The sequence below is a fragment of the Salmo salar genome, chromosome 13 (genome assembly GCF_965601325.2).
Source record: "Salmo salar chromosome 13, fSalSal1, whole genome shotgun sequence".
NCBI lineage: Eukaryota > Metazoa > Chordata > Actinopteri > Salmoniformes > Salmonidae > Salmo > Salmo salar.
Genome location: NC_138303.1, coordinates 8840001 through 8902500, shown reverse-complemented (window position 1 = coordinate 8902500; position 62500 = coordinate 8840001). Strand labels below are relative to the sequence as shown.

Here is a 62500-nt window from a genome sequence, read left to right as displayed (position 1 = left end):
GTTACGGACACACACACACACACACACACACACACACACACACACACACACACACACACCACAGTGCTTTTAGCATAGTGTTTTCAACTCACATATTCAACATACATGATTACATGGAGGATGTTTATTTATACAGTCATTATTATTCAACATGTCCTCACCTGGGATTTGAACTCACAACTGCTACGTTCACGGTACTCCGATCTTCCTGCTACACCACCGTGGCCATCCCGGTAGCCCAATCTTCCTGCCTCACCACCGTGGCCATCCCGGTACTCCGATCTTCCTGCCACACCCCCGTGACCATCCCGGTAGCCCAATCTTCCTGCCTCACCACCGTGGCCATCCCGGTACTCCGATCTTCCTGCCACACCCCCGTGACCATCCCGGTACTCCGATCTTCCTGCCACACCCCCGTGACCATCCCGGTACTCCGATCTTCCTGCCTCACCACCGTGACCATCCCGGTACTCCGTTCTTCCTGCCTCACCACCGTGACCATCCCGGTACTCCGATCTTCCTGCCTCACCACCGTGACCATCCCGGTACTTCGATCTTCCTGCCACACCCCCGTGACCATCCCGGTACTTCGATCTTCCTGCCTCACCACCGTGACCATCCCGGTACTCCGTTCTTCCTGCCTCACCCCCGTGACCATCCCGGTACTCCGTTCTTCCTGCCTCACCCCCGTGACCATCCCGGTACTCCGTTCTTCCTGCCTCACCACCGTGACCATCCCGGTACTCCGTTCTTCCTGCCTCACCACCGTGACCATCCCGGTACTCCGTTCTTCCTGCCTCACCACCGTGACCATCCCGGTACTCCGTTCTTCCTGCCTCACCACCGTGACCATCCCGGTACTCCGTTCTTCCTGCCTCACCACCGTGACCATCCCGGTACCCCGATCTTCCTGCTACACCACCGTGACCATCATGGTACTCCGATCTTCCTGCTACACCACTGTGACCATCCCGGTACCCCGATCTTCCTGCTACACCACCGTGTCAGCTATCAGTTCATCTGACTATTATCATCCTTGATTTGATTGACTAATTACAGCAATTGACGATATTTACGTACAGTTGTCTTATGTTGGTGGGGAATATTGACCTGTTTTAAAGATTCTCCTGAATCACTATCATCAATACAATATTTTCTTGAGTGTACTTTTAAAAAGAGATTCGATTTTCTTCAAACACCCGTTTCTTACAACGATCTATTAGATTCAGATTTCAACAAGTGCCTAGGAGGGAAGGGTTAGGAGTTATTCAGGACAGGACCTAACTATACTGGGGAGGAGGGGCTAGGGGTTTCCTCTGGACAGGACCTAACTATACTGGGGAGGAGGGGCTAGGGGTTTCCTCTGGACAGGACCTAACTATACTGGGGAGGAGGGGTTAGGGGTTTCCTCTGGACAGAGCCTAACTATACTGGGGAGGAGGGGCTAGGGGTTTCCTCTGGACAGGGCCTAACTATACTGGGGAGGAGGGGCTAGGGGTTTCCTCTGGACAGGACCTAACTATACTGGGGAGGAGGGGCTAGGGGTTTCCTCTGGACAGGACCTAACTATACTGGGGAGGAGGGGTTAGGGGTTTCCTCTGGACAGGGCCTAACTATACTGGGGAGGAGGGGCTAGGGGTTTCCTCTGGACAGGACCTAACTATACTGGGGAGGAGGGGCTAGGGGTTTCCTCTGGACAGGACCTAACTATACTGGGGAGGAGGGGCTAGGGGTTTCCTCTGGACAGGACCTAACTATACTGGGGAGGAGGGGCTAGGGGTTTCCTCTGGACAGGACCTAACTATACTGGGGAGGAGGGGTTAGGGGTTTCCTCTGGACAGGGCCTAACTATACTGGGGAGGAGGGGCTAGGGGTTTCCTCTGGACAGGGCCTAACTATACTGGGGAGGAGGGGTTAGGGGTTTCCTCTGGACAGGGCCTAACTATACTGGGGAGGAGGGGTTAGGGGTTTCCTCTGGACAGGGCCTAACTATACTGGGGAGGAGGGGTTAGGGGTTTCCTCTGGACAGGACCTAACTATACTGGGGAGGAGGGGTTAGGGGTTTCCTCTGGACAGGGCCTAACTATACTGGGGAGGAGGGGCTAGGGGTTTCCTCTGGACAGGACCTAACTATACTGGGGAGGAGGGGTTAGGTGTTTCCTCTGGACAGGGCCTAACTATACTGGGGAGGAGGGGCTAGGGGTTTCCTCTGGACAGGACCTAACTATACTGGGGAGGAGGGGCTAGGGGTTTCCTCTGGACAGGACCTAACTATACTGGGGAGGAGGGGTTAGGGGTTTCCTCTGGACAGGGCCTAACTATACTGGGGAGGAGGGGCTAGGGGTTTCCTCTGGACAGGACCTAACTATACTGGGGAGGAGGGGTTAGGGGTTTCCTCTGGACAGGGCCTAACTATACTGGGGAGGAGGGGTTAGGGGTTTCCTCTGGACAGGACCTAACTATACTGGGGAGGAGGGGCTAGGGGTTTCCTCTGGGCAGGACCTAACTATACTGGGGAGGAGGGGTTAGGGGTTTCCTCTGGACAGGACCTAACTATACTGGGGAGGAGGGGTTAGGGGTTTCCTCTGGACAGGGCCTAATAAACACATTCCCTGGAGATGTTTCTTATTGAGACAGTGGTTTTGGTGTTCGTCATTGGTCTTCGTCACTGGCGGCCTGAGACTCTTTAGAGGAGTCAGACTACGTTCACGTTCTTAGAAATATATGTGAATGTCATTATGACATATTGATTATTCTCATTTAACGTGTCTAGAACATAAATATCTTATATTCTTAGAACATAGCAACCATGTTCTGTTTATGTTTGGTAGGATATTGATGGAATAGTCTCCTATCTCACAGAAAACTGGACACCAATGTTTTTGCAACGTTCCCATTGTCATGACGTTGCCGTGTTGGGTGAGGTTTATGACCCACATAAATACCTTTCCCCCTTTTCTCTCTCTACCCTACAGATTGGACTCTTGGAAAGCCCTTTGTTAGCATGAGAGCACCAGCTGTTCCAGACAACTGTGTGATAACTCTCTGTAGCCGATGTGAGCAAGACCTTTAAACTGGTCAATATTCACAAAGCCGCGGGGCCAGACGGATTACCAGGACCAACTGGAAAGTGTCTACACTGACATTTTCAACCTCTCCCTGACCGAGTCTGTAATACCTACATGTTTCAAACAGACCACCACAGTCCCTGTGCCCAAGGAAGGGAAGGTAACCTGCCTAAATGATTACCGCCCCGTAGCACTCACGTCGGTAGCCTGTACTCCCTGTTCACCCACGACTGTGTGGCCAAACACGACTCCAACACCATCATTAAGTTTGCTGGCGACACAACAGTGGTTAGGCCTGATTACCGACAACGATGAGACGGCCTACAGGGAGGAAGTCAGAGAACTGGCAGTGTGGTGCCAGGACAACAACCTCTCCCTCGATGTGAGCAAGACAAAGGAGCTGATCGTGGACTACAGGTAAAGGCGGGCCCAACAGGCCCCCATTAACATCGACGGGGATGTAGTGGAGCGGGTCAAGAGTTTCAAGTTCCTTGGTGTCCACCTCACCAACTAACTATCATGGTCCAAACACACCAAGAGAGTCATAAAGAGGGCACGACAACACCTTTTCCCCCTCAGGAGACTGAAAAGATTTGGCATGGGTCCCCAAATCCTCAAAAAGTTATACAGTAGCACCATCGAGAGCATCCTCACCGGTTGCATCACCACCTGGTATGTTATCTGCTCGACATCTGACCATAAGGTGCTACAGAGGGTAGTGTGTACAGCCCAGTTCATCACGGCCAAGCTTCCTGTCATCCAGGACCTATGTACTAGGTGGTGTCAGAGGAAATGCCAAAAAAATGTCAACGACTCCAGTCACCCAAGTCATAGACTGTTCTCTCTCTCAGTCCAAAAGGCTCCTTAACAGCTTCTACCCCCAAGCCATTAGACTGCTGAACAATTAATCAAATGGTCACCCAGACTATTTACACTGACACCCCTCTCTCCATTTGATTTTACACTGCTGCTACTCTCTGTTTATTATCTATGCATAGTCACTTTACCCCTACCTAAATGTAAAAATTACCTGGAATAACCTGTATCCCTGAAGAGTGACTTAGTACCGATACCCCCTGAATGCAGCCTCGTCATTGTTATTTTATTGTGTCACTTTTTTTGTTGAATTTTTACTTTAATTTATTTAGTAAATATTTTCTTAACTCTATTTCTTGAACTGCACTGTTGGTCAAGGGCTTATAAGTAAGCATTTCACAGAAAGGTCTACACCTGTTGTATTCGGTGCATTTGTCAAATAACATTTGATTTCATTAGATTTTAATTCCTCTTTAACCATTGTGGTGTCAATGCTGTAAGTGTCCCCTGAAATAAGAGAGTATCTATCTACCGCAGCATCCTATTCCCTAGAGAGCATCTATCTACCGAGGCATCCTATTCCCTAGAGAGCATCTATCTACCGAGGCATCCTATTCCCTAGAGAGCATAACTCTACCGAGGCATCCTATTCCCTAGAGAGCATAACTCTACCGAGGCATCCTATTCCCTAGAGAGCATAACTCTACCGAGGCATCCTATTCCCTAGAGAGCATCTCTCTACCGAGGCATCCTATTCCCTAGAGAGCATAACTCTACTGAGGCATCCTATTCCCTAGATTCCCTAGAGAGTATCAATCTACTGAGGCATCCTATTCCCTAGAGAGTATAATTCTACTGAGGCATCCTATTCCCTAGAGAGTATAATTCTACTGAGGCATCCAATTCCCTAGAGAGTGTTACACCCTGATCTGTTTCACCTGTCTTGTGATTGTCTCCACCCCCTCCAGGTGTCGCTTATTATCCCCGGTGTATTTATCTCTGTGTTTCCTGTCTCTCTGTGTATTTATCCCTGTGTTTCCTGTCTCTCTGTGCCACTTCATCTTGTATGTTTTTCAAGTCAACCAGTGTGTTTTCCCGTACTCCTACTTCGATTCTCTTTTTGCTAGTCCTCACGGTTTTTGACCCTTGCCTGTTTTCTGGACTCCGTACCCACCTGCCTGACCTCGAGCCTGCCTGCCACTCTGTACCTCCAGGACTCTGAACTGGTTTTGACCTTTTGCCTGTCCATGACCATTCTCTTGCCTACCCCTTTCGGATTGTTTAATAAATATCAGGACTCAAACCATCTGCCTCCCTTGTCTGCATCTGGGTCTCGCCTTGTGCCCTTATAAGAGAGTATAGCTTTGCTGAGGCACCCTATTCCCTATGAGCCCTGGTCAAAAGTAGCTCACTATATAAAAGCTGCAATGTCTTGAGTCAATAAGTATTCAACCCCTTTGCTATGGCGAGGATAAAAGTTCAGGAGTAAAAATGTGCTTCACAAATCTTTTTATATGTCGCATTGACTCATTCTGTGTTAAAATAATCGTGGTTAACATTCTTTTTTGAATGACTACACCCATCTCTGTACACTACACACACACAATTATCTGTAAGGTCCTTCAAAATTGAGTAGTGAATTTCAAGAACAGATTCAACCACAAAGACCAGGGGAGGTTTTCCAATGCCTCGCAAAGACGGGCACCTATTGGTAGATGGGTCAAAATAAAATAAAAAGCAGACATTGTGAGCATGGTCAAGTCATTAATTACACCTAGGATGGTGTATCAACACAACCAGTCACTGCAAAGATACAGGCGTCTTTCCTAACTCAGTTGCCAGAGAGGAAGGAAACTGCTCAGTGAAAAAATGATTGCCCCTTTACACTCTATAACTGGTTGTGCCACCTTTAGCTGCAATGACTCCAACCAAACACTTCCTGTTGTTGTTGATTAGTCTCACGTCACTGTGGAGGAATTTTGGGCCATTCTTCCATTGCAGAACTAATTTAACTCAGCGACATTTGAGGGTTTTCAAGCATGAACTGCTCATTTCAAGTCCTGCCACAAAATCTCAATTGGGATTAGGTCTGGACTTTGACTAGGCCATTCCAAAATGTTACATTTGTTGCTTTTTAGACATTTTCATGTAGACTTGATTGTGTGTTTTGGATCGTTGTCTTGCTGCATGACACAGCTGTGCTTCAGCTCACAGACGGATGGGCCTGAAAATCTCCTGTAGAATTCTCCTTATACAGAGCAGAATTCATGGTTCCTTCTATTAAGGCATGTCGTCCAGGTCCTGAGGCGGCAAAGCATCCCCAAACCATCACACTACCACCACCATGCTGGACCGTTGGTATAATGTTCTTACTGTGGAACGCAGTGTTTGGTTTTCTCCAGACATAATGGGACCCATGTCGTCCAAAGAGTTATACTCTTGAATCATCTGTCCATAGAACATTCTTCCAAGAGTCTTGATCCAGGTGCTTTTTGGAAAACTTCAGTCAATTTTTTGAACGAGATGGCACACACAGTGAGTGACACAAATACTGCTATAGAAACAGCCACTCATATACACACACACACACAACAAAGAAAATACACACCATACACAAACACACCAGCCAGACAATGTGCACATAACCCCACACACCAGCAAACCAATGTACACATGTCCTAAACTCCAGCTTAAGTGAATTAGGTCAGAGGGGGGATGTGATGGGAGAGAGGCAACAATAGGCTGGGCTGGTCCCGTCTCTGGGGACGGTGGAGGGAATGGGGGGGGGCGTCTGGGAATTGTTCTGCCACAGAGGGATCCTGGGGATGGTGAGAGGCTGATGAAAGGAGACTGGGAGGGCTGGGAGGCTGAAGAAAGGAGACTGTGAGGGCTGGGAGGCTGAAGAAAGGAGACTGGGAGGGGTGGGAGGCTGATGAAAGGAGACTGGGAGGGGTGGGAGGCTGATGAAAGGAGACTGGGAGGGGTGGGAGGCTGATGAAAGGAGACTGAGAGGTGGGAGGCTGAAGACAGGAGACTGGGTCTGCTGGGAGGCTGATGAAAGGAGACAGGGAGGAGGGGAAGCTGATGAAAGGAGACAGGGAGGGGTGGGAGGCTGATGAAAGGAGACAGGGAGGGGTGGGAGGCTGATGAAAGGAGACTGGGAGGGGGTGGAAGGCTGATGAAAGGAGACAGAGGTGGGAGGCTGATGAAAGGAGACAGAGGTGGGAGGCTGATGAAAGGAGACTGAGGGGTGGGAGGCTGAAGAAAGGAGACTGAGGGGTGGGAGGCTGATGAAAGGAGACTGGGAGGGGTGGGAGGCTGAAGAAAGGAGACAGAGAGCTGGGAGGCTGAAGACAGGAGACTGGGAGGGGTGGGAGGCTGATGAAAGGAGACTGGGTCTGCTGGGAGGCTGATGAAAGGAGACTGGGAGGGGTGGGAGGCTGAAGAAAGGAGACTGGGAGGGGTGGGAGGCTGATGAAAGGAGACTGGGTCTGCTGGGAGGCTGATGAAAGGAGACTGGGAGGGGTGGGAGGCTGAAGAAAGGAGACTGGGAGGCTGATGAAAGGAGACTGGGAAGGGTGGGAGGCTGATGAAAGGAGACTGGGAAGGGTGGGAGGCTGAAGAAAGGAGACTGGGAAGGGTGGGAGGCTGAAGAAAGGAGACTGGGAGGGGTGGGAGGCTGATGAAAGGAGACAGAGGGGTGGGAGGATGATGAAAGGAGACAGAGGGGTGGGAGGATGATGAAAGGAGACTGGGAGGGGGTGGGAGGCTGAAGAAAGGAGACTGGGAGGGGGTGGGAGGCTGAAGAAAGGAGACTGGGTCTGCTGGGAGGCTGATGAAAGGAGACTGGGAGGGGTGGGAGGCTGATGAAAGGAGACTGGGAAGGGTGGGAGGCTGATGAAAGGAGACTGGGAGGGGTGGGAGGCTGAAGACAGGAGACTGGGTCTGCTGGGAGGCTGATGAAAGGAGACTGGGAGGGGTGGGAGGCTGATGAAAGGAGACTGGGAGGGGTGGGAGGCTGAAGACAGGAGACTGGGTCTGCTGGGAGGCTGAAGACAGGAGACTGGGTCTGCTGGGAGGCTGATGAAAGGAGACTGGGAGGCTGATGAAAGGAGACTGGGAGGGGTGGGAGGCTGAAGAAAGGAGACTGAGGGGTGAGAGGATGATTTTCTGCTGTGTCTGCGGTCTGACCGCCAGGCCTTTCAGCACTCTATCCTATACACACAGACACACACACACACACAGCGCACTAGACAACAATGACATGGCACCAGTCTAGAACAATGAGGCATTCTGAAAAGAAATATGTATTTCATGTTTTTTTTCTGGTACACTGTTTTATTTAGGCTAGTATATAGCAGACTTAACACTACACTAGCAAGATCATCAGGAAGCAGAAGTGCTGAAATGTCCGTGATAAACCCAGCTAACAATTCTCGGGGGAGAGAACATTTTTTTTAATGTTACCTGTAGGGGAGAGTAGGGTAAGTTCTTTCTAAGAAACCTACACAAAATTACTACATTTGACTAAATATTTAGGAAGAGGTCATTATTTCATGGAGTGTGTGAAGGAAGAAACCACATGGAAATAGTGTTAAGCAAGTTAGGTCAAATAAACACATTTTCACCAAGTCAAATGAATGTATTTGTGTTAAGAGGTTTCATGTTGCTTGTATTTAAACCAAAGTAGATCATTTAAAGATTGTTCTATAGATCAGTTGGGGGTGTCTATAAGCTTATATATGAGGTCTTAAACCTAGCATGAAAGTGCATCCTTGTAAGCTGTGTGGGCTAAAATAGTCAAAATGAATGCCTTGGGGTAAGTTGAGCCAATGGCAAGTTGAGAAAATGTTTTCGTCCCAGGTGTAATACAAGGCCTAATCGTTGCGATATGAGATAACAACAGGGCCTGGACTATGTATGTGTTTGCTTATTTCTTTTCTTTAAGCGATTCATTTTTTTCTGCCACTCTTCCGTAAAGCTCAGCTCTGTGGAGTACACGGCTTAAAGTGGTCCAATGGATAGATACTCGTTTTTGGTCTCTTTGTTTGCCACTCTGATTAAGTTAGGGATCGGCGTCCCGTCAACGCCTTTTGTCACCATTACAGATTTTAGAGAAACAACAAATGTCGGTACATATAAGTGTCTTATATCTGCTGAAAGCTTAAATTCTTGTTAATATAACTGCACTGTCCAATTTACAGTAGCTGAGAGACAGAACAACAACAAAACAATCCAGAAAAATGCATGTAAAAAATGTTATAAATTGATTTGCATTTTAATGAGGGAAATAAGTATTTGACCTCCTCTCAATCAGAAAGATTTCTGGCTCCCAAGTGTATTTTATACAGGTAACGAGCTGAGATTAGGAGCACACTCTTAAAGGGAGTGCTCCTAATCTCAGTTTGTTACCTGTATAAAAGACACCTGTCCACAGAAGCAATCAATCAATCAGATTCCAAACTCTCCACCATGGCCAAGACCAAAGAGCTCTCCAAGGATGTCAGGGACAAGATTGTAGACCTACACAAGGCTGGAATGGGCTACAAGACCAAGCAGCTTGGTGAGAAGGTGACAACAGTTGGTGCGATTATTCACAAATGGAAGAAACACAAAAGAACTGTCAATCTCCCTCGGCCTGGGGCTCCATGCAAGATCTCACCTCATGGAGTTGCATTGATCATGAGAACGGTGAGGAATCAGCCCAGAACTACACGGGAGGATCTTGTCAATGATTTCAAGGCAGCTGGGACCATTGTCACCAAGAAAACAATTGGTAACACACTACGCCGTGAAGGACTAAAATCCTGCAGCGCCCGCAAGGTCCTCCTGCTCAAGAATACATATACATGCCCGTCTGAAGTTTGCCAATGAACATTTGAATGATTTAGAGGACAACTGGGTGAAAGTGTTGTGGTCAGATGAGACCAAATTGGAGCTCTTTTGCATCAACTCAACTCGCCGTGTTTGGAGGAGGAGGAATGCTGCCTATGACCCCAAGAACACCATCCCCACCGTCAAACATGGAGTTGGAAACATGCTTTGGGGGTGTTTTTCTGCTAAGGGGACAGGACAACTTCACCGCATCAAAGGGACGATGGACGGGGCCATGTACCGTCAAATCTTTGGTGAGAACCTCCTTCCCTCAGCCAGGGCATTGAAAATGGGTCGTGGATAGGTATTCCAGCATGACAATGACCCAAAACACACGACCAAGGCAACAAAGGAGTGGCTCAAGAAGAAGCACATTAAGGTCCTGGAGTGGCCTAGCCAGTCTCCAGACCTTAATCCTTAATCCCATAGAAAATCTGTGGAGGGAGCTGAATGTTCGAGTTGCCAAACGTCAGCCTCGAAACCTTAATGACTTGGAGAAGATCTGCAAAGAGGAGTGGGACAAAATCCCTCCTGAGATGTTCGCAAACCTGGTGGCCAACTACAAGAAATGTCTGACCTCTGTGATTGCCAATAAGGGTTTAGCAAAGGGGGTGAATATATATGCCCGCACCACTTTTCCATTTTAAATATTTTTAGAATTTTTGGAAATAAGTTATTTTTTAAATTTCACTTCACCAATTTGGACTATTTTGTGTATGTTCATTACATGAAATCCAAATAAAAATCAATTTAAATTACAGATTGTAATGCAACAAAATAGCAAAAATGCCAATGGGGATTGTCACGCCCTGACCATAGAGAGCCTTTCTATTTCTCTATTTGGTCAGGTCAGGGTGTGATTTGGGTGGGCAATCTAGTTTTCTTATTTCTTTGTTTGGCCGGGTATGGTCCCCAATCAGAGGCAGCTGTCTATCGTTGTCTCCAATTGGGGATCATACTTAGGCAGCCCTTTTCCCACCTGTGATTGTGGGATCTTGTCTATGTCTAGTTGCCTGCGAGCACTACTTAGCGTCACGTTTCGTTTTTTTGGTGCTTTATTGTTTTCTTTGTGTTTCACTTCTCAAACAAAAGATGATACCACGCTGCACTTGTCACGGGTGTCGTAGGGATTAGACCAAGGCGCAGCGGGTTGCGTGCTCATCATATTTTATTTATAGGTGAACACGAAAAAAACAATAAACAAAGAACGACAGTTTCGCAGGCTACACTAACAGCAGTGCAAAAACAATCTCCCACAAAGGGACAGGTGCAAAACAGGCTCCCTAAGTATGACTCTCAATCAGAAACAACGATGTACAGCTGTTCCTGATTGAGAGCCACACCAGGCCAACAAAGAAATACACAACATAGAAACCCTAGAATACAAAACAAGAACATTAACCAAAAACCCCGGAACACATAAATCCAACACCCCTCTACATACACACACACCCCGAACCATATAAAACAAATACCCCTCTACCTAAATACATAGCCCAAACCACATGAAACAAACACCCCCTGCCATGTCCTGACCAAACTATAATAACAAATAACCCCTATTACTGGTCAGGACGTGACAGCACTTTGGTCCGACAATTCTTATATCGGAGGTGACAGGGATGAATACTTTTGCAAGGCACTGTATACTTCCTTAGAATTCATAGATAAATATACTTCCTTAGGTTAGCAGTCATAGATAAATATACTTCCTTAGTCCACTGACTCTCTTCCTCTGATTGGAAGCTATAGCTAGTCATTCCTTCCTCGTTATGTTCCTGTCATTACTAGTCATTAACTTCCCATGAACTATTAGAAAAGATTGGAATGATATCCAGGAAGTAGCCGAGGTTGACTCAGTGCTTTCTTCTGTAGTGCAACTCAACTAAAAACTGGACGCAACATAAAAAAAACATGTTTTGTCTTGTCTGCTGTGTCTCCTAGGCTGTGGTCTGCTTGTTTTTTTGGTGAATCAGTGTGTGTGTGTGTGTGTGTGTGTGTGTGTGTGTGTGTGTGTGTGTGTGTGTGTGTGTGTGTGTGTGTGTGTGTGTGTGTGTGTATGAACCAGTGTTTTATGTGCTCCAGTACATGTGTTAGGAATCAAGGACATCTCCTCTCCGACAGAGAGGACTCTAGACAGAGGAGAGGCAGGGAGGATAATGCCTCTTTGTTTCTCAAATCAGCTTGGATGTCTCCCTTTTTAATAATTCATGTAAGATCTCAGCTGAGTCCATTTACTGTTCTGTTCTGTGCTCACATATCATCTACCAAACTGTTTCCACTGTATCAGGGATTAGAGAGCGGGAGAGAGAGAGAGAGAGAGAGAGAGAGAGAGAGAGAGAGAGAACTGTTTCCACTGTATCAGGGATTAGAGAGAGAGAGAGAGAGAGAGAGAGAGAGAGAGAGAGAGAGAGAGAGAGAGAGAGAGAACTGTTTCCACTGTATCAGGGATTAGAGAGCGGGAGAGAGAGAGAGAGAGAGAGACAGAGAGGGAGAAAGATAACTGTTTCCACTGTATCAGAGATTAGAGAGCGGGAGAGAGAGAGAGAGAGAGAGAGAGAGAGAGAGAGAGAGAGAGAGAGAGAGGAGAGAGAGAGAGAGAGAGAGAGAGAACTGTTTCCACTGTATCAGAGATTAGAGAGCGGGAGAGAGAGAGAGAGAGAGAGAGAGAGAGAGAGAGAGAGAGAGAGAGAGAGAGAGAGAGAACTGTTTCCACTGTATCAGAGATTAGAGAGAGAGAGAGATTGAGGAGAGAACTGTGCAGATCCTTGTCAGTAAAAGCAAAAGGGGGGTGAAAACAGGCTTAGAGCTTCTCAAAACCCGCTGACTTAGGTGAGAAACCACCAACACTACTTATCTTAAAACAGAAACAACTTTAAACAACTAAATCAAGGAGACTATCATCAGATGCTTCACGATGATACTGGCCCATGATGGCAGTACTGGAGACTTGGTCGTGCTGTAAAAGCCTTTGGAGGAACACCACTTGTACAATCAAACCGTATGCCTGAGACGCATATGAATCTACAGCACCATACACTTTGTATTTTCTATGTGAATGAGTTCAGTTCAGAACATGTTTCATTTCCTTTGGGAAACGGTTAAGCTCTGTATCCCTAAAAAAAAAAGCTTCAAGCCGACTTACATTGTGTTATTTTGTGTTTTTTTGGGGTGGGCTGCGGTGGGATATCGAATGTATTCTGTGAGAGTGAAACATGAACGCTATCTAAAGTAAAAAGACTGTTCTGATTTAAATTTATCCGCCCTGACTGTCTTTTGAGACAGAGAGCTTTGTTCATTCTCAGTGTAAAATCTGTCCTCATATCAACTTTTAATCATCTTCTATAAACCACACTGTCTATTTAAAATAGGCTACTCTGAAGGTTAAACACAACAAGAACAACAAAAAAATCACACATGGTTGACTATTTAAAACTTCATAATAACATAATAAGGACAATGTGATCAAGCGAATGGGTTACTTTGATGAGGGTGGTGGCCACAAAACAAATATATGAACTCATCACGGAGGGGGGGGGACCGCAGTGACTCGTGGGTCTGCATTCCCACATCCATTCTCCTGAACCTTTCTAATCGCATGTGTGGAAAAGTGTGTGGAAGTGTTTGAAATTGTCACACACACACAAAAAAGTAATAATTTGTACTTAAGAATCTGAAAACACTGCCATCTAGTGGTGTAATACAGTAATTGCCATTGGAGACCGTCTGAAAGAAATGTCTGTAATTATTCGTAAGCCTTCTGTGACATGTTTAAATGCCCCACAGTAAAAGTTGGCATAATAAAAATGTCAACATGTCAATAACTGTTCACATAACAATTGATTGACCGGATTGTTTGATGGAGTCCAATACATTTAGATAAATGTAATACAATTTGGTCTACTATAGGGCTCTCATTTTTTTATTTTATTTTATTTTATTTAACGAGGCAAGTCAGCTAAGAACAAATTCTGATTTTCAATGACTGCCTAGGAACAGAGGGTTAACTGCCTTGTTCATGGGCAGAACGACATATTTTCACCTTGTCAGGTAGTCCTGAGGCATGGTCCTAGGGCTCAGGTCCTCCGAAAGAGAGAAAGAAAGAAAGAAAGAAAGAAAGAAAGAAAGAAAGAAAGAAAGAAAGAAAGAAAGAAAGAAAGAAAGAAAGAAAGAAAGAAAGAAAGAAAGAAAGAAAGAAAGAAAGAAAGAAAGAAAGAAAGAAAGAGAGAACGAAAGAGAGAAAAATAGAGAAAGTGAGAGAGAATTAGAGCGAGCATACATAAATTCACACAGGACACCAGATAAAACATGAGAAATTCTCCAGATATAACAGACTGACCATAGCCCCCCAACACATAAACAACTGCAGCATAAATACTGGAGGCTGAGACAGGAGGGGTCAGGAGACACTGTGGCACTGTCCGACGATACCCCCAGACAGGGCCAAACAGGCAGGATATAACCCCACCCACTTTGCCAAAGCACAGCCCCCACACCACTAGAGGGATATCTTCAACCACCAACTTATCATCCTGAGACAAGGCCGAGTATAGCCCACAAAGATCTCCGCCACGGCACAACCCAAGGGGGGGCGCCAACCCAGACAGGAAGACCACGTCAGTGACTCAACCCACTCAAGTGACGCACACCTCCTAGGGCCTTCATGGAAGAGCACCAGTAAGCCAGTGACTCGGCCCCTGTAATAGGGTTAGTGGCAGAGAATCCCAATGGAGAGAGGGGAACCGGCCAGGCAGAGACAGCAAGGGCGGTTTGTTGCTCCAGTGCCTTTCCGTTCACCTTCACACTCCTGGGCCAGACTACACTCAATCATAGGACCTACTGAAGAGATGAGTCTTCAATAAAGACTTAAAGGTTGAGACCGAGTCTGCGTCTCTCTCATGGATAGGCAGACCATTCCATAAAATGGAGCTCTATAGGAGAAAGCCCTGCCTCCAGCTGTTTGCTTAGAAATTCTAGGGACAGTAAGGAGGCCTGCATCTTGTGACCGTAGCGTACGTGTAGGTATGTGCGGCAGGACCAAAACGGAAAGATAGGTAGAAGCAAGCCCATGTAATGCTTTGTAGGTTAGCAGTAAAACCTTGAAATCAGCCCTTGCCTTAACAGGAAGCCAGTGTAGGGAGGCTAGCACTGGAGTAATATGATCACATTTTTTGGTTCTAGTCAAGATTCTATCAGCCGTATTTAGCACTAACTGAAGTTTATTTAGTGCTTTATCCGGGTAGCAGGAAAATAGAGCATTGCAGTAGTCTAACTTAGAAGTGACAAAAGCATGGATTCATTTTTCTGCATTATTTTTGGCCAGAAAGTTTCTGATTTTTGCAATGTTACGTAGATGGAAAAAAATCGGTCCTTGAAACAGTTTTGATATGTTCGTCAAAAGAGAGATCAGGGTCCAGAGTAACGCCGAGGTCCTTCACAGTTTTATTTGAGACGACTGTACAGCCATCCAGATTAATTGTCAGATTCAACAGAAGATCTCTTTGTTTCTTGGGACCTAGAACAAGCATCTCTGTTTTGTCCGAGTTTAAAAGTAGATCATTTGCAGCCATTCACTTCCTTATGTCTGAAACACAGGCTTCCATGGAGGACAATTTTGGGGCTTCACCATGTTTCATCGAAATGTACAGCTGTGTGTCATCCGCCAAGCACAGGAAGCAGCTCTTTCAGTAGTTTAGTTGGAATAGGGTCCAGGATGCAGCTTGACGGTTTAGAGGCCATGATTATTTACATCAATGTGTCAAGAGATACAGTACTAAAACACTTGAGTGTCTCCCTTGATCCTAGGTCCTGGCAGAGTTGTGCAGACTCAGGACAACTGAGCTTCGGAGGAATACGTTCACTTTAGCCTACTGTGTATTAGCTACTATAGGCCTGCTCTAACTTTAGCCTACGGTGTATTAGCTGCTATAGGCCTGCTATAACTTTAGCCTATGGTGTATTAGCTACTATAGGCCTGCTATAACTTTAGCCTACGGTGTATTAGCGTTTATAGGCATGCTATAACTTTAGCCTACGGTGTATTAGCTACTATAGGCCTGCTATAACTTTAGCCTACGGTTTATTAGCGTTTATAGGCATGCTATAACTTTAGCCTACGGTGTATTAGCTACTATAGGCCTGCTCTAACTTTAGCCTACGGTGTATTAGCTGCTATAGGCCTGCTATAACTTTAGCCTATGGTGTATTAGCTACTATAGGCCTGCTATAACTTTAGCCTACGGTGTATTAGCGTTTATAGGCATGCTATAACTTTAGCCTATGGTGTATTAGCTACTATAGGCCTGCTATAACTTTAGCCTACGGTGTATTAGCGTTTATAGGCATGCTATAACTTTAGCCTACGGTGTATTAGCTACTATAGGCCTGCTATAATTTTAGCCTACGGTGTATTAGCTACTATAGGCCTGCTGTAATATGTTTACTGTAGTCTACCGTGTATTATTAGTTGAAGACGGACACACACAAAGCAAGAAGGCTGTGTGTTCACAGATGAATCTCTCTCTTGGATAACGTTGGTATGACAACAATGTCCTCATCAGTGGGCCTCAGTGGAGCAGAACAGGAATAATACAGCCTTGGACACTGTCTAAAATGCATTACTGGCACCATGGGGGGGAGGGGGGGGGGGGGCTTCCTCCCAATGTGTTTGTATGTGTGGGTAGCCTGAACAGTGGCAGAGAGGGACTTCCACTAGCGGGAGGTGGAGTTTCCTTACAAAGCATAAACACACACCTCGTACTCTTCCATGTGATTAGAGGCCCACACACCCCACCATGCCCATTCCCGACAGCACAGTAAAGAAAATGACGTTGAAAAGACGTTGGTATCACATGTATTTCTGGTGCTGAATGAAAGGTCAGAATACATATTTTTTCCGGACTTCGAAGAGACATCTGAAATGGATGTTGAAAATATATATTTTCTGGATGTCAAAAATATGTGTTTTTTTTGGTCATTGATTCTATGGACAAATGTCAATAGCACACACACACACACAAATATAACAAAAATATCAACACAACATGTAAAGTGTTGGTCCCATGTTTCATAAACTGAAATAAAATAATCCAGAAATGTGTTCCAATGGCACGCTGTGTAAAATAATCCGTTTAACGTTTTAAAAGGCTAATTGATCATTAGAAAACCCCTTTGCAATCATGTTAGCACAGCTGAAAACTATTGTTCTGATTAAAGAAGCAATAAAACTGGCCTTCTTTAGACTAGTTGAGTACCTGGAGCATCAGCATTTGTGGGTTCGACTACAGGCTCCAAATGGCCAGAAACAAAGTACTTTCTTCTGAAACTCGCCAGTCTATTCTTGTTCTGAGAAATGGAGGCTATTCCATGCGAAAAATAGCCAAGAAACTGAAAATCTTGTTCAACGCTGTGTACTACTCCCTTCACAGAACAGCGCAAACTGGCGCTAACCAAAATAAAAAGAGGAGTGGGAGGCGACTCCGAGTTGCCTCTTCACTGTTGGGGGGGTGTGTCTATTTGTCAATAACAGCTGGTGCGCGATGTCTAATATTAAGGTAGTCTCGAAGTATTGCTCGCCTGAGGTAGAGTATCTCATAATAAGCTGTAGACCGCACTATCTACCAAGAGAGTTTTAATCTGTATTTTTCGTAGCTGTATATTTACCACCACAAACTGACGCTGACACTAAGACTGCACTCAATCAGCTGTATAAGACCCTAAACAAACAATATAATTCTCAACCAGAAGCGGCGCTCCTAGTGGCCGGGGACTTTAATCCGGTCAAATTTAAATCCATTTTATCTCATTTCTACCAGCATGACACATGTGCAACCAGAGGGTGAAAAAAACTCCTTTACTCCACACACAGAGACACGTACAAAGCTCTCCCTCGCCCTCCATTTGGAAAATCTGATCATAATTCTATCCTCCTGATTCCTGCTTACAAGGAAAAACTAAAGCAGTAAGTAACAGTGACTCGCTCAATATGGAAGTGGTCTGATGACGCAAATGCAACTTTACAGCACGGTTTTGTTAGCACAGACTGGAATATGTTCCGGGATTCATCCAATGGCACTGAGGAGTATACCACTTCAGTCACCGGCTTCATCAATAAGTACATCGACGACGTCGTCCCCACAGTGACTGTACATACATACCCCAACCAGAATTCATGGATTACAGACAACATCTGCACTGAGATAAAGGGTAGAGCTGCCTCTTTCAAGGAGCAGGACACTAATCCGGACGCTTATAAAAAAAATCCCACTATGCCCTCAGACCAACCATTAAACAGGCAAAGCGTCAATACAGGACTACAATTGAATCCAACTACACAGGACGCTCGTCGGATGTGGCAGGGCTTGCCAACTATTACTGTCTATGAAGGGAAATCCAGCCGTGAGCTGCCCAGTGACACGAGCCTACCAGACGTGCTAAATGACTTTTGTGCTCGCTTCGAGGCAAGCAACACTGAAGCATGCATGAGAGCACCAACTGTTCCAGACGACTGTGTGATCACACTCTCCGTAGCCGATGTGAGCAAGACCTTTAAACAGGTCAACATTCACAAGTGTACTCCGAGCATTTGAGGTGGCAGGTAGCCTAGTGCATTGGGCCAGTAAACGAAAGGTCGCTAGATCGAATCCCCTTGCTGACAAGGTAAAAATCTGTCATTCTGCCACTGTTCCTAGGCCGTCATTGAAAATAAGAATTAGTTCTTAACTGACTTGTCTAGTTAAATAAAGGTTAAATAAAAAATATTAATAAATAAAATGAGCTGACCAACTGGCAAATGTCTTCACTGACATTTTCAACCTCTCCCTGACCGAGTCTGCATGTCTCAAGCAGACCACCATAGACCCTGTGCCCAAGAAATCTCAGGTAAACGGCCTAAATGACTACCGCCCCGTAGCACTCACGTCTGTAGCCATGAAGTGCTTTGAAAGGCTGGTCATTGCTCACATCAACACCATCATCCCGGAAACCCTAGACACACTCCAATTCGCATACCGCCCCAACAGATCCACAGATGACGCAATCTCAATCGCACTCGACACTCTCCTTTTCCACCTGAACAAAATAAACACCTATGTGAGAATGCTGTTTATTCACTACAGCTTAGCGTTCAACACCATAGTGCCCAAAAAGCTCATCACCAAGCTAAGGACCCTGGGACTAAACACCTCCCTCTGCAACTTGATCCTGGACTTCCTGATGGGCCACCACCAGGTGGTAAGGGTAGGCAACAACACATCTGCCACACTGATTCTCAACACCGGGGCCCCTCAGGGGTGCGTGCTTAGTCCCCTCCTGTACTCCCTGTTCACCCAGGACTGTTTGGCCAAGCACCACTCCAACACCATCATTAAGTTTGCTGACGACACAATGGTGGTAGGCCTGATCACCGACAACGATGAGACAGCCTATAGGGAGGAGGTCAGAGACCTGGCAGTTTGGTGCCAGGACAACAACCTCTCCCTCAACATGAGCAAGACAAAGAAGATGATCGCAGACTACAGGAAAAGGAGGGCCAACAAACTACCATGGTCCAAACACAGCAAGAAAGTCATGAAGAGGGCACGACAATGCCTTTTCCCCCCCAGGAGACGGAAAAGACTTGGCATTGGTCCCCAGATCCTCAAAAAGGTTCTACAGCTGCACTATCGAGAGTATTCTGACCGGTTGCATCACCGCCTATTATGACATCTGCTTAGCATCTGACCGTAAGGCACTACAGAGGGTAGTGTGTACGGCCCAGTACATCACTGGGGCCAAGCTTCCTGCCATCCAGGACCTATATACTAAGCGGTGTCAGAGGAAGGCTAAAAAAATTGTGAAAGACTCCAGCCACCAAAGTCATAGACTGTTCTCTCTGCTACCGCACGGCAAGCGGTGTCGGAGCAGCTAGGTCCAAACGGCTCCTTAACAGCTTCTACCCCCAAAGCCATAAGACTGCTGAACAATTAATAAAATGGCCACCGGGATTATTTACATTGACACCTCCCCTTTTCTTTTTACACTGCTGTTACTATCTGTTTATTATCTACGCATAGTCACTTTACCCCTACCTACATGTACACTGCTGTTACTATCTGTTTATTATCTATACATAGTCACTTTACCCCTACCTACATGTACACTGCTGTTACTATCTGTTTATTATCTATACATAGTCACTTTACCCCTACCTACATGTACACTGCTGTTACTGTCTGTTTATTATCTATACATAGTCACTTTACCCCTACCTACATGTACACTGCTGTTACTGTCTGTTTATTATCTATACATAGTCACTTTACCCCTACCTACATGTACACTGCTGTTACTGTCTGTTTATTATCTATACATAGTCACTTTACCCCTACCTACATGTACACTGCTGTTACTGTCTGCTTATTATCTATACATAGTCACTTTACTCCTACCTACATGTACACTGCTGTTACTGTCTGTTTATTATCTATACATAGTCACTTTACTCCTACCTACATGTACACTGCTGTTACTATCTGTTTATTATCTATACATAGTCACTTTACCCCTACCTACATGTACACTGCTGTTACTGTCTGCTTATTATCTATACATAGTCACTTTACCCCTACCTACATGTACAAATTACCTCGAATAACCTGTATCCCTGAAGAGTGACTTAGTACCGGTATGTCATTGTTATCTTTGCACATTGACTTGGTACTGGTATTTCCTGTATATAGCCTCAATATTGTATTTTATATTTTGACTTTTTTATTTTATTTTTTGACTTTAGTTTAATTAGTAAATATTTTCTTAACACTATACTTTCTTAACACTATACTCCTAAAACTACATTGTTGGTTAAGGACTTGTAAGTAAGCATTTCACGGAAAAGGTTGTCAAAAAACATTTTATAAAAAGGAAATTGTTTGCTAAATATCCGATTATTATTGATGTATAGCATTTACTTTTACGTTGTACTTTTACTCAAGTATGACAATTGAGTACTTTTTCCACCACTGTTCTTAAGTATATTTAAAATCTGCTACAGTGAGGGAAAAAAGTATTTGATCCCCTGCTGATTTTGTACGTTTTCCCACTGACAAAGAAATGATCAGTCTATAATTTTAATGGTAGGTTTATTTGAACAGTGAGAGACAGAATAACAACAAAAAAATCCTGAAAAATGCATGTCAAAAATTTTATAAAATTATTTGCATTTTAAAGACACCTGTCCACAGAAGCAATCAATCAATCAGATTCCAAACTCTCCACCATGGCCAAGACCAAAGAGCTCTCCAAGGATGTGGATCAAATACTTTTTTCCCTCACTGTACTTTTAGACTTTTACTCAAGTAGTATTTTACTGGGTTACTTTCACTTTTACTTGAGTCATTTTCTATTAAGGTATCTTTACTTTTACTCAAGTATGACAACTGGGTACTTTTTTCCCACCTCCGCTGACTTATTATTTTTATATTTTTCTTCTATTTCTCTTTTATCTCTCTCTGCATTGTTGGGAAAGGCCCGCAAGTAAGCATTTCACTGTTAGTCTACACATGCTGTTTACGAAGCATGTGACAAATACAATTGGATTTGATTTGTTTTTGGGCCCCACACAGTTCACTGAGTGCCAAAGTGGTTTTAGCTTGTGGAGGGATGTAGACAGCCACGATAATTGTGGATGAGAACTCTCTTGGTAGACAAAAAGTTATTCAGCTTACCATGAGGTACCATATATATATATATAATATATATATACACTGACATTCCTGTCTTGCAGGAAATCACGCACAGAACGAGCAGTATGGCTGGTGGCATTGTCAGGCTGCAGGGTCATGTCAGGATGAGCCTGCAGGAAGGGTACCACATGAGGGAGGAGGCTGTCTTCCCTGTAACGCACAGTGTTGAGATTGCCTGCAATAACAACAAGCTCAGTCCGATGATGCTGTGACACACCGCCCCAGACCAAGACGGACCCTCCACCTCCAAATCGATCCCGCTCCAGAGTACAGGCCTCGGTGTTACGCTCATTCCTTGGACGAGAAACGCGAATCCGACCGTCACCCCTTGTGAGACAAAACCGTGACTTGTCAGTGAAGTGCACTTTTGGCCAGTCCTGTCTGGTGCAGCGACAGTGGGTTTGTGCCCATAGGCAACGTTTTTGCCGGTGATGTCTGGTGAGGACCTGCCTTACAACAGGCCTACAAACCCTCAGTCCAGCCTCTCTCAGCCTATTGCGGACAGTCTGAGCACTGATGGAGGGATTGTGCGTTCCTGGTGCAACTCGGGCAGTAGTTGTTCCCATCCTGTACCTGTCCCGCAGGTGTGACGTTCGGATGTACCGATCCTGTGCAGATGATGTTACACGGGGTCTGCCACTGCGAGGACGATCAGCTGTCCGTCCTGTCTCCCTGTAGTGCTGTCTTAGGCAATTTATTGCCCTGGCCACATCTGCTGTCCTCATGCCTCCTTGCAGCATGCCTAAGGCACGTTCACACAGATGAGCAGAGACCCCTGGGCATTTTTATTTTGGTGTTTTTCAGAGTCAGTAGAAAGGCCTCTTTAGTGTCCTAAGTTTTCATAACTGTGACCTTAATTGCCTACCGTCTGTAAGCTGTTAGTGTCTTAACGATCGTTCCACAGGTGCATGTTCATTAATTGTTCATGGTTCATTGAACAAGCATGGGAAACAGTGTTTAAACCCTTTACAATGAAGATCTGTGAAGTTATTTTGATTTTTACGAATTATCTTTGAAGGACAGGGTCCTGAAAAGGGGACGTTTCTTTTTTTGCTGAGTTTATAATAGGTGAGCAAAACCTCAATATTTACTTCACACTGGAAGCGTTGTACCAGTTGATGCACCAAGTCTAGAACCAACAGGACCCTGAACAGCTCCTACCACCAAGTCATAAGACAACTAAATAGTTAAATAGTTAACCAAATAGCTACCTGGACTCTCTTTTTTTCTCATCACATAAGCTGCTGTTACTGTTTATTATCTATCTTGCTGCCTAGTGACAAAATCTGTCTTCTCTAGCAGGTGGCGTTTTTTTGTATTATTTTTGTTTTAGGAGTTTTTATATGGAGGTCATGAGTGTCGAAATTGGTTAACTGGTTATTGGTTAACTCCAGAGATGTAATGGTTTATTTTCTACGTGTGGCTTATTTGAAGTGTACAAGTGCTGTAATGAATATAAGTGCTATAATTATGAGTGTACGGTTATAAGTAGGACACGTGACATCTCGGCAACTTTGAGAAGAAAAAAAACTTTATATCGAGAGTTGTGCCTGATCGTCCCTAGTTACCACAGCCACAAAGTCAACCCCCCCCCCCCCCTTCCTACAATTTATCTCAATTTAAACCTAAGCTTAATCATACTGATAACTGTATGCCTAATAATAACCATGAAATTAAGACTAAAAAGCATTTTTTCTGTTCATGATTTTTTTTAAAGATATAGACCCAATTGTGACTTTGTGGCTGTGGTAACTAGAGGGAAACGGTTGCGCCTCACTCTCATTGGCTAGAATGGTCCCACCCTCCTCCCTGCTGGCTTCCATTTCTGAAGACATTTCTTTTCATTGTTTGAACGGCCACTAGAGTATCTGATCAATATAATCTATAAAATGTACATCCGGTTTTCAGGGGGGAAATGGAAAGAGACAATGACGCCTGTTACACTTTCGGACGTTAACCACAGATTATGTATTATATTGACAAGATATACTGCTCTAACAATGGAAATACATGTCCTCAATGACTGAAGGACTGCGAGATCAGATGTGACCATTCTAGCCAATGAGAGTATGTGCACAAATTGCAACAACTAAGTAGTTGCCGGAATACCGCGTTCATCCACTTATATCAGTACATTTGTAACAGCCTAAACATTACAAAACGTATATTTTATCAAATAAGCCTCACGTAATTCGTCACTCTCTCATAGACCTCCTTACAAAAAAATGGGCTTGTCTCACTCGGACAGATTTTGGACGGAGTAATCCTCTCGCTTCGCCTCTTCCTCTCTGGGTTAACAATGGTGACATCAGTGAGGAAGAGGCGAAGCCTGGCGACACTCCATTTTAACTCATTTTGCAAGTTTACAGGATTGGATGAACAGTGCAGAAGATTTAAAAAAAAACTGTCGAGGGAGGTTTTCTCTCGTCAGGCCCAAAAAGAAAGAAATGGCAAGTTTCTATATCCAGAGGCGCGAAATCGCGAGATTTTCAAACCAGTCAATGAGACACGTGAAAAGATTCTTCCTTAGTTGTAATTTTGTTTCTTCTTACATCTTAAAGGCACAAACTAGATTCGAGCCAATATCATAAGTAGTTAAACATTGTATTACTCAGACCTCGTGAAAGTAACAAATTGACACGTTTTTATGTTCGTGAAAAAAAACGACTTTATATCGAAGGAGTGCCTTTGATTTGACGGCATGCACATGCGCAGTTAGACCCGACGAGGTGTTTAGCGATCCAACGTCACAATGACGTCATCTACAGGTTTTTTTTAAATTATTGATTGGAGAATCAGTTTCAGTCTATCTTCATACTGTACTACTGTCTTTGGAGAAAAATCCACTCTAGGCGTTTCTTTTTAAACCTACTATTTGAAGGTTATCCCGCCGTTAGTCAACCCAAAAAGAGTGGAAACAGCGACGTCCACTGGCTGATGAAAGGTGTTATTTATCGAGGTCAGGGAGGTGAGTTCAACAGAGAACAGGTAGATGAGTAAAAACTGTTTATTAAAAAAAACACAACTATCCAACTAATTGAACGTGATTAGAGAGATGTTTGGACCGCATTTGGTGAGGTAATGGTTGGGTGAAATATTCCAGAAATGAACAAACGTCAAACAGCAGATTTTCTGTAGTCCACAAACTACAAATCCCAACCTCTCTCTCTCGCCTTTAACAGAAAAGCAAAGCCACACTTGCGCCGTAGAGAAAGAAGTGGATGCGTTGGGGACAGTAGGGGAAGGGAAAAGAGACGAGGTTTTTCAACATAAATGGAGGTTCATCCGTAGCGGGAGAGAAGAGCAGCTGCAACAAAAAAATTATCCAAGCAAAATGGCGAAAGAGCAGGAGGTTGAACGCATTGCTAAAACGCTGGACAAAATGGTGCACAAGAAAAACACGGTAAGTTGAGTTTTGCTAGATGGCAGAAGTCAGGTAGGTTAGGCAGAGCAGGAGTGTTGTGGTGGTCGTGTGATGCCCCTTTGTAGACATCGAACATTCTGGCAAGCCAAAGAAAATGTTGGCTATTTGTTTTTCCTGAACAACAAACCCCCAAAAATAACTAGTTGATTGCGCTGTCGACTTGAAGTGAAAGTGAATTGTTGCATTTCACTACTACTATGTGGCAGCGTAGGTTGTAATGGCAACATATTGAAACATTGTTGCATTGACGTTGTGATTTGTTATGAACGGCTGTCCACGCCATTGACATTAAACGCTGGGTCCGCCCCTCCGTTGTCCTGGTTCAATCCAAGCATGGCAACTCAGGTTCAACACTGGGATCCTTTCATAGGTTCAACTTCGGCGTAGATAATTACATTTTTCCAAATGTCCATTTTACTACCTCTTTTGTTGACCCTTGACTATTTAACCTGGAGAGATAAACTCCTTAAATCCATATGCATTCAGTCCCAGCCACAGGGATGACCAGCCATTACAACTGACCGTTAGGCCTCTCTGCCAACACAATCCGGATTTGTTGTGTTTTATCATCTAGATTCTAGCCTACTATTATTGTGTTGGAATAATAGCACATGTATAATGCTTGTTAACTAAAAATAGATTTGATATTGTATACAGCATCCATTCAGTTCAACAGGTGTCAATATTTTTTAGCTGTTTCTTTTCTTTACAGGATGGTGCCATATATCTGCTGAGGGAACTGAAGAGCATGAAGATGTCTCTGGAGACTCTACAGGTAGACCTGTAGGCCTCTCTGTCTGTACCACTGAGGAAAACATTATTATATCGTATAACTATTGTCAATACAATGTGTCAGTTCAGGATCGGCATCAGGGGTGTCAGACCATAGTTCGAAATCAAACATATATAAAGTAGGCTATAAAAAAAAAAGTACATTCAGTTATACCAACCCCCTTTTTATAAAAAAACGGCTGTTAACGTAATGAATGAATGAATGGCTGGCTTTAGGACCATGCGGCGCGTCGCTTGGAAGGCAGAGACAGTGCCAGACAGTTTACTTTTCCGGATCTGCCGTTTTAGGCAGTTAAATCATTGCTTTGAATTTGATGTCAGCGTTTGAATTCACTGGTTACTTTCACATCGTTGTCGGTATAGGCGGCGCGTCCAATGGCCAAGGGGGGAAAATAAGCTTCCTCTAAAAGAAAATGTTTAGAATTAAATGTGCCAAAATAAGCTATATAATTGCTTGTGCCCATACAGAAATAAAATGATTGTAAATACTACACCTGAGAGAATGATTTGGCCACAGAAGATCATTCACTTTTACTGTGGATTGATTTTAAGTGTGCAAATTTAGGCAGTGAGTGGCAAATAGTCTACCAAATAACTGATTGTTGAGTTGTAGTTGTTGGTGAAAAGCAGTTCAATAGGTCTAGGCCTATCCCGTATTCCAAAATACAATCATAGTCAAAAAATAAAATGAAACGCAAATGTCTATTGCTGAGAAGATGAAGAAAAGACTAATCGTTCTCAAGTTTTAATTTTCAACTCTATCCCTGGTGAGTGAACAAATTCAGTGTCTGGATCATTGGATCAGTACCACTGGAAATATTATAATTTTTTGTTGTTGTTGGGGCAATAATTTCCTCCTCCAGGTTAGATGAATGTCATATTGTAGAATTTGTATCCCCTTTCCCATAGGTTAGATGGTTGCGTTCAAGACGAGGTGTTTTATTGATCTCTGTTTGTCAGTGTCAGCAGAGTAAGCTACTAATTTGTTGGTCCGATACCAACGGGCTCAGAGACCTTTTCTGTCTGCAAATCATCCGACTGCTGAACACTTGAACTGAACTGACCACCTGCTTTGATTCTCTTCACCTTGGCACACATGCACTCACTCCACTCACTCACACACACACACACACACACGTTCCACACACATCAGTAGTGTAGCTACCAGACTGTTATTATACTGCTCAGTTTATACACTGCCCCCCCCCCCATCCCCACCTTCCCTAAAACATGTGTAAATATTAGGCTATAAAGTGTACCTTCCTGTATTATACTGATACTAAAACATTACTTCTACTGAGACATTTACTTTATGTTCGTTTTCTTGTATTTCTTATTGTTGCATTGTCCAGAAGGAACCTGCCAGTAAGGATTTCATTGGCCGATGTATAACGCGCTTATCCCGTACGACTTAATTAAACTTGAAACAAAATGCATGCAACCCCTTTTAAAATTGTTTTTTAAAGCAGCAATTTTATTGTGAAAAAAAGAAAGTTTTTCCCAAAACTTAATCCATGCTCCGCCTATGGATGTCAGTGGTTGAAGTCAGCCTTGTTGTGACTTGATAGTCTGTATTATGCATCTATTTCACACGGCACTGAAACCCGATAATGGCCGTTCCACAGCCCTTTAAACCTGATAGTGATCATTAATGGCCGTTCCATAGCCCTTTAAACCTGATCATTAATGGCCGTTTCACAGCCCTTTAAACCTGATAGTGATCATTAATGGCCGTTCCATAGCCCTTTAAACCTGATCATTAATGGCCGTTTCACAGCCCTTTAAACCTGTTATTGATCATTAATGGCCGTTCCACAGCCCTTTAAACCTGACAGTGATCATTAATGGCCGTTCCACAGCCCTTTTAAACCTGATAGTGATCATTAATGGCCGTTCCACAGCCCTTTAAACCTGATCATGATCATTAATGGCCGTTCCACAGCCCTTTTAAACCTGATAGTGATCATTAATGGCCGTTCCACAGCCCTTTTAAACCTGATAGTGATCATTAATGGCCGTTCCACAGCCCTTTTAAACCTGATAGTGATCATTAATGGCCGTTCCACAGCCCTTTTAAACCTGATAGTGATCATTAATGGCCGTTCCACAGCCCTTTAAACCTGATCATGATCATTAATGGCCGTTCCACAGCCCTTTTAAACCTGATATTGATCATTAATGGCTGGGGTCTTTGTTATTTTTTTAAGTTATTATAAAACATTTTTTTATTTCAAATTGTTTTTTAAAATATAATGTAAAAATGAGGTAAAACTTCCCAAACAATCCCTGACCGTAATGAAGCTAAGACGCTGTCTGTGTTAGTCCACCAGGATCGGCATGTCAGTGAACGCTGTGAGGAAGCAGAGTTCAGAGGAAGAGGTCCAGACTCTGGCCAAGTCACTCATCAAGTCCTGGAAGAAACTACTGGGTATGTCTAACCTGCATGTCTGCCTCATACCGCTGTCTTGTCTGACCTGCAGGTCTGCCTCATACAGCTGTCTTGTCTGACCTGCAGGTCTGCCTCATACCGCTGTCTTGTCTGACCTGCAGGTCTGCCTCATACCGCTGTCTTGTCTGACCTGCAGGTCTGCCTCATACCGCTGTCTTGTCTGACCTGCAGGTCTGCCTCATACCGCTGTCTTGTCTGACCTGCAGGTCTGCCTCATACCGCTGTCTTGTCTGACCTGCAGGTCTGCCTCATACCGCTGTCTTGTCTGACCTGCAGGTCTGCCTCATACCGCTGTCTTGTCTGACCTGCAGGTCTGCCTCATACAGCTGTCTTGTCTGACCTGCAGGTCTGCCTCATACCGCTGTCTTGTCTGACCTGCAGGTCTGCCTCATACCGCTGTCTTGTCTGACCTGCAGGTCTGCCTCATACCGCTGTCTTGTCTGACCTGCAGGTCTGCCTCATACCGCTGTCTTGTCTGACCTGCAGGTGCGATCCACATGTCTGCTCTAGAGAGACCGGAACATTATTCTAATAATAATAATACAGACTTAATACAGTAATGAGTTCACTATATAGTTTTAAGACTAAACAGAAAGCGTGTTTTCTAAAGAGATAAACACCTGAATGGGAATAATGATATGTTGTCTCTACCAGATGGTGCTGAAGGGAAGGCTGTGGAGGAGAAGAGGAGGGAGGGCTCTCCTCTGAGGTCATCGACGTCCAAGGACAGTCCTGGATCCAGCGACCAGAGGTGAGACGCCGTGTCAGTCCTATACCAGAGGTAGTTCAGTGAATAACCTTGTCTGACCTCTGAAGACTTGTGTGAGCTCCCTGAACTAATGCCTAGGCTTTAGCTCAGCGGGCTAATGTGTAGTCCATGTAGCAGAGGTAGTTCAATGAATTACATTTACATTTACGTCATTTAGCAGATGCTCTTATCCAGAGCGACTTACAGTAGTGAATGCATACATTTAATACATTTTTTTTCCCTCCGTACTGGTCCCCCGTGGGAATCGAACCCACAACCCTGGCGTTGCAAACACCATGCTCTACCAACTGAACCACATGGGACCCACACGGGTGATGCGTAATCTAGCTTGAGCCCAAAAGACATGGGTCGGGTAGGTAGATGACAGGGGTTTGATAGTTTCTCTTTCTCTCTTATATATATATATATATATATATATATATATATATATATATGAATATGACTTGACAGGTGAACACAAGGGCTACATCTCCCCACACGTCATCAGAGCGCAACATATGTTGAACATTTGAATTTGGATCCCGCAACGCGGTTAGCCTGAGTTACTGTGACCGCTTCTATCTGTCATGGGATCCTGCCAGACCAAGAAGTCTGAAGTCGGGTTTTCTAAACTAGCTGGTAGCGATCCGTATCAAACTGGCAGGATTTTCCACAAACAGCTTGTACACAGCCCGTGACGCGGTTAGCCCTTGTGGCTGGGACTGCGAAGGTGTCCCACTCTCTTTGTATTTCCTGCTGCTTTTTCCCCTGCAACCTGACCTGGCTGGAACTGCGTTGTATAGCTAGCGACGTCAGCCGATGCTGCTGCCAACGTTAGCCGATGCTGCTGCCGACGCTGCTACCGACGTTAGCCGACGCTGCTACCGACGTTAGCCGACGCTGCTACCGACGTTAGCCGACGCTGCTACCGACGTTAGCCGACGCTGCTACCGACGTTAGCCGACGCTGCTACCGACATTGCTTTCGTGCTCACTGCTAAAGGACATCTTTTTGGATTGTGTAATTTTGTGTCTGAGCTCAATCTGTTCACTTAGTTAAAAATTCTATGTGAGGAGAAAGACAAAAGTCCAGCTAGTCTAGCTGGCTGGCAGTCTTCAATGGAGGTCGCCATTGAATGTCTTCAATGCTGCAGGCTGTGTTTATTTTGCTTCATTCTGGGACAATGTTGACCGCCTGGATTTTCAATGTAGCAACTGTTTGCTTGCAGAGGACTACAGGCGTGAAGTGGGGAACCCCTCGCCCGCCTACTTTTTTTTAATTTATTTTCTACCCCAGTAGCTGGACGCCGCTCTGGCCTGGTGAGTGTCGCTGCCGTGTTGGCTCTCCACAGGCCGGTACTCTGCAGGGATCCCTCCCCGAAGGGGTCTCCCCCTTCCCTGGAGAACGGAGCTAGTAGTATGCTCCTGGATGACTTGGGGATGTTGCTTGTTGTTTCTTGACCCTACCAACCAGCCATGGAAATATGTTACTAGCCGTAGAATTCTAAAACCACGTCCTCTGGCAACGAGGGCCTCCTTGGAGATGTTTAGACCGGACATGGACCAGAAACAGCTTTGCCGCCCTGGATCCAAATCATCTTGGCTCCTGGACTCTGTCCACACATTTCAGGGCTGCGTTGAGACGATGCCTTATCAATGATCCAAAACCAGCTCAGTTGTTGTCTACCATTGTGTCGCTTAGTTGTCATAATGCTGCAGCAAATGTACATTACCAGTTATCCAGGGCGTTGGGAGCCACAATCTAAGTAACTTAATTTATGTCCCCCTAACTGCCTTGAATGCCTATATTGATTTTTAGAGCTTTTGTATGCAGGTATCCTGTGCCTATAAACCAGAGTTATACTGTTAGCACTGAGGCAGTGTGCCCTTGTAAGAAGTCCACTGTGTGCAGCTCACCCTACACAATCAGCTGAAATATAAAAACATGAGCATGTCTACTTCTGATAAGCTTCCCAGTAAAGCAATAAGAACAAAGCGTCCCAGAAAAGTGCTTCAAAATAGCCCACATTAACATGCGTAGCCTAAGAAACAAGGTTAACCTTTCTTGGGTATGTGGGACGTGACCGTCCCACCTGCGGGACACACTATTCAACAGCCAGTGAAATAGCAGGGCGCCAAATTCAAAACAACAAAAATCTCATAATTAAAATTTCTCAAACATACAACTATTATATCCCATTTTAATGATACACTTCTCCTTAATCCAACCACATTGTCCAATTTCAAAAAGGCTTTACGGCGAAAGCATAGCATTAGATTATGTTAGCACATCACCTTGACAAGAAAAACCACACAGCCATTTTCCAAGCAAGGAGAGGCGTCACAAAAACCAGAAATACAGCTAAAATTAATCACTAACCTTTGATCTTCATCAGATGGCACTCATAGGACTTCATGTTACACAATACATGTATGTTTTGCTCGATAAAGTTCATATTTATATCCAAAAAACCCATTTTACATTGGCGTGTAATGTTCAGAAATGTTTTGCCTCTCAAAACTTCCGGTGAATGAGCACATCAATTTACAGAAATACTCATCATAAACGTTGATGAAATATTAAACTGTAATTTAAAGAATTATAGATACACCTCTCCTTAATGCAACCGCTGTGTCAGATAAAAAAAAATTTAAAAAACTTTACAGCGAAAGCACACTTTGCAATCTGAGTACAGCGTTCAGACACGAAACCAAACCCGCCATTTTGTGGAGTCAATAAAACTCAGAAATAATATTATAAATATTCACTTACCTTTGATCTTCATCAGAATGCACTCCCAGGAATCCCAGGCCCACAAATGTTTTGTTTTGTTCGATAAAGTCCATAATTTATGTCCAAATACCTCCTTTTTGTTCGCGCGTTCAGTCCACTACTCCAAATGCAGGAAGCGCGCAAAAATGTCACGACAAAGTCAAAAAAAGTTATATTTACGTTTGTAGAAATATGTCAAACAATGTATAGCATCAATGTTTAGGATGTTTGTAACATAAATCTTCAGTAATAATTCCAACCGGACAATTCCAATGTCTTCAGAAAAGGAACACAGCTCACACTCACGTGAGCACGCGCCTCTGAGCTCATTTCATTTCCTCACTCATCTGACTCCAGGCCCTCTTCTTCGCTTCAAATTCACAGTAGAAGCCTGTAACAACATCCTGAAGACTGACATCTAGTGGAAGCCTTAGGAAGTGCAAAATGAACCCTAAGTCACTGTGTACTGTAAAGACAATCACTTGAAAAAACTACAACCCTCAGATTTCCCACTTCCTGGTTGGATTTTTCTATGCCTGCCATATGAGTTCTGTTATACTCACAGACATCATTCAAACAGTTTTAGAAACTTCAGTGTTTTTCTATCCAAATTACTAATAATATGCATATCCTCCTTTCTGAGCTTGAGTAGCAGGCAGTTTAATTTGAGCCTTTCATCCGGATGTCAAAATACTGCCCCCTACCCTAGAGAAGTTAATGAAGTCAACTAGCTAGTAACAGATGACAGTCAGAATATGAATATCTCTGAAAGTCACTTTAGATAATACTTTTGATACAGTGGTTAACAATACATAGTTATAACATCTACAGAAAACAGACAGACATGCCAATAGGGGCGTTGTTGCGGTCTATATTCAGAACCACATTCCTGTAAAGCTTAAAGAGGATCTCATGTTTTAAATACTGTTTTTAAGTAATATAGCTGCAGGTTCATCTGCCTCACCTAAAGCCCATTCTGGTGGGAAGCTGCTATAGACCACCAAGTGTTAACAGTCAGTATCTGGATAACGTGTGAAATGCTTGATAATATATGTGAAATCAACATATTCTGGGTGATTTAAATAATGACTGGCTTTCATTAGGCTGCCCACTCAAGAAAAAGCTCCAAACTGTAACTAGTGCCTGCAACCTGGTTCAGGTTTTCAGGTTATCAGTCAACCTATCAGGGTAGTTACAAACGGCATAGGAATGAAATCATCAACATGTATTGATCACGTCTTTACTAATGCTGCAGACATTTGTTTCAATGCAGTATCCAAATCCATAGGTTGTAATGATCACAATATAGTAGTCATATCTAGGAAAACCAAAGTTCCAAAGGCTGGGCCTAATATAGTGCTAATATAGAGGCCATACAATACGTTTTTGTAGTGATTCATATGTTGTTGACGTGAAGAATATTTGTTGGGCCGTGGTGTGTAATGAGATGCAAGCAGATGCTGCACTTGACACATTTTATGAAGTAGCTTATTCCAGTTATTAATCAGCATTTTAAGAAAATGACTAAAAACTGTTATCCCCTTGGATTGATGAGGATTTGAAAAATTGTATGGGTGAGGCAAAAGGTATGGCAAATAAGTCTGACCATACAACCCATTGGCAGACGTACTACAAATTGAGAGATCATGTGACTAAACTGAAGAGGGAAAAAATAAACTATACGATGAAACAAAGATAAATGACATAAAGAATGAGAGTAAAAAGCTCTGGAGCACCTTAAATGAAATTTTGGGCAAAAAGGCAAACTTAGCTCCATCATTGATTGAATCAGATGGCTCATTCATCACAAAACCAACTGATATTGCCAACTACTTTAATGACTTTTTAATTGGCAAGATTAACAAATTTAGGGATGACATGCCAGCAACAAACGCTGACACTACACATCCAAGTATATCTGACCAAATTATGAAAGACAAACATTGTCATTTTGAATTCCGTAAAGTGAGTGTGGAAGAGGTGAATTGCTTTGTTGTTTGTCTATCAACAATGACAAGCCACCGGGGTCTGACAACTTGGATGGAAAATTACTGAGGATAATTGCGGACGGAATTGCCACTACTGTTGGCCATATTTTCAATTTAAGCCTACTAGAGAGTGGGTGCCCTCAGGCTTGGAGGCTACATTTATTCCACTACCTAAGAATAGTAAAGCCTCCTTAACTGGCTCAAATAGCCAACCAATCAGCCTGTTACCAACCCTTAGTAAACTTTTGGAAAAAATTGTGTTTGACCAGATACAATGCTATTTCACAGTAAACAAGTTGACAACAGACTTTCAGCACGCTTATAGAGAAGGACATTCAACAAGCACAGCATTTACACAAATGACTGACGACGGGCTGTCTTGTTAGACTTCAGTGCAGCTTTTGACATTATCGTTCATATTCTGCTGATGGAAAAACCTGTAATGGCTTTACACTAGAGGTCGACCGATTTTAATTAGGGCCGTTTTCATAACAATCGGTAATCAGCATTTTTGGACGCTGGTTATGGCCGATTACATTGCAGACCGTGAGGAGACTGCGTGGCAGGCTGACTACCTGTTACGCGAGTGCAACAAGGAGCCAAGGTAAGGTACTAGCTAGCATTAAATGTATCTTATAAAAAACAATCAACCTTCACAATCACTAGTTAACTAACTACACATGGTTGGTATTACTAGGTTAACAAGCTTGTCCTGCGTTGCATATAATCAATGTGGTGCATGTTAATTTATCATCGAATCACAGCCTACGTTGCCAAACGAGGGATGATTTAATAAAAGCGCATTTGTGGAAAAAAAGCACAATCGTTGCACGAATGTACCTAACCATAAACATCAATGCCTTTCTTAAAATCAATACACAGAAGTATATATTTTTAAACCTGCATATTTAGCTAAAAGAAATCCAGGTTAGCAGGCAATATTAACTAGGGAAATTGTGTCACTTCTCTTGCATTCATTGCACGCAGAGTCAGGGTATATGCAACAGTTTGGGCCGCCTGACTCGTTGCGAACTAATTTGCCAGAATTGTACATAATTATGACACAACATTGAAGGTTGTGCAATGTAACAGAAATATTTAGACTTAGGGATGCCACCCGTTAGATAAAATACGGAACGGTTCCATATTTCACTGAAAGAATAAACATTTTGTTTTCAGATTTGACCATATTAATGACCAAAGGCTCGTATTTCTGTGTGTTATTATAATTAAGTCTATGATTTGATATTTGATAGAGCAGTCTGACTGAGCGGTGGTAGGCAGCAGCAGGCTCGTAAGCATTCATTCAAACTTTTCTTTTGCCAGCAGCTCTTAGCAATGCTTGATTCACAGCACTGTTTATGACTTCAAGCCTATCAACTCCTGACATTAAGCTGGCAATACTAAAGTACCTATAAGAACATCCAATAGTCAAAGGTATATGAAATACAAATGGTATAGACAGAAATAGTCAACGCGTCATAATTCCTATAATAACTACAACCTAAAACTTCTTAACTGGGAATATTGAAGACCTGGGAATATTGAACCACCAGCTTTCATATGTTCTCATGTTCTGAGCAAGGAACTTAAACGTTAGCTTTTTTTACATGGCACATATTGCACTTTTACTTTCTTCTCCAACACTGTTTTTGCATTATTTAAACCAAGTTGAACATGTTTCATTATTTATTTGAGACTAAATAGATTTTATTTATGTATTAAGTTAAAATAAGTGTTCATTCAGTATTGTTGTAATTGTCATTATTCCCCAGGGCAGCTGTCTAGGCCCGTTTTAAAATCTTAACTAACAACACTTACTAATGAGTAAAGCCAGTGTGGCTATGTATGCGGATGACTCAACACTATACATGTCAGCTACCACAGCGACTGAAATTACTGCCACACTTAACAAAGAGCTGCAGTTAGTTTCAGAATGAGTGGCAAGAAATAAGTTAGTCCTAAATATTTTTCAAAAACTAAAAGCATTGTATTTGGGACAAATCATTCACTATACCCTAAACCTCAACAAAATCTTGTAATCAATAATGTGGAAGTTGAGTTGACTGAACTGCTTCGAGTATAGAATCGGAAGGTGAAACGACACAGTTGGAAAATATATGGCAAATAGAAATCCAATATGGATGGTGGTAATAGATAGATGGGAGGAGCTGAATGGTGGGACTAATAACAAGATAACAAATGTAAAAAATATACTGGGTCTGTAAAATCTATATAGGTTCATAACTTTTGTGAAATAGCACAGTTACAAAAATATACGGAAAATTAAAAAATCTGACTGGATGGTCTTCAGAAATAGATGGTAGAGGAAGGACAGGACTAAAAAAAACAAATAGTGTCCGTAAAATGTATATAGTAGAAGCCTAAGTTGTTGTTTATTAGGTCACTCCAATTAGGGGACGGGTGGTAGGGTTTGCGGGGAATGATAACGGAAAATATATTTCAAAAAGATATTTGTATGTTTGTATATATGTGGGTATGTGTATATAGGGATTGGAAATGATGCAGAGCATTACGTTGAAGCTTCAATCTATCCGCAATATAAAATGTGATCCACCCCCTAATTATTATACAATTTCTTTAAATGTAAAAACCACTTGGAGTTCCCCCTGAGTTGTTGTAAACTGTCATGGTCAAAAAACATGTTACAACAGTAGTTAAGATGGGGGAGGATAATAGTCTCCCCATAATAAAGCACTGCTCTGCCTTTAACAACACTACAGACCCTGTTTTTGCTGTTTGTCAACAGGCTTAGAACAGGGCAGCACGGCCCTTAAATGTACAATGGGAGCTAACGTTAATGATATGCATGTAAATCTTTCCTGGCTCAAAGTGGAGGAGAGATTGACTTCCTCATTACTTGTTTTTTTGTAAGAGGTGTTGACAAGCTGAAGGTACCCGAGCTGTCTGTTTTTTAAACTACTGGCACACAGCTCAGACACCCATACATACCCCACAAGACATGCCACCAGAGGTCTCTTCACAGTCCCCAAGTTCCAGAACAGACTATGGGAGGTGCACAGTACTACATAGAGCCATGACTACATGGAACTCTATTCCACATCAGGTAACTGATGACAGCAGTAGAATCAGATATAAAAATACACCTTATGGAATAGTGGGGACTTTGAGGAGATGCACACAGATACAGACATGATATTGTTGTATGGTGGTGTTATACATGTTGTATTGTAGATATGTAGTCGTGTAATGTTATATGATGTACTGTTTTATATGTAATGTAAGTGCCTTAATGTGTAAGGACCCCCAGGAAGAGTAGTAGCTTCCTTGGCAGGAAGTAAAAGGGTCCCTAATAAATAGAAAAATAAACACACTTATGTTACTGTTTAGATTAAATGGATCAAGGTCACTCCTAAACATGATGTAACATATTTTCTTCTTGTCTACCCCCAGCAGGAAACTGCCTGAGCCCCCTACGACCCCTACGACCCCTACGACCCCCACCACTCCAAAGTTCACCTCCTTCCCCCCTGCCCCCGTCACCACTGACAGCGTACGCACCAAGTGCCGAGAGCTGCTGGTGGCTGCCCTGCAGACCGACGGTGAGACAGACTCTACCAAGATGGCCGCCGTTTATCGGCACATTCTACAGCTGTATAGGTTGATGACTTCAGCAACTCTAGTATTATACATCTCTGGGTGAGACAGAGCCCAATCACAAGGAGGGATCTAAGATATGGGGTGGCTGGAGGGACATTTTTTTAAGTACATTTATTTGGATGTGTAATTTTGTTAAAAAAAAAAGAAAAAAGAATAACCACTCTGTTTTCATATGTCAAGATGACCACAAGACCATTGGAACAGACACTGAGAACTTGGCTGCTCAGATTGAGGACTATATCCTTTCACCTGTTCGCTTGTCGCTGTCTGTTTTATAGTGAGGAGGACCAGACAGACGTGTCATAATTAAGGTTTCTGGATTGTCTTTATTGCACTCATGTCTAAGACTGTCTTACTGTGTGTATGTGTGTGTGCAGTGTGTACTGTGTTCTCCTTTACTTTCCCGCTCCACGTATCTACCAGGAGTTTAAGTCTACAGACCAGAAGTACAAGTCCAGACTGAGGAGCCGTATCTCCAACCTGAAGGACCAGAAGAACCCAGACCTCCGACGCAATGTCCTCGCTGGAAACATCTCAGCTGACCGCATCGCTAACATGGCCGCTGAGGTACGTAAAGAGGGGGGGGGGGGGTGTGTGTGTGTCTGTCTGTTTCATGTTTTGGCCGTGAACTCCATACAGTTGAAATATGTCCTAAGGTTGACTCTAAAACAAACAAAAAATAGCATGTTTGTGTGAGCTTCATATCTGACACTGAGACGATTCTGTAAGGTCAATTCTCTGTGTGACCAACCAGGAGATGGCGAGCGCGGAGCTGAAAGAGATGAGGAAGGCTTTGACCAAGGACGCCATCAGAGAGCACCAGCTGTCTAAAGTGGGCGGGACCGAGACGGACATGTTTCAATGTGGCAAATGCAGGGGCAAGAACTGCACCTATACACAGGTACTAGCGCAGTGAGCTGCACCTCGACACGGGGGACTAGCGCAGTGAGCTGCACCTCGACACGGGGGACTAGCGCAGTGAGCTGCACCTCGACACGGGGGACTAGCGCAGTGAGCTGCACCTCGACACGGGGGACTAGCGCAGTGAGCTGCACCTCGACACGGGGGACTAGCGCAGTGAGCTGCACCTCGACACGGGGGACTAGCGCCACTGAGTGCTGGCTAACAGTATAACTTTCTCGTGTCCTTAGCGGTACGTGATCTCGTTTCCTGTCTCGCTAATACACGTGAGATCGCCTGCTTTATAGCGTACGAGCCAGTTGCGCCACATAAAAGGTAACGCTAGTGGAAACATTTCGAGCTGTGGGGTAAACCTACAACGGTACGATGCTTACCTCATCACACCAGTAGTCAGTTCAGTGGAGTCCCCCTGAGGTAAAATCATTATTTTATATATATTATATATTTATATTATTTTAGATTATTTCACTTATAATTCACTGTATCACAATTCCAGTGGGTCAGAAGTTTACATACACTAAGTTGACTGTACCTTTAAACAGCTTGGAAAATTCCAGAAAATGATGTTATGGCTTTAGAAGCTTCTGATAGGCTAATTGACATCATTTGAGTCAGTTGGAGGTGTACCTGTGGATGTATTTAAAGGCCTACCTTCAAACTCACTGGCTCTTTGCTTGACATCATGGGAAAATCAAAAGAAATCAGCCAAGACCTCCACAAGTCTGGTTCATCCTTGGGAGCAATTTCCAAACGCCTGACGGTACCACGTTCATCTGTATAAACAATAGTACGCAAGTATAAACGCCATGGGACCACACAGCCGTCGTACCCCTCAGGAAGGAGACGCGTTCTGTCTCCTAGAGATTAACTTACTTTGGTGCGAAAAGTGCAAATCAATCCCTGAACAACAGCAAAGGACCTTGTGAAGATGCCGGAGGAAACGGGTACAAAGGTATCTCTATCCACAGTAAAACAAGTCCTATATCGACATTACCAGAAAGGCCGCTCAGCAAGGAAGAAGCTACTGCTCCAAAACCACCATACTACAGCCAGACTACGCTACAAAGATCGTACTTTTTGGAGAAATGTCCTCTGGTCTGATGAAACAAAAATATAACTTTTTGGCCATAATGACCATCGTTATGTTTGGAGGAAAAAAGGGGAGGCTTGCAAGCCGAAGAACACCATCCCAACGGTGAAGCATGGGGGTGGCAGCATCATGTTGTGGGGGTGCTTTGCTGCAGGAGGGACTGGTGCACTTCACAATATAGACAGACATGAGGGAGGAAAAGTATGTGGATATATTGAAGCAACATCTCAAGACATCAGTCAGGAAGTTAAAGCTTGGTCGCAAATGGGTCTTCCAAATGGACAATGATCCCAAGCATACTTCCAAAGTTGTGGCAAAATGGCTTAAGGACAACAAAGTCGAGGTATTGGAGTGGCCATCGCAAAGCCCTGACCTCAATCCTATAGAAGATGTGTGGGCAGAACTGAAAAGGCGTGTGCGAGCAAGGAGGCCTACAAACCTGACTCAGTTACACCAGCTGTGTCAGGAGGAATGGGACAAAATTCACCCAACTTATTGTGGGAAGCTTGTGGAAGGCTACCCAAAACATTTGACCCAAGTTAAACAATTTTAAAGGCAATGCTACCAAATACTAATTGAGTGTATGTAAGCTTTTGACCCACTGGGAATGTGATGAAAGAAATAAGATCTGAATTAAATGATTCTCTCTACTATTATTCTGACATTTCACATTCTTAAAATAAAGTGGTGATCCTAACTGAACTAAGACAGGGACTTTTTACTTGGATTTAAATGTCAGGAATTGTGAAAAACGTTTAAAAAAAAAAAAAAAAAAAAAAAAATGTGTTTGGCTAAACTGTATGTAAACTTCTGACTTCAACTGTACATGCTGTCTCTCCCTGTGTGTTGTAGGTGCAGACGCGCAGTGCTGATGAGCCCATGACCACCTTTGTACTGTGCAACGGCTGTGGTAACCGCTGGAAGGTAGGCTGTTAGTCCAGATCACTGTCTGGGTCTGGTACATTCCTAGGATAATTAGAGTTTTATCTATGCTTCATTTAGAATATCAAAGAAAAGAGTTATCATCTATATTAGACTACCTTGAGTATTTTTAAATAAACTACAATAAAGTATTTTCTGGCCAGGTCTGATGCCCCGCTCCCTAGCTTGGTGGTCGGTGGGCCCCGCTCCCTAGCTTGGTGGTCGGTGGGCCCCGCTCCCTAGCTTGGTGGTCGGTGGGCCCCGCTCCCTAGCTTGGTGGGCGGTGGGCCCCGCCCCCTAGCTTCTATGTACTTCTGTAGATCTTAAACGATTTGAACGGTATAAGGAGTATGCTGGTTCACCTTCTGATTTGGTTAGGTGGAGTGTTCACCATATTGCTTCCACCTGTCCAGTCCTGTCAGATCTGCAGGCATGTGTATAAGGGTAGAGACCAGTGGTTTGCCTGATCAGAGGTTACCTAACTCTGACTTGGTTGTGAGCTGTAAATACGGTCTGGAAGTAAGAGAACATGGTGACTATTATGGCTTGGTTGCTCAGTTCTCCTGCAGTACCACAGTGTCACCACAAGATGGCAGCAGACATTGTCAAGCACTGCTGACTTTACTGGTGCTACTGTGGTGGTAACCATGTGGACGTCTCACATCAAGATAATACAGCACACCTACCAGACACTTCTGTTGTTGTTGTTTTCATGTACCCTCACATTTTAGTTGTTTTAACAGACACTCTTATTCAGAGTGACTTGCAATCAGTGTATTCAACTAAAGTAAATCAACCACATGCCATGATCATTGCAAGTAAAAACCTTTTTAATAACACCTTGTCTCTCTTCCCCAGTTCTGTTGAGGAGAAGATATTCTGGACTGCTAGAGGAAGAAGGAAACCTGGACCTAATTTTCTTAACTGTAGACATTATTTTTTTTTTTTGCTTTGTTTTGATACCTTGTTTTTTTTATTTTTTATATATATATTTTTTTTTAACATTTAACTCATAAATCTGTAGAAAATATTTTGGCATTTTGATTAATATCCTTTTTTTTTTTTTAATGACTATTAAATCACACTAGCCTGGGTGCCTTTTTCTGTTTCTGCTCGCTTGCCTCAACCTCTTATGGAATGTCATGTTTGGTTTGACGAGTTGGCAAGAGCACAAACTGTTCTGGGACCAGGCCGAAGTTGAACACTTGCTCTTAAAACAACATTTTGGTTTGCTGTTCATTAGTTGAAGCTATATCTTACTAAACTTTTAATTTTTTATTTTATTTTGGCTTTAGGGAACATAGGTGTGCCTTTCTTTGCCCCTCTGTGCCACAAATGATCATTTTACTGTTAGTTTTATACACTTGCTGTATATAGAGTGTTTATACACTCTTAGCCATTCCCTGTAGTGCACTATAAAGGGAATAAGGTACCATTTGAATACATACTGCTGTATATAGAACAAGCCGTTGTTTGATTCACTTATTCTGAATCTACAGTCTTACATATACAGTACCAGTCAAAACTCTGAAATAACTCATATGGAATCATGTAGTAACCAACAACAAAAAAAGTGTTTAAAACAAATCAAAATAGATTTTAAATTCTTCAAAGTAGCCACCTTTTTGCCTTGATGACAGCTTTTGCACTCTTGGCATTCTCTCAACCATCTTCATGAGGTAGTCACCTGGAATGCATTTCAATTAACAGGTGTGTGTGCCTTGTTAATTTGTGTAAAAACCCTTGAATGAGTAGGAGTGTTGAATCTTTTGACTGGTACTGTGTATACACACGGGTTCTGTTTTTGGTTCTTCCGTAAACAAATGAGATAAACAGGAGGATCTGCTAGAAGATGTAGGAAAAGGGATGAGGAGGACAGTTTTTCCTCTTTTTCCCTTCTCTGCTTGAACATTACTAAAAAGGTTAGCGGGGGGACTGGAGAAGTAGCCTGATTTATCTAAATCGAGTTTGCTACTTTTTCTCCTTTTTGTTAAAAACAATTATAAAAATGTAGTTCAGACTACTGGAGTAAAGAGGCTCCTGACAAACTATCGACTGGTTTGAAAAGTTTTGTCATGCAAGTGATTTTATTTTGTATTGTTAACATTTGTCCTCCCAATGGGAACTTGTGTCAATTTAATTAAACGGATGTAAGGAGTGTGGAAAGAGACTGGGGGGGGGGGGTTTCTTGGTGAGTTCTTGTTAGCACTGGGCTATCATCACGCTCAGTTCAGTAGCCAAACCTTGTTTAAACGTTACAAATACAGATGACATGAATAGAGCAGACCATGATTCCTTGTTGTACATGTAAAGAGGCATGTTTGTTCTACAACTTGTCCTGCTGAACGCACCCCCAACGCACAGCAGTGTGAAAGACCCAAGGAAGTTCTATCGTCATGACAATGTTTTCTGTGGGGAAAAAGCCCAAAGAGGAAGCCAATTTCATCTGATTTCTTAATGCCTGAGAACACACCCTCCATATAAACTATTTGGGAGTACTAGAGATACAAAAGTTGATGTACATTTCCCATAACGTTCCACTGGATCAACTGAAAGTTTGCTGTGGAAAATAAAAAAACAAAAGAGGAACAACCCGCTAGCCAATTCACCTGCCTTGTTATCCATTACATCTCAGCTCCTTTTGCATGACACTTACTAGGTTCTCCTAAAAGTCTTCTGTTGACCTTTATCATTGATGAAAACGAACTGTAATGAACCTGTAAACATCTAGAAATGACTAAATGCTGTAGAGATCATTATGAGGTAGTCCTACCGTAATGTAATGGTACAGAGCCATCTCTCCTCGGTCGAGACGGGGTCCTGTTCACAATGTAGGAAACGGACCAAAACTGTTTGAAAGACGGTGAAAACGGGGAGGTGGCCTAATATCTACACTTGTCCAATAAGACACGCTTATTTCCCATTGTGAAATGTTTTGCTACGATGTGCAGTAATGAGCCCGATTCTAAGTCTAGCATCCTGGTCAGGAATATGAGTGCATGGTGCTGGTGTCTGGAGCTCTGTGGTGTTTATAAAACTGGTGTCTGGAGCTCTGTGGTGTTTATAAAACTCTGGTGTCTGTGGAGCTCTGGTGTCTGTGGAGCTCTGTGGTGTCTGTGGAGCTCTGGTGCCTGTGGAGCTCTGTGTTGTTTATGGAGCTCTATGGTGTTTGTGGAGCTCTGTGTTTATTTTGTCACTAGCAGGTTATTTCCATACCTGTGAATCCAGAGTGGGACCAGATCACCTTGTCAAATCTGTCTGACAGACACACAGAGGCACAAACTGACTTAAGTCTAAAGAGCTGCAAGACTATATGCTTAATTACTGTAGTCTGATTAGGGTTCAGTGGATATATTCAGACAGACCCTGTCTCTGTGGTGAAGTATTCAGCCCATTTATCTCTCTGTCAGGTAACGTGTTAACCCCCTCTCTCTGGCAGGTAACATGTTAACCCCCTCTCTCTGGCAGGTAACATGTTAACCCCCTCTCTCTGGCAGGTAACATGTTAACCCCCTCTCTCTGGCAGGTAACATGTTAACCCCCTCAGTCTCGGTGGTCAGGTATTCTGCAACTGTGTATTCTCTGTTTAGGGCCAAATAACATTCTAGTTTGCTCTGTTTTTTGTAAATTCTTTCCATTGTGTCAAGTAATTATCTTTTTGTTTCTCATGACTTGGTTGGGTCTAGTTGTGTTGCTGTCCTTGGGGTCTGTTTGTGTTTGTGAACAGAGCCCCAGGACCAGCTTGCTTAGGGGACTCTTCTCCAGGTTCATCTCTCTGTAGGTGATGGCTTTGTTATGGAAGGTTTGGGAATCGCTTCCTTTTAGGTGGTTGTTGAATTTAAAGGCTCCTTTCTGGATGTTGATAATTAGCGGGTATCGACCTAATGCTGCTCTTCATGCATTATTAGTTTTTTTACGTTGTACACGGATTACATTTTTGCAGAATTCTGAGTCTCAAGTTGGTGTTTGTCCCATTTTGTGAGTTCTTGGTTGGTGAGCGGACCCCAGACCTCACAACCATAAAGGGCAATGGGTTCTATAACTGATTCAAGTATTTTTAGCCAGATCCTAATTGGTATGTCAAATTTTATGTTCCTTTTGATGGCATAGAAGGCCCTTCTTGCCTTGTCTCTCAGATCGTTCACAGCTTTGTGGAAGTTACCTGTGGCGCTGATGTTTAGGCCGAGGTATGTATAGTTTTTTTTGTGTGCTCTAGGGCAACGGCGTCTAGATGGAATTTGTATTCGTGGTCCTGGCAACTGGATCTTTTTTGGAACACCATTACTTTTGTCTTAGTGAGATTTACTCTCAGGGCCCAGGTCTGGCAGAATCTGTGCAGAAGATCTAGGTGCTGCTCTAGGCCCTTCTTGGTTGGGGACAGATCTAGGTGCTGCTGTAGGCCCTCCTTGGTTGTGGACAGAAGCACCAGATCATCAGCAAACAGTAGACATTTGACTTCAGATTCTAGTAGGGTGAGGCCGGGTGATGCAGACCGTTTTAGTGCCCTCGCCAATTCCTTGATATATATGTTGAATAGGGTGGGGCTTAAGCTGCATCCCTGTCGCACCACCCGGCACTATGGAAAGAAATGTGTGTGTTTTTTGCCAATTTTAACCACACACTTGTTGTTTGCTTCATAATGTCAAATATTTTTCCCCTAACACCACTTTCCATCAATTTGTGTCGCAGGTCCTCATGCCAAATTGAGTTGAAGCTTTTTTGAAATCAACAATGCATAAGAAAACTTTGCCTTTGTTTTGGTTTGTTTGTTTGTCAATTAGGGTGTGCAGGGTGAATACGTGCTCTGTCGTATGGTAATTTGGTAAAAAGCCAATTTGATATTTGCTCAGTACATTGTTTTCGCTGAGGAAATGAACGAGTCTGCTGTTAATGATAATGCAGAGGATTTTCCCAAGGTTGCTGTTGACACAAATCCCACGGTAGTTATTGGGGTCAAATTTGTCTCCACCTTTGTGGATTGGAATCTGTGGTCTGTATATTTTATCATTTCATTTAGGATACCATCAACCCCACAAGCCTTTTTGGGTTGGAGGGTTTGTATTTTGTTCTGCAGTTCATTCAATGTAATTGGGGAATCCAGTGGGTTCTGGTAGTCTTTAATAGTTGATTCAAACGTCCTCACTGTCAACTGCGTTTATTTTCAGCAAACTTAATATGTGTAAATATTTGTATGAACATAAGATTAAACAACTAAGACACAAAGTGAAGAAGTTCCACAGACATGTGACTAACAAAAATGGAACAATGTGTCCCTGAACAAAGGGGGAGTCAAAATCAAAAGTAACAGTCAGTATCTGGTGTGGCCACCAGCTGCATTAAGTCCTGCAGTGCATCTCCTCCTCATGGACTGCATCAGATTTGCCAGTTCTTGCTGTGAGATGTTACCCCACTCTTCCACCAAGGCACCTGCAAGTTCCCGGAAATTTCTGGGGGGAATGGCCCTAGCCCTCTCCCTCCGATCTAACAGATCCCAGACGTGCTCAATGGGATTCAGATCCGGGCTATTCGCTGGCCATGGCAGAACACTGACATTCCTGTCTTGCAGGAAATCACACACAGGACGAGCAGTATGGCTGGTGGCATTGTCATGCTGGAGGGTCATTTCAGGATGAGCCTGCAGGAAGGGTACTACATGAGGGAGGAGGATGTCTTCCCTGTAACGCACAGCGTTGAGATTGCCTGCAATGACAACAAGCTCAGTCCAATGATGCTGTGACACACCGCCCAGAACACGACGGACCCTCCACCTCCAAATCGATCCCGCTCCAGAGTACATGCCTCGGTGTAACGCTCATTCCTTCGACGATAACCGCGAATCCGACCACCACCCCTGGTGAGACAAAACCGCGACTCGTCAGAGAAGAGCACTTTTTGCCAGTCCTGTCTGGTCCAGCGACGGTGGGTTTGTGCCCATAGGCGACGTTGTTGCCAGGGGTGTCTGGTGAGGACCTGCCTTACAACAGGCCTACAAACCCTCAGTCCAGCCTCTCTCAGCCTATTGCGGATAGACTGAGCACTGATGGAGGGATTGTTCATTCCTGGTGCAACTTGGGCAGTTGTTGTTGCCATCCTGTACCTGTCCCGCATGTGTGATGTTTGGATGTACCGATCCTGTGCAGGTGTTTTTACACGTGGTCTGCCGCTGCGAGGACGATCAGCTGTCCATCCTGTCTCCCTGTAGCGCTGTCTTAGGCAATTTATTGCCCTGGCCACATCTGCTGTCCTCATGCCTCCTTGCAGCATGCCCAAGGCACATTCACACAGATAAGCAGGGACCCTGGGCATATTTCTTTTGGTGTTTTTTAGTCAGTAGAAAGTTCTCTTTAGTGTCCTAAGTTTTCATAACTGTGACCTTAATTGCGTACCGTCTGTAAGCTCTTAGTGTCTTAATGACCATTCCACAGGTGCATCTTCATTAATTGTTTAAGGTTCATTGAACAAGCATGGGAAACAGTCTTTAAACCCTTTACAATGAAGATCTGTGAAGTTATTTGGATTTTTACGAATTATCTTTGAAAGACAGGGTCCTGAGAAAGGGACGTTTCTTTTTTTGCTGAGCTTACATATTTTTGCTGTTTGTTCTTTGTTATAGGGCCAAAAATATTGGAGAAGTGATTCATCCATACATATTGTTTTGAAGAGATAATTCTTTGTGTTCTTTGTTCAGAGTTTTCCAATTTTTCCAGAAGTGGTTATATTCTATAGATTCTTCAATTACATTGAGCTGATTTTATGATGTGCTGTTCCTTCTTTTTCCGTAGTGAATTTCTGTATTGTTTTAGTGATTCACCATAGTGAAGGCGTAGACTCAGGTTTTCTGGGTCTCTATGTTTTTGGTTAGACAGGTTTCTCAATTTCTATCTTAGGTTTTTATGTTTTGCATTCTTCATCAAACCATTTGTCATTGTTGTTAATTTTCTTAGATTGTTTGCTTGACATTTTTAGATTTCATAGGGCAGCTGAGAGGTCAAATATACTGTTTAGGTTTTCTACTGCCAGGTTTACACCTTCACTCTTACAGTGAATCATTTTGTCCAGGAAATTGTCTAGAAGGGATTGAATTTGTTGTTGCCTAATTGTTTTTTGGTAGATTCTCCCCCTCTCTTGTGAAAGGCAACCTCTATATGTTGAGGTCAATATTGAATGAGGCCCATGTTAAAGTGGACGACAGGACGACAGTCAGGGTCAGGGCAGGCAGAATGGGGAAACTAGAAAATAGGAGACAAGGAACAGGCGGGAGTAGGGAAACAAAACGCTGGTAGGTTCTACGAACAAAACGAACTGGCAACAGACAGAGAACGCAGGTATAAATACACAGGGGATAATGGGGAAGATGGGGGAAGATGGGACGCCTGGAGGGGGTGGAGACAAGCACAAAGACAGGTGAAACAGATCAGGGAGTGACACTCTTGGCATTCTCTCAACCAGCTTCATGAGGAAGGCTTTTCCAACAGTCTTGAAGGAGTTCCCACATATGCTGAGCACTTGCTGGCTGCTTTTTGGCTGACCTCAACCCATTTAAATTGGGTTGAGGTCAGGTGATTGTGGAGGCCAGGTCATTTCATGCAGCACTCCATCACTCAGCCTGGAGGTGTGTTGGGTCATTGTCCTGTTGAAAAACAAATGATAGTCCAACTAAGTGCAAACCAGATGGGATGGCGTATCGCTGCAGAATGTTTTGGTAGCCATGCTGGTTAAGTGTGCCTTGAATTCTAAATAAATCACTGACAGTGTCACCAGCAAAGCACCCCCACACATCCTCCTTCATGCTTCACGGTGGGAACCACACATGCGGAGATCATCCATTCACATACTCTGCCTCTCACAAAGACTTGGTGGTTGGAACCAAAAATCGCAAATTTGGACTCATCAAACTAAAGGACGCATCACCAGGGGCAAACTACCTGCCCTCCAGGACACCTACAGCACCCAATGTCACAGGAAGGCCAAAAAGATCATCAAGGACAACAACCAGCCGAGCCACTGCCTGTTCACCCCGCTATCATCCAGAAGGCGAGGTCAGTACAAGTGCATCAAAGCTGGGACCGAGAGACTGAAAAACAGCTTCTATCTCAACGCCATCAGACTGTTAAATAGCCATCACTAACACATTAGAGGCTGCTGCCTACATACACTTGAAATCACTGGCCACTTTAATGTTCACATATCTTACATTACTCATCTCATATGTATATACTGTATTCTATACTATTCTATTGCATCTCAGTCTATGCCGCTCTGACATCGCTCGTCCATATATTATATATTCCTAATTCCTGTACTTAGATTTGTGTGTATTAGGTATATGTTGTGAAATTGTTAGATATTAATTGTTAGATACTACTGCACTGTTGGAGCTAGAAGCGCAAGCATTTCGCTACACCTGCAATAACATGTGACCAATAATTGTTGATCTGAACAGTTGATGTTGAGATGTGTCTTTTACTTGAACTCTGTGAAGCATTTATTTTTGCTGCAATCTGAGGTGCAATTAACTCTAATGAACTTATCCTCTGCAGCAGAGGTAACTCTGGGTCTTCCTTTCCTGTGGTGGTACTCATGAGATACAGTTTCATCACAGCGCTTGATGTTTTTTGCGACTGCACTTGAAAAAACGTTCAAAGTTCTTGACATTTTCCGGATTGACTGACCTTCATGTCTTAAAGTGATGATAGACTGTTGTTTCTCTTTGCTTATTTGAGCTGTTCTTGCCATAATATGGACTTGGTCTTTTACCAAATAGGGCTATCTTCTGTGTACCACCCCTAACTTGTCACAACATAACTGATTGGCTCAAACGCATTAAGAAGGAAAGAAATTCCACAAATTATATTTTAACCAGGCTCACCTGTTGATTGAAATGCATTCCAGGTGACTACCTCATGAAGCTGGTTTAGAGAATGCCAAGAGTGTGCAAAGCTGTCATCAATGCAAATATAACATATATGTTGATTTGTTTAACACTTTTTTTGGTTACTACATGATTCCATATGTTATTTCATAGTTTTGATGTCTTCACTATTATTCTACAAGGTAGAACATAGTAAAAATAAAGAAAAACACTTGAATGAGTAGGTGTGTCCAAACTTTTGACTGGTACTGTATAGTGACGGGTTTTTTGAGAACAGGGACGTCAGCTGCAGGCACCATCTTTCCCCAGAAATGTGACAGGGTCACAATCACCAACCTGCTCCTTCAAAGACACATTTTCTTGCAGCTCAATCGAGTCCATTTTGCAGTGATGCAACATCAACCCATTTGAAGATCTGCTTTGTGACCAAGAAGGGTTCTGGATGAGTAACAGCAGTTCTCCTCCAACAGTGATGTCATCAAAGCGAGCCCTGACGTTATCCATCAGCTTCTGGATGAAATCAACATGGTTAGAAACATCTTTGTCTCTCTGCGTTTGCACCAGAAGATTGGGGGAAGTGGACAAGTTCTCTCTGGAGATCATTCTTGAAATGCTGTTATCATATCACACACTGTTGTCCCGTCTCTGCAGCTTAACGTTCAGTTGATTAAGGTGTGATGTAATGTCTGTCAAAAATGCAACTGTTTCCATCTTCTCCTCATCTTCCAGAAACTCTGAAAACTGAGTTGCCTTGTCACTCTTTTGTCCTGAATGGCCCAAAAGCGTTCTTAAACCCTGCCTTTGCTGAGCCATCTGAGATAGTAAGTCATCAAATGCCTTGTAGCAGGCGGTGTGGTAGGAATAATGTTGCTCTCAAAAAGTTGATCAGTTTCGTCATCGTTGTCATGACCTCAGAATACTCTTTTCCCAGACCGGCACACAGGACAGATTGATATGTCGAGTCGGGGTTGTCCTCTTTCAAAACGTCCAACCAGTCCCCTCCCTCTTCCTGTCATGGCTGGAACTCTATCTGTTGTGATGGAGACCCCTGACTTCAGATCTCTCCCCCCATTTTTGTCAGCATCTCTTTGATGGCCTCATGGATATCCTGTCCCCTGTGTGTGTGCTTCCGGATGTGTTAAGCCCAACAGTTCCACACAGAATCTAAAATCGAAATGTTTTTTGGGGGGGTTACTACATGATTCCATATGTGTTGTTTTGATGTCTTCACTATTATTCTACAATGTAGAAAATAGTAAAAATAAAGAAAAATCCTGGAAAGAATAGGTGTGTCCAAACCTTTGTCTTGTACTGTGTGTGTGTGTGTGTATATATATATATATATATATATCTTTTTCAAATGTATTTTCCTTTATTTTCCCCTAATTGGAGTAAACTAATAAACAATAACACTAAAGGTTCTACTTCCAGCTTCTACATACTATATTCATTTTACAGACACAATCTATTTTACAATAGTTCTATTTTGTTTGTTTTTAGTCCTGGCCTTCCTCTAGCCTCAACCTCTACCATCTATTACTGATGTCCTTCCTGTACCCTCAACGTCTCCCATCTATTACTGATGTCCTTCCTCTACCCTCAACGTCTCCCATCTATTACTGATGTCCTTCCTCTACCCTCAACCTCTCCCATCTATTACTGATGTCCTTCCTGTACCCTCAACGTCTCCCATCTATTACTGATGTCCTTCCTCTACCCTCAACGTCTCCCATCTATTACTGATGTCCTTCCTCTACCCTCAACCTCTCCCATCTATTACTGATGTCCTTCCTGTACCCTCAACCTCTCCCATCTATTACTGATGTCCTTCCTGTACCCTCAACCTCTCCCATCTATTACTGATGTCCTTCCTCTACCCTCAACCATCTATTACTGATGTCCTTCTTCTACCCTCAACCTCTCCCATCTATTACTGATGTCCTTCCTCAACCTCTCCCATCTATTACTGATATCCTTCCTCTACCCTCAACCTCTCCCATCTATTACTGATGTCCTTCCTCTACCCTCAACCTCTCCCATCTATTACTGATGTCCTTCCTCTACCCTCAACCATCTATTACTGATGTCCTTCCTCTACCCTCAACCTCTCCCATCTATTACTGATGTCCTTCCTCTACCCTCAACGTCTCCCATCTATTACTGATGTCCTTCCTCTACCCTCAACCTCTCCCATCTATTACTGATGTCCTTCCTCTACCCTCAACCTCTCCCATCTATTACTGATGTCCTTCCTCTACCCTCAACCTCTCCCATCTATTACTGATGTCCTTCCTCAACCTCTCCCATCTATTTCTGAAGACCATCCAGTTTGATTTCTATTTGTAACTGTGCTTTTTCACAAAAGTTGTGAACCTATATACATTTTACAGACCCAGTATGTTTTACATTTATCTTGTTATTAGTCCCACCTTTCAGCTCCATTCAACTCCTCCCGTCTATCTCTTAACACCATCCATTTCTATTTGCCATATTTTTTTCAACTGTGCTGTGATGTTTCACAAAAGTACTGAACATTTTCTATTCTCATAGTTTCTACAGATTGTAAATTAAAGATAAAATGTTTTGCTAAAATAATTATTATATTATTGATTGATTGACTATGACTTTTCAGATCACCCAGTATTGTTATCTGCAGTGTTAGCTCCAGGTAAATATTGCAATTCTTCAGCCATTCCTGGACCTGCGACCAAAAACGAGCTACATATGGGCACTACCAAAACAAATGCTCTAATGAATCTGCCTCCTCACAGGAAAATCTGCAGAGCTGGGAAGATTGTATCCCCCATATAAATAACATCTCCCTCCCACTTGCCTCTTCCATTTTTGCAGTAATGCTCCAATTAGTTGGTTGTAATTTTTGTTAGCTGCATGTGTGACATAACTCCACCAGTCCTATTTGTGATATAATTTACAAAGATTATACTTTTTTTTTTAAATGATTATTTTATGGAAAAATTGTGTTTATCAATTAGTATATTTGAGTTTCACCACAGCTCTAGGAAGAGTCTTGGTGGTTCCAAACTTCTTCGATTTAAGAATGATGGAAGCCACTGTGTTCTTGGGGACCTTCAATGCTGCAGAAATGTGTTGGTACCCTTCCCCAGATCTGTGCCTCGACACAATCCTGTCTCGGAGCTCTACGGACAATTCCTTCGACCTCATGGCTTGGTTTTTGCTCTGACATGCACTGCCAACTGTGGGACCTTATATAGACAGGTGTGTGCCTTTCCAAATCATGTCCAATCAATTTAATTTACCCCAGGTGGACTCCAATCAAGTTGTAGAAACATCTCAAGGATGATCAATGGAAACAGGATGCACCTGAGATCAATTTATAGTCTCATAGCAAAAGGTCTGAATACTTATGTAAATAAGGTATTTCTGTTTATTTTTTATACATTTGCAAACATTTCTAAAAACCTGTGTTAGCTTAGTCATTGTGGGGAAATTGTGTGTAGATTTATGAGGAATAAATTAATGTAATCCATTTTAGTATAAGGCCGTAATATAACAAAATGTGGAAAAAGGGAAGGGGTCTGAAAACTGTATGTATTATGTATAAATATGTACTGTTCCATTTGTACTTACAAACATTTTGTAGTTTTTTTAAGGAACAATGCAATTTGTGGACAGACGGACACCCTGTCTGAAAATAAACGTCATTATGAATAAACATCGAAGGTTGGTTTCCCGGACATGGAACAAGTCTAGTCCTTGACTAAAATGTACTTTTGATAGAGAGTCTATATTCAGCATTCATTTTAGTCCAGGACTAGGCTAAATCTGTGTGTGGGAAACTGGTCCATACAGTATTTACTGCTTAAGATCGGCTGAGAGAGTAAGGGGACCAGACAGTGTGAAGGGGACTTGGCTTGGGACAGGAAGAGGACCAGGCAGTGAAGAGACTTGGCTTGGGACAGGAAGGGGATCAGACAGTGTGAAGAGGACTTGGCTTGGGACAGGAAGAGGACCAGGCAGTGAAGAGACTTGGCTTGGGACAGGAAGGGGACGAGGCAGTGTGAGGGGACCAGACAGTGTGAAGGGACTTGGCTTGGGACAGGAAGAGGACCAGGCAGTGAAGAGACTTGGCTTGGGACAGGAAGGGGACCAGGCAGTGTGAGGGGACCAGACAGTGTGAAGGGACTTGGTTTGGGACAGGAAGGGGACCAGGAAGTGAATAGACTTGGCTTGGGACAGGAAGGGGACCATACAGTGTGAAGGGACTTAGTTTGGAACAGGAAGGGGACCAGGCAGTGAAGAGACTTGGCTTGGGACAGGAAGGGGACCAGGCAGTGTGAGGGGACCAGACAGTGTGAAGGGACTTAGTTTGGAACAGGAAGGGGACCAGGCAGTGAATAGACTTGGCTTGGTACAGGAAGGGGACCATACAGTGTGAAGGGACTTGGTTTGGGACAGGAAGGGAACCAGGCAGTGAATAGACTTGGTTTGGGACAGGAAGGGGACCATACAGTGTGAAGGGACTTGGTTTGGGACAGGAAGGGAACCAGGCAGTGAATAGACTTGGCTTGGTACAGGAAGGGGACCAGACAGTGTGAAGGGACTTAGTTTGGAACAGGAAGGGGACCAGGCAGTGAAGAGACTTGGCTTGGGACAGGAAGGGGACCAGGCAGTGTGAGGGGACCAGACAGTGTGAAGGGACTTAGTTTGGAACAGGAAGGGGACCAGGCAGTGAATAGACTTGGCTTGGTACAGGAAGGGGACCATACAGTGTGAAGGGACTTGGTTTGGGACAGGAAGGGAACCAGGCAGTGAATAGACTTGGTTTGGGACAGGAAGGGGACCATACAGTGTGAAGGGACTTGGTTTGGGACAGGAAGGGAACCAGGCAGTGAATAGACTTGGCTTGGTACAGGAAGGGGACCAGACAGTGTGAAGGGACTTGGTTTGGGACAGGAAGGGAACCAGGCAGTGAATAGACTTGGCTTGGTACAGGAAGGGGACCAGACAGTGTGAAGGGACTTAGTTTGGAACAGGAAGGGGACCAGGCAGTGAATAGTCTTGGCTTGGTACAGGAAGGGGACCAGACAGTGTGAAGGGACTTGGTTTGGGACAGGAAGGGGACCAGGAAGTGAAGAGACTTGGCTTGGGACAGGAAGGGGACCAGACAGTGTGAAGGGACTTGGTTTGGGACAGGAAGGGGACCAGGAAGTGAAGAGACTTGGCTTGGGACAGGAAGGGGACCAGACAGTGTGAAGAGACTTGGCTTGGGACAGGAAGGGGACCAGACAGTGTGAAGGGACTTGGTTTGGGACAGGAAGGGGACCCGAAGTGAAGAGACTTGGCTTGGGACAGAAAGGGGACCAGACAGTGTGAAGAGACTTGGCTTGGGACAGGAAGGGGACCAGACAGTGTGAAGAGACTTTTTCCCATTATTTTTAGAGCGATCGCTCCGCTTTCCAAGAGAATCTCCATTGTTATTATTTTACAGCTTCCACAAAGTTAGACTAAAACTTCCAATGTAGATTCACAGAGAAACCAGTGAGATGTAGATTACAGCATAGATGGTCACCGGGAGTCCAAAGACAGTCGGAGAGTTGCTAGTGAAAGTTTAGAAAAAAGTATAAATAGGGAGAAAAATAAATAAATAATGAATTTCAATTTCAAAATGTGGACTAGGTTGTGGAGACGTTTTGACAAAAACATCTAATTTAATCACATAGATTTAAATATTAAAGCAGCAAAATGTGAATACGTAGACTTTCACTACTAGTTTCTGTATAATATCAATCATGAGGCAGCCGTAATACAGCAGCCCCTCTAGTCCTTGGTTAGGCCCCTTCCCACCAGTGATGGCAGGAGTTCAGTTCACAGCTCCACAGAGGGTTTGAACATTAGCTACGTAGCCGAACAGTTTGTAGTGAAACGTTTGCTCCCGTTTGGTTGGTGTGGAGGGGAGATGTGGCTGGAAAGCAATGAGTGATGTATTTACAGCGTTCCCCAACCCCAAACCCTCCCCATTTTTCAACTGGTCATTCAGTACAGCACTGTTTCCATTCAGTTGAATGTTCCAGAGATGGGAGTTGAATTCACAACTCCACTGGAGCATAGTTGGGTCACTTCCCAGTTCAGTTCACAGAATGTTATTCAGAAGCACCAGGGACAGTGTAAATGAAACATCACCTTTTATTTAACTAGGCAAGTCAGTTAAGAACAAATTCTTATTTACAATGACAGCCTAGGAACAGTGGGTTAACTGCCTTGTTCAGTGGCACAACGACAGATTTTTTACTTTGTCAGCTCAGGGATTTGATCTTGCAACCTTTCGGTTACAAGCCACCCTGCCGCCCCTTATTTGACCATAGAGCTGATCTGGTCTGGAGTAAATGTTGGCACGATGTTGGCATGGCGTCTACATTGTACATAACTGAAAGGTTGCTGGATCGAATCCCTGAGCTGACAAGGTAGTGAACCCGCTGTTCCCCGCTGTTCCCCGGTAGGCCGTCATTGTAGATAAGAATTTATTCTTAATTGACTTGCCTAGTTAAATAAAATGTGAGAGAAAGAGTACCATTTACCACCTACAGGTGGTGCCAGAGTGGCAAGGCCTTCCAAACTGCAAACACCCAAACTCAAATGGCTCCCTATCTAGTGCACTATTTTTGACCAGAGCTGTGGGAATCTGGTCAAAAGTAGTGCACTACTTTATGGAATATCGTGTCACATAAAGCACTTTTCTGATGGTTTGTGTTGATGGTCTCTGTTTTTTTTTTTGTTTATACAGTAAAATCATTATCACAGTTGAACAAAAAAATTAAATAAATAACATTAATAATAATACTAACTTTAAAGCATTTTGATTGACGTCAAGTTAAGACCAAGGCATCATCTTCTGTCTAACTACAGACATCCGTTGTCCTCAAACTCCATTTCCCATAAAGCAGTTAACAATTCAATAGCATTTTTTTATTTGTTTGTTTTTTTTTTACATATTTTTGTTGTCCTTTTTTTCCCCCCACCTGGGTTGGAAAGTCGCTTAGCCCCTCCCCCCCTTATTGATCGACCATCCACAGCTCAACCCAATGCCAATCATAGCAGTGAGGTGAGGGAGACAGTGGCCAGGTCAAAGGTGAGAGTTCAAAGGTCAGAATCAGATTAGAGCAGCAGTGTCCAGGCAGTCCAGTCCGCCCCCAAAAAAAGGGGGGGGGGGGGGTCAGGGTTGGGAACGTTGTGTGAACGTTGTCTTTAACATTGTGTGAACGTTGTCTTTAACGTTGTGTGAACGTTGGAAAGTAGTCCGACTCACTCCAGTGTCTTATTGCCAAGTTTCTCTTATCTGAGTGCTCTTCCAAAAATTAGGACGTTTGTCAGGAGAAAGTAAAATATATATGCAAATACAGTTTATATAAAACAAAAAGCAGATTGTTGTATGTAAATCCAAATAATCAGTAGTTGGTGCTAAAGCAGCTGTCACCACAAGCAGTTAAATGAATGAAATCCAACAGAAATAATGTGTCTGTCTTCTCCTGTGAAAAAAACCCCCTGTGTCTTCCCAGTTAACTTGGCTTGTCAAATGGAACCCTTTTCCCTACATAGTGCACTACTTTTGACCAGAGCCCTATGCGGGTAGTGCACTATACAGGGAATAGGGAAGCATTTGTGGGTATCTGTGCAGTCAGGAAATCCATATATGGCATGACGAAGTGAGTTCATCGTTTAAAAACAACTGAAAGGTATGGCAACCAAATAAATCCTACAGAAAATTCCTACAACAATCATTAGAAAAATCCACAAAAGGATAAATATTTTCTCCTTTAGTGGTTGTGCAATGGAGAGAGACAGAGGGGGAGTGGATGGAGAGAGGCAGAGACAAGGGATAAAGATGGAGTGAGACAGAGGGGGAGTGATGGAGAGAGGCAGAGACAAGGGATAAAGATGGAGTGAGACAGAGGGGGAGTGGATGGAGTGAGACAGAGAGGGAGGAGTGAAAGAGCATAAGAGAGAGTGAGGATGAAGGGAGAGCGAGACTGAGACAGCGAGGAAGAGCAGAGGGAGAGAGTGGAGAAAGAGAGAGAGCGAGATCAAGAATGTGACACAGAGAGAGAGAGGAGCATGTGTGAGTGAGTGAAATGTTGTGAACCTATGACTCTGAGGAGGTGCGGGGAGCCCGGGTGAACCTATGACTCTGAGGAGGTGCGGGAGCCCGGGTGAACCTATGACTCTGAGGAGGTGCGGGAGCCCGGGTGAACCTATGACTCTGAGGAGGTGCGGGAGCCCGGGGGAACCTATGACTCTGAGGAGGTGCGGGAGCCCGGGTGAACCTATGACTCTGAGGAGATGCGGGAGCCCGGGTGAACCTATGACTCTGAGGAGGTGCGGGAGCCCGGGTGGACCTATGACTCTGAGGAGGTGCGGGAGCCCGGGTGGACCTATGACTCTGAGGAGGTGCGGGAGCCCGGGTGGACCTATGACTCTGAGGAGGTGCGGGAGCCCGGGTGAACCTATGACTCTGAGGAGGTGCGGGAGCCCGGGTGAACCTATGACTCTGAGGAGGTGCGGGAGCCCGGGTGAACCAGTGATCTGTAGAGAGACGAGTTGAGGAAGCGAGGGTAGGAGTCTCTGTGCATTAAGGTATAGATCTGAAGCTGGGCGTCCTCAAAGGTATGGGGCGTAGGCTCCTGTATCTTCCTGTTAATCACCTCTCTCACCCGGGAGTCCAGACTCACCTGAGAGAGAGAGAGAGAGAGAGAGAGAGAGAGAGAGAGAGAGAGAGAGAGAGAGAGAGAGAGAGAGAGAGAGAGAGAGAGAGAGAGAGAGACTTTGAGACTTTCTTTACTGAAACATTCTCATTTCATTTAAAACACCACCCAACCCCCCCTTTAAAAATAAAACCAAAAATACATCCTGTAATGCATACATGTGCCATACTCGCCTTTCCAGCAACCACATGATACAAGCCAACATCACAATACTCAATACAATACCCACTTCTACAACCGTATATCCAAAACATCTTCCCCAGCTATACAGACAGCCCCCCCAACACACCATATCTCCTGAAACATCTCCACACTTTTTATCATTTTATAGAACTCAAACTCAACCCTAAGGCGCGCAGAGACCATCCCATTAAACAATAGTAAAGGGTCTGTTATCCCCCCACCTTTGACCCTGTTCCTCCTTGTTAGCCAAATAGCTAACTTTGCCTGAGCAAACAGAAAATTCAACAAAACACATTTTTCCTTCTCCTTACTTGAATACCTGTATCCCATTATGAACACCCCAACAGTAAAGACCACCCCCAACCTCTCACACAGACATTCCAACAGAGACAGTAATGGCATTAACCTGGTGCACACAGAAAACACATAAATCACAGTTTCTTTCATTTTACAGAAAGGACACTCCTGCCCAACTCCCGGTTCAACCCGTGCCAACCAGCTGTTAGTGGCCAGGACTCCATGTAGAACCCTCCACTGGAGGTCCCCTGACCTCTTTGGTACTGGGGGTTTGTAGAGCCCCCTCCATCTAAAACCCACCATACTCTCCACCCCACATACCCCCTGCCACTGATGTGCCTTCACTCCTGTTAGGCTCCTAATGTTCCTCACCTTAACACAGAGGTTGTAGAGGGCTTTACCTCCCACCCCTTCAAACTCCCCCAGGCTCGGAGTGTTAAAATCTAACAAATCCTCCAGACCCCCTTGCCAGTCTCCAGTCTCTGCCGTCACCTGCAGTGGCGGAAACATTGGTGGCCCCTCTCCCTTTGGCTGCTCAAACATCCCCCTTACCGGCTCAGACAGTGCCTCCTGGACCTCCTCCAGGAATCTCTCCAGCAGCTTAAGAGACGTTATTCCTGTTTGCTGTGCCAAGACTTCCGGGCTTTTCCACCCCTCCTCTCCCAGCAGTCTCAAGTCACCCAGCCTTTTTACACCCCCTGCCATCAGTTGCCTCTGCAGGGTGGCCGACTGGACCGATCTCAAAGGGATGGCTGGGTTGTGGAAGATAGGCTCCTCCCACACCCACAGCCCAGGCTCCACACCCCCTTCTCGTGTGGGCCTTAGCAGCTGCCAGGCCCTCAGCGCCGCAGAGTAAAAGTCTGAGAGACCTGCTGTACTCAGCCTCTCCAGCTTCATGAGGAACAGCTGCCGGTCCAACCCTAAATCTCCAGCTCTCCTCAGCAGCGCGCATGCTGGTTCCCTCCAGCCAACCTCAGTATGGTACAGCAGTCTCTGCACCGCCTTTAGCCGGAAAGCAGCCATCCTGCTCTCCAGTTCCACCAGGCCCTGTCCTCCTTCATGGACGGTCATATACAACACTGCCGCCCTCAGCCAGTGATGGCCCGACCAGAAGAAATCCACCAGCTTGCGCTGCAGGTCTGCGAGCAGACCGGCGGGGGGGTTGAGGACAGCCAGTTTATGCCACAGGGAAGATGCCACCAGGTTGTTAATTATCAGCACCCTCCCTCTATATGACACTTGGGACAGGAGCCACCTCCACCTGGCCAGTCTTGACACCACTGCCTGTGACAGCCCCTCCCAGTTCTTCCTGACCCACCTCTCCGAGCCCAGGTACACCCCCAACACTTTAAGCCCTTCACAACCCCACTGCAAACCCCCTGGAAGCAGAGGAGGAGCCCTATCCCCCCATGCCCCACATAACAGAGCTTTGCTCTTGCCCCAGTTTACCTTAGCTGATGAAGCTCCCTCGTACACCTTCAGACTGGTCTCCAGTGCCTGCATATCTTGGCCATCCCTGATCATCAGAGACATCATCTGCATATGCTGACACTGCTATTCCTGTCACCATTTCCATGCCTGTCCAGCACACTCCCTGCAGTCTCCTGCGTAGCAGTCCTAAAAAAGGCTCAATGGCTAGTGTGTATAACTGCCCAGATAGAGGGCATCCTTGTCTAATGCCCCGTCTCACCCAGACTGGCCTACTGAGCCCCCCTCCCACCTTGACCATGCATGACGCCCCAGCATACAACAGCTTCACACAGGTCAAAAAACTCCTCCCAAACCCAAACACAGACATCACATTAAACAGATACTCATGGTCCACTCTGTCAAAAGCCTTCTCTTGATCTAAAGAGACCAGTCCAAAGTTCACATTAGAACCTCTCGACAAGTCCAACATGTCCCTAATTAAGAACAGGTTGTCCGTGATTGAGCGTCCCGGTACACAATATGTTTGGTCCTTATGTACTATCGAGTCCAAGTGAGACTTCAGTCTGTTAGAGAGGACCTTGGCAAATATATTGTAGTCCGCACAGAGCAATGCCACAGGCCTCCAGTTCTTAAGTTCACACAAGTCCCCTTTTTTGGGCAGGAGAGTCAGAGCCGCCCGACGGCAGCTCATCGGCAACTCTCCTACCCCAACGCATTCTCGCAACACGCAAAAGAAGTCCTGTCCAATTATTCCCCAGAATTTTTTATAAAACTCCACTGGGAGTCCATCAACCCCTGGTGCACGACCGGGGGACATCTGGGTTACGGCCTCTGCCAGTTCATGGGACAACAGAGGAATGTCCATGTCATCCCTCTGTGCCAGAGAGAGTTTAGGGAGTCCTGTGAACAAGACCTGAGCACACAAAGGATCACACTCTTCTGCCCTATACAACTCAGTATAAAACTCCACAGTCCGCTCCCGCATCTCACCCACCACAGAGGTCACCCGCCCATCAGACAGCCGTAGACAATGCATACCTTTGGCTTCACTGCTCTGTCTTTCCAAACCAAAGAAGAAGGAGCTGGGAGCATCCATCTCCTTGAGCATGGAGAATCTAGCTCTTACAAGTGCTCCCTTTGCTTTAACCTGGAAAAAACTGCCCAGGTCCCTGCGTAATTCAGCTAAATTAGCCTGGAGGCCTACATTGCCTTGCCCCACCATCTTTACCTCCATCTCACTAATACACCTCTCTAGTTCCCCCAAAACTCTCCTAGCCTCTGAGGATGAGAGAGCTGTGTACTGTTGACAGAAAAGCCGAATTTGGACTTTCCCCACATCCCACCATTGGCTCAGAGACTCATACTCCTCTATTCGCTGCCTCCACCTTTCCCAGAAGGTCTGGAAACCTGCGCAAAAAGTGGCATCTTGTAAGAGCTTTACATTGAATTTCCAATAGGATGCCTGCCGGGGCCCTGGTGAGATAGACAGCCGAGCCATGGTTATGTGATGATCGGAAAACCAGAATGGTAGCACCCAACAGCCTATTGCTCCGATTCCTAGACATATAAAACCGATCAAGTCGGGCTGCACTCACCCTAGCCCCCAAAACCTTCACCCATGTATACTGTCTTGTGGTTGGATGTTTAGTTCTCCAAACATCCACTAGGTCCAACTGATTAATGATGTCCCTTAACACTCCCACTGACACTGAATGAGGCTCTTCCCCATTTCTGTCTTTTGTAAAATCCATTGTGCAGTTCCAGTCCCCTCCAACCACCAGTGTCTCCTCAGGCGCTACCTGTGAGAGTTCCTGTCTAAGACTCCCAAATAGAACCCCTCTTTCTCTCCCTGTGTTAGGCGCATACACATTTATAAAGACAAAGCCCATGTTGTTAATTTCTGCTTTAACAACAAGGAGCCTACCCCTACACACCTCCTTTGAGGAGCACATTTTTACAGACAGACCCGGTGCAAAAAGGACTGCCACTCCTGCACTAAGATTTGTCCCATGGCTCAACACACTTGCGCCTTTCCACCAGAGCCCCCAATCGACTTCATTCAACACATCACTATGTGTCTCCTGCAGAAACAACACCTGTACTTTTTTTTGTTTTACATATTCACCCAACACACTCCTCTTTCCCGCATCTCTGGCGCCATTTACCTGTAGAGTCTCCATAAGAAGTGGGAGAAAAGCCAGCAGAGAAAAAAGACCAATAGCAAAGCTCAAAAACCCCAGTGTCAGAAAGAAAGTATACATCTAAACAGTGTCCGAAGGTAGACCCTTACGCACTGTTGTGACCCACTTCCTCAACCTAAACCGTTTCCTAGGTGAGCGGACACCATGCCCCTCATTTTTCACAGCATGTTGTACTGATCGTACAAACTTTTTTGAATCAGGGAAAAAAAGCCTCAAGATTAACTTTTTTTCCTTTGGTCTCGTTCAGGAACCTTGTCAGTTCTCTCAACGTGTACTTAGACCCCTCTGCTTGACTGGCTGTCAGCTCCGGGCCTATTGAAGAGGAGTCTGAAAAAAATAACTCCTCATCCTCTTCCTCAGACTCACTTTCCTCCTCAACTCTATCTCCCACCCTGACCACCTGCCATTCCTCTCTGGTCAGGGCATCCCCCACGCAACAGGCAAAGTTTCCATTGTGCCTTTAACCACACCCTTTTTCCTTTTCCGCTTGGCACCCTCCTCCTCCCCCCTAGTCTCTTACACTTCCCCACTGTACTCTCCTCATCCACTATCA

The 62500-nt window shown here is 44.2% G+C and overlaps 2 protein-coding genes across 3 annotated transcripts in view; one reads left to right on the top strand and one right to left on the bottom strand.

Annotated features, from left to right (window-relative positions):
* Positions 1 to 24428: 24428 nt before the first annotated feature.
* Positions 24429 to 42395, top strand: tcea2 (transcription elongation factor A (SII), 2). 2 transcript variants are annotated; one of them, XM_045692856.2, is made up of 11 exons: positions 24429 to 24446; positions 24661 to 24881; positions 25615 to 25677; positions 28017 to 28122; positions 28798 to 28894; positions 37090 to 37235; positions 37474 to 37530; positions 37706 to 37860; positions 38048 to 38194; positions 40157 to 40228; positions 41084 to 42395. In XM_045692856.2, the coding sequence occupies exons 2-11, from the start codon at positions 24813 to 24815 to the stop codon at positions 41090 to 41092; spliced, it is 921 nt and encodes a 306-aa protein (XP_045548812.2). In that variant the 5' UTR covers positions 24429 to 24446; positions 24661 to 24812; the 3' UTR covers positions 41093 to 42395. The 2 variants fall into 2 exon arrangements, with proteins under 2 accessions (XP_045548812.2, XP_045548813.2); XM_045692857.2 differs by lacking the exon at positions 24429 to 24446 and having other exon boundaries at positions 24468 to 24881; positions 37087 to 37235.
* A 12357-nt stretch (positions 42396 to 54752) lies between these two features.
* rgs19 (regulator of G protein signaling 19) overlaps positions 54753 to 62500 on the bottom strand; it is a 98863-nt gene continuing 91115 nt past the window's right edge. The window contains exon 6 of the mRNA XM_014134285.3: positions 54753 to 57802. Within this exon, the coding sequence (XP_013989760.1) occupies positions 57614 to 57802 (189 nt within the window). The 3' untranslated portion in view covers positions 54753 to 57613. The remainder of the gene's footprint in view (positions 57803 to 62500) is intronic.

Coding starts and splice junctions, on each gene's coding strand:
- tcea2 (XM_045692857.2), top strand. CDS start 24,813: ATGGCGAAAGAGCAGGAGGTTGAACGCATTGCTAAAACGCTGGACAAA. Junction 28,895..37,086: donor CCTGGATCCAGCGACCAGAG/GTGAGACGCCGT, acceptor GTCTACCCCCAG/CAGGAAACTGCCTGAGCCCC. Junction 37,236..37,473: donor GGCTGCCCTGCAGACCGACG/GTGAGACAGACT, acceptor TCATATGTCAAG/ATGACCACAAGACCATTGGA.